The sequence below is a fragment of the Rhinoraja longicauda genome, chromosome 13 (assembly GCF_053455715.1).
Source record: "Rhinoraja longicauda isolate Sanriku21f chromosome 13, sRhiLon1.1, whole genome shotgun sequence".
In the NCBI taxonomy this organism is placed as follows: Eukaryota; Metazoa; Chordata; class Chondrichthyes; order Rajiformes; family Arhynchobatidae; genus Rhinoraja; species Rhinoraja longicauda.
Window position 1 is genome coordinate 6,931,948 of NC_135965.1, and position 72,089 is coordinate 7,004,036.

Below are 72,089 nucleotides of genomic sequence, written 5' to 3' on the forward strand. Positions count from 1 at the left end.
AGTTTCTCATGGCATCACTTTCAAATAGTCATGATGCAGAATGATTGGACACCCTACCATACACTCCCTTTTATAGGGAAAGTGGGTGAAACATGAATTGTCTTCAGATGTCTTCAGTCTTCAGGGTCATAGCTTGTCGTAGCTTGTCGTAGGTGGACGTAGGTTGACTTTGGTTGTCGTAGGTTGTCGCCTCTGTGGTGGTAGGTTGTCGTAGGTTGCCGGCAGTTGCCTTAAAAAATGCCTAACTGGGACAAGGCCTTTACACTTACTTCAAATAACAAAACAGAAGAAAGGATAGACTGTTGACGAGGCAGCCACTGATGGCGCCACCTGGTGGTATGTTGTTTTTGTTGCAGTTGCAATTGATTCAATGTCACTTATAACCATCTATCTATCTATCTATCTATCTATCTATATAATACTAAAACTCTGCGGTCCAACATTCCGTATGTATATACGGAAGATTCCGTATGTATATACGGAAGATTCCGAAGATTTCTGTCCATAACTTACAAACCCCGCTCCTCCCAGACGGTACTGCTGCAAAATTGTTTTTTATTTAATTCAGTCGCATGTTTTTTAAGTTACAGAGGTTTTAAAGCGCTCCCCCCCCCCCCCTAATTTATAGGGGGCGCTGTGGTGCGGATTTATTGAAGGTCTTCAGCTTGTGATGTCACAATGCCCCTGTGAGAAGAGCTCGAGCTGACCCCCCTCCCCCCCCCTTCAGCGTGTGATGTCATAATGGACAAGCAGCTGCTATTGGGTGTCTAATCTTTACAAATTTACATCTTTTTATTTTTAACCTTTTTTTTCAAGGTCTTCAGCTTGTGACGTCACAATGCTTGTGTGAGATGGGTTCAACATTGTTGCGAAAAGCAGCTGATTGTTTTTTAAAGTTGTGTTTTTTATTGCAAGTCACTTAACATACACAGATCAGCATGGGGCCCCTATGCTCGTGGGCCACCGGGGCAAGTGTTTCGAAAAAAGAAAGGGGAGGTCCCCCTTCCCCCCTCAACCCCTTCCTCCCCACTCCTTCCCACCTCCATCCCCACTCCCTCCCCCCCTCCTCCCCAACTCCCTCACCATCCCTCCCCACCTCCCTCACCCCTCGGGGACGGGCCCAACGGGGAAAGAGGGGTACTGGGAAAAGGGGAGGTCCCCCTCCCTCCTTCCCCCCCTCCCTCCACCTCCCCCCCTTCCCCCCTTCCCCCCTCCCCTCCCACCCCTTCCCCCCTCCCCTGCCCTCCCCTCCTCCCTCCCTCCCCCCTCCCTCCCCGCCTCCCGGTTACAATGGAAACCATACGAGGACGGGCCCAACGGGGAAAGAGGGGTACTGGGAAAAGGGGAGGTCCCCCTCCCCCCTTCCCTCCCCCCTCCCCCCTCCCACCACCTCCCCCCTTCTCCCCTCCCCCCCTTCTCCCCTCCCCCCTTCTCCCCTCCCCCCCTTCCCTCCCCTCCTCCCTCCACACCTCCCTCCTCCCTCCCTCCCCGCCTCCCGGTTACAATGGAAACCCTACGAGGACGGGCCCAACGGGGAAAGAGGGGTACTGGGAAAACGGGTGGTCCCCCTCCCTCCCCCCTTCCCCCTCCCTCCCCCTCCCCCCTACCCCCTCCTTCCCCCCCTTCCCCCCTCCCCCCTCCCTCCCCCTACCTCCCCCTCCACACCTCCCTCCTCTCTTCCCTCCCCCCCCCCACTCCCCTCCCGGTTACAATGGAAACGCTACGAGGACGGGCCCAACGGGGAAAGAGGGGTACTGGGAAAAGGGGAGGTCCCCCTCTCTCCCCCTCCCCTCCCCCCCTCCCCTCCCCCTCCCCCTCCCCTCCTCCCTCCACTCCTCCCTCCCCTTCCCTCCCTCCCCTCCTCCCGGTTACAATGGAAACCCTACGAGGACGGGCCCAACGGGGAAAGAGAGGTACTGGGAAAAGGGGAGGTCCTCCTCCCTCCCCCCCTACCCCCCTCGCTCCCCCCTCCCCCTCCCCCCTCCCTCCCCCCCTCCCTCCCCTCTCCCTCCCCCCTCCCCCCCTCCCCCTTCCCCCCCTTCCCCCCCTCCCCCCCTCCACACCTCCTTCCTCCCTCCCTCCCCCTTCCCTCCCCACCACTCCCCTCCCGGTTACAATGGAATCCCTACGAGGACGGGCCCAACGGGCACACTCGTGCTAGTATACTATTAAAACTCACTTCTTGTGTATATATTTTTTTGGGGTTTGACCTGGTATGCGCGTAACAACGGTTTCTCTGATTTCGTCAAAACGGTGAACCGTAGCGCCACGATTTTTGCACCACCTTAATCACCACGCGGTTATCTGCTGCAAAATTGTTTTTTATTTAATTCGGTCGCATGTTTTTTAAGTTACAGAGGTTTTAAAGCGCTCCCCCCCCCCCCTAATTTATAGGGGGCGCTGTGGTGCGGATTTATTGAAGGTCTTCAGCTTGTGATGTCACAATGCCCCTGTGAGATGAGCTCGAGCTCTGACCCCCCTCCCCCCCCTTCAGCGTGTGATGTCATAATGGACAAGCAGCTGCTATTGGGTGTCTACTCTTTACAAATTTACATCTTTTTATTTTTAACCTTTTTTTTCAAGGTCTTCAGCTTGTGACGTCACAATGCTTGTGTGAGATGGGTTCAACATTGTTGCGAAAAGCAGCTGATTGTTTTTTAAAGTTGTGTTTTTTATTGCAAGTCACTTAACATACACAGATCAGCATGGGGCCCCTATGCTCGTGGGCCACCGGGGCAAGTGTTTCGAAAAAAGAAAGGGGAGGTCCCCCTTCCCCCCTCAACCCCTTCCTCCCCACTCCTTCCCACCTCCATCCCCACTCCCTCCTCCCCAACTCCCTCACCATCCCTCCCCACCTCCCTCACCCCTCGGGGACGGGCCCAACGGGGAAAGAGGGGTACTGGGAAAAGGGGAGGTCCCCCTCCCTCCTTCCCCCCTCCCTCCACCTCCCCCCTTCCCCCCTTCCCCCCTCCCCTCCCACCCCTTCCCCCCTCCCCTCCCCTCCCCTCCTCCCTCCCTCCCCCCTACCTCCCCGCCTCCCGGTTACAATGGAAACCATACGAGGACGGGCCCAACGGGGAAAGAGGGGTACTGGGAAAAGGGGAGGTCCCCCTCCCTCCCCCCTTCCCCCTTCCCCCTCCCCTCCCCTCCCCATCCCTCCCCCTCCCCCCCCATACCCCCCTCCATCCCCTCTCCCTCCCCCCTTCCCCACTCCCCCACCCCTCCCCTCCCCCTCCCCTCCTCCCTCCACACCTCCCTCCTCCCTCCCTCCCCCTTCCCTCCCTCCCCTCCTCCCGGTTACAATGGAAACCCTACAAGGACGGGCCCAACGGGGAAAGAGGGGTACTGGGAAAAGGGAAGGTTCCTCCCTACCCCTCCCCTCCCCCCTCCACACCTCCCTCCCTCCCCCTTCCCTCCCCCCCACTACCCTCCCGGTTACAATAGAAACCCTACGAGGACGGGCCCAACGGGGAAAGAGGGGTACTGGGAAAAGGGGAGGTCCCCCTCCCCCCTCCCACCACCTCCCCCCCTTCTCCCCTCCCCCCCTTCTCCCCTCCCCCCTTCTCCCCTCCCCCCCTTCCCTCCCCTCCTCCCTCCACACCTCCCTCCTCCCTCCCTCCCCGCCTCCCGGTTACAATGGAAACCCTACGAGGACGGGCCCAACGGGGAAAGAGGGGTACTGGGAAAACGGGTGGTCCCCCTCCCTCCCCCCTTCCCCCTCCCTCCCCCTCCCCCCTACCCCCTCCTTCCCCCCCTTCCCCCCTCCCTCCCCCTACCTCCCCCTCCACACCTCCCTCCTCCCTTCCCTCCCCCCCCCCACTCCCCTCCCGGTTACAATGGAAACGCTACGAGGACGGGCCCAACGGGGAAAGAGGGGTACTGGGAAAAGGGGAGGTCCCCCTCTCTCCCCCTCCCCTCCCCCCTCCCCTCCCCCTCCCCGTCCCCTCCTCCCTCCACTCCTCCCTCCCCTTCCCTCCCTCCCCTCCTCCCGGTTACAATGGAAACCCTACGAGGACGGGCCCAACGGGGAAAGAGGGGTACTGGGAAAAGGGGAGGTCCTCCTCCCTCCCCCCCTACCCCCCTCGCTCCCCTCTCCCCTCCCCTCCCCTCCCCCCCCCTCCCCCCTCCCTCCCCCCTTCCCTCCCCTCTCCCTCCCCCCTCTTCCCCCTCCCCCTTCCCCCCCTCCCCCCCTCCACACCTCCCTCCCTCCCCCTTCCCTCCCCACCACTCCCCTCCCGGTTACAATGGAAACCCTACGAGGACGGGCCCAACGGGCACACTTGTGCTAGTTAATATATAAAAATGCATTGCGTATACAAAGTCCCTCTTAATGTAAATTAATCTAAGTAAAAGCAAACAAGTCAATTGATTCTCATGTTGCATACAGAGGCTGAATAAATATATTCTTTCTGCAGATACAACTGAATTCTTTACAATCACCACTGAAACAAATAATGCAACCATTCAGTCTTCATCTACAACGCCAGTCTTCACATCCAGTGTCAACACAACCAGCACACCTATACCAACGTCTACAGAGAGATCTACCCAGACAACAACTGAATCAACAACATCCACTACAACAACACCTGGTAAGCCAGAGACATTTGCTTCATGTTCACTAAATGATCTTTAAGCAAAGATCATCCAAATAATTACACAAAATGAATGTGTCTTTTTTTTGCTCATTCTTTGGTTTAATTTTGAGAATCAGAAACATGAGTAATTGTGTACGGGAAAATACTGTTGAACCTGCCAATATCATAACATGAAGATATCTTCTGTTGTAGTGAGCTTTTACCCTTTCAAAAAATGTATTGGGGTTTTAAAACTGTTGTGACCCCCCACCAGCATCTATCCAATCCAACCCCCGAGAGAGCTACATTCTTTCAATAAAGTCACTGCCCACTGTACTGAACCTCAACAAACAGAATCCCAATCTGTTTAATCTTTCAAGGTAAAGTAATCCCATCACGCCTGCGATCATCCCAGTGAAGCTTCTCTGAGCCACCTCCAATCAAATAATACTTTTTCTTAAATAAGCAAACAAAACTGTTCATGGTACTCTTGGTACGATCTAAAGGATATCATTGACATCGACAAAGTGCATTGAAGAAACATTGTGCTGGTTCCATGGTGCTGGGGTTTGCCATTTTAGGTGCAATTGAGTTGCATTAAGTAACATTAGCAAATTTGCAGATGATACAAAGCTGGGTGGCAATGTGAACTGTGAGGAAGATGCTATGAGGTTGCAGGGTGACTTGGACAGGTTGTGTGAGTGGGCGGATGCATGGCCGATGCAGTTTAATGTGGATAAGTGTGAGGTTATCCACTTTGATGGTAAGAATAGGAAGGCAGATTATTATCTGAATGGTGTCAAGTTAGGAGAAGGGGACGGACAACGAGATCTGGGTGTCCTAGTGCATCAGTCACTGAAAGGAAGCATGCAGGTACAGCAGGCAGTGAAGCGCATGGAATGTTGGCATTCATAACAAGAGGAGTTGAGGATAGGAGCAAAGAGGTCATTCTGCAGTTGTACAGGGCCCTAGTGAGACTGCACCTGGAGTACTGTGTGCAGTTTTGGTCTCCAAATTTGAGGAAGGATATTCTTGCTATTGAGGGTGTGCAGCGTAGGTTTACTAGGTTAATTCCCGGAATGGCGGGGCAGTCATATGTTGAAAGACTGGAGCGACTAGGCTTGTGTACACTGGAATTTAGAAGGATGAGAGGGGATCTTATCGAAACATACAAGATTATTAAGGGGTTGGACACGTTAGAGGCAGGAAACATGTTCCCAATGTTGGGGGAGTCCAGAACCAGGGGCCACAGTTTCAGAATAAGGGGTAGGCCATTTAGAATGGAGATGAGGAAAAACCTTTTCAGTCAGAGAGTTGTAAATCTGTGGATTTCTCTGCCTCAGAAGGCAATGGAGGCCAATTCTCTGAATGCATTCAAGAGAGAGCTAGATAGAGCTCTTAAGGATAGCTGAGTCAGGGGGTATGGAAAGGTAGGAACGGGGTACTGATTGAGAATGATCAGCCATGATCACATTGAATGATGGTGCTGGCTCGAAAGGCCAAATGGCCTATTCCTACCCCAATTGTCTATTGTCTATTGAGACAGATACAATGCTTTAGCATCTGTGGATTGCCTGTTCAATTCAGCGGTTGAAAGATTTTGGCAATAAATCTACCCGCAGCTCAGTAAAAGTTCGTAGCCTCCGTTTCTTGCGAAGACAAGCTTTCTGAACTTCCCGAAGAGTAAATTCCAATAAATCGTTCCAGCTTCGGCAGATTGTTGCGATGAATCACTCCAGTTCAGATAAGATCTCACACTTCATCTCTTGCGAAGGCAGGCTTTTTAAACTTTCCCGAGAAGTAAATTCATGCTGATCGCTCCAGCTTAGCATGGAATTTTACGATAGAGCGGCTAGCTTCTCATCTATCAAATTAGCTCGCAAGCTGCAGCTTACACAGATCGAGTGAAACGATAAACTAATGACGCAAGCAATCACAATTATAGAGACCTCCACGACGTTTGCATTTGGTTAATCATCTTTATTTGAGTCGCAATATAACATATTGGCATATCTCTTGTCATCGACTGGTTATTGATTGCTTTGTAAAATTCCATATCCTACCTCAGTCCATGCAATCAATACAATACAATACAATACAATACAATACAATACAATATATCTTTATTGTCATTGTACCCAGGGGTTACAAAGAGATTGGGAATGCGCCTCCCATACGATGCAATAATTTAAGTAATTAACAGCAACCCAACGAAACAAACCAATTGTAACAGTTTTTAGACAGGGTAAAGTGCAAGTTGATCTATGCGTTGTGGCCATCCGGCTCAGCAAGACCGGTTCATAGCAGCTATGGCCCTGGGGATGAAGCTGTTCCTGAGTCTGGAGGTGCTGGCGTAGAAGGCCTTGTATCGTCTGCCCGATGGAAGGAGTTCGAACAGACTGTTGCAGGGGTGTGAAGAGTCTTTGTGGATGCTGGTGGCTTTTCTGAGGCATCGTGTGTTGTAGATGCCCTCCAAGTCTGGTAGCTGTGTTCCGATGGCCCTCTGATCTCTATGGACTACCCGCTGTAGAGCTTTCCTTTCTGCCTCCGTGCAGCTGAGGTACCACACAGGGATGCCATGCGTTAGGATGCTCTCTATGGTGCAGCGGTAGAAGGTCGTCAGCAGCTGTTGGGGTAGACCAGACTTTTTCAGTGTTCTTAAGTAGAACAGTCTTTGTTGTGCCTTCTTGACCAGCGCAGCAGTGTTATTGGACCATATTAGGTCCTCCGAAATGTGACTGCCCAGAAACTTGAAGCTGGACACTCTCTCCACACTGTCCCCGTTGATAGAGATCGGGGCATATTCCCCGTTATGTGACCTACGGAAGTTGATGATCAGCTCCTTGGTCTTGGTGGTATTTAGGGACAGGTTGTTATCTGAGCACCAGTCCGCCAGGTTCTGCACCTCCGCTCTATAGTTTGTTTCATCCCCGTTGGTGATCAGCCCGATCACCGTTGTGTCATCTGCAAACTTGACAATGGTGTTGGTGTCGAATGCAGGAACACAGTCGTGTGTGAAGAGGGAGTAGAGCATGGGGCTCAGAACACAGCCCTGTGGTGTGCCGGTACTCAGGGTGATAGTGGAGGACAGGTGCGGGCCCATGTCGTTCCAGCAGGAAGTCCAGGATCCAGTCACATAATGATGAGCTGAGGCCTAGCTGGTGGAGTTTGGTGATGAGCTTGGTGGGGATGACCGTGTTGAAGGCGGAGCTATAGTCTATGAATAGCATCCTCACGTACGTGCCCTGTCTCTCTAGGTGAGTCAGGACAGTGTGAAGAGCCAGAGAGATGGCGTCCTCTGTGAATCTATTTGCCCTGTATGCAAATTGATGTGGGTCCAGTGAGTCAGGGATGCTGGATTTGATGTGTGAGAGGACCAGCCTCTCAAAGCACTTCATGACTATCGGCGTTAGGGCAACCGGGCGGTAGTCATTCAGGTTGGAGATCTTTGCTTTTTTCGGCACCGGAACTATGATAGCCGACTTCAGGCACTTGGGGACCGTAGCTAGAGATAATGACAGGTTAAAGATCCTGGTGAATACCTCAGCCAGCTGTTCAGCACAGTCCTTAAGTACCCTTCCTTGAACTCCATCCGGTCCTGCAGCCTTGCGTGGGTTGACCCTTTGCAGAGCGCGTTGTACCTCCTGTGTGTTCAGTTGCAAGACCTGTCCCACCGCCTCGGCTGGGGTTCTTTCACTCAAGGTGGTTTTGCCAGTTTCAAAGCGGGCAAAGAAGGTGTTAAGCTCGTTGGTCAGTGCCATATCGCTGTGGGGGCAGGCAGGGCTGCTCTTGTAGCCAGTGATGTCCCTGACACCCTGCCACCTGCTTCTGGTGTCCGTGGTGTTGAAGTGGTCTTCCACCCGTTGCCTGTGGGTGTCTTTGGCCCTTTTAATACCTTTGTTCAGGTTTGACCTGGCAACACTGTATGCTGAAGTGTCACCAGATTTAAAGGCATTGTTGCGTGCCTTCAGCAGGTTCTGTACCTCCTTGTTCATCCAGGGTTTCCGGTTTGGGAACATCTTTATCTCCTTGTCCTCCGTGACATTCTCCACACAGCAGTTGATGTAGGAGAGCACAGTGGATGCGTATTCCTCCAAGTCTATGAACCGCCAGATCTATCTTCGGCGGGGATCTTTACTAATCTTCTTGTCAGTAAGATCTACAACTGATTAAAATCTTGGTTGTCGAATCCTTTTGGCTGACCCTCTGTCAGCACCTTCTCGACTCCAACTCGCGAACACGTCCAAACTGCCATTGCTCTCTAGCTCCGCCCAGCCCATACGTAAGCATAGCATTAACTCTTCAGTGTCCAAACTACAGCAGGATACAAGGTAATAATAATAATATGCAAAAATAACTAATAAATGCAAAATGGCTCCTACACCCTCTTTGTTTGGTCTTTTTCTATTTTATGTTTGGAACGACTTCTGTTGTGAAACAATTCGTCAGTCCTAATTGGGTGTTGCAGTTGAATGCTGCGGCTGCACTTTGCTGCAGCTCGGCTTCACCCGTCTTCACCCATCAGCGCGTCTTCGGCTCCTTCACGACGCTCCGAGCATCCTGACACCTCTCCCCGTTCCTGTGCTCCTTGCTCCTCCAGGCTCCGCACCTCGCTTCCTGCGGTTCTCCGACCCTTCACCACTCCTGCTGGCCCTCCAGCCTTTCTCCCCACTCGCCATCTCCATCAGCCGGGCTCCGCTTCCACTTGACCGGTAACCATAGAGGGTCCGAGCTATAGGGAGAGGTTGAGAATGCTGGAACTCTATTCCTTGGAGCGCAGTAGAATGAGGGGTGATCTTATTCAGGTGTATAAAATCATGAGAGGAATAGATCAGGTAGGTGCACAGATTCCCTTGCCCAGAGTAGGCAAGTCGAGGACCAGAGGACATAGGTTTAAAGAAAAGATTTACTAGGAATCTGAAGTGTAACTATTCACGCAAAGGGTGGTGGGTGTATGGAATAAGTTGCCAGAGGGGGTTGTTGAGGCTGAAACTATCCCAACATTTAAGAAACAATTAGACAGGCACATGGATAGGACAGGTTTGGAGGGATATGCACCGAACATGGGCAGATGGGACTATTGTAACGGGGACATGTTGTCCGGTGTGGGCAAGTTGGGCCAAAGAGCATGTTTCTACACTCTATGACTCTATATCGCTCTGTCTCCCTCTCCCCAGACTCTCAGTCTAAAGGATCTCGACCCAAAACATCACCCATTCCTTCTCTCCAGAGATGCTGCCTGTCCCGCTGAGTTACTCCACCATTTTGGGTCTATCTTCAGACTCAAGAATATATTGTTTCTGCAGCTACAATTTATCTGTCCACAAGCATCATTCACAATTACACCTGCTATAAAGACTGTTGGTAGCATCCCTGTGTAAAAACACTGAAAATCATTTGGTGTGTGTTGACAAAAGATTTCTGTGATACCTCTCTCTTGCTTATGTATTGTGAGTGAAGCAGAAACACATTCAATTTCAATTTACACTGCACGCTGATTATTTGTCTGCTTGGGCCAGCTGTAACAATGTCTACACATCTCCACTGTCCATGTAACTATACTACATCCACTCCAATTAGCAACAGTTCCACGCCTTTGGATATCAGTAATTATATATAAGAGCCTTTAGCTTTTCGCATTGTCATTTTCAATCCTACCTAAACAAGCAGATCAAGTGGATAGAATTTCATATCACTTTGGAGGCTAACTTAATTGATAAATAAGTTATGGCCAATCGATATATTTATTCCTATTGTAAATGATCTGCCCCGGGTGGGGCTTGTCGAACCTCGTGCAGCATGGAGTTCCCGACCGGTCTCAACCCGAGACTGCAAGCTCCTTGATGTTAAGTCCGCAAGCGGCGTTGCAGGGTCGATCCCAGGCAAAGAATCGCCCGCTCAGATGTTAACACCCTGCATGGGCTTAAAGTCAGTCCCAGGCAAGACCTCCAGCTCCATGATGTTAGGCCACAGAGTGACCAAACATACGATCCGGAAAGCAATCGCATCTCTGGCAAGGGAAGAGATTGAAAAAAGGTTCCCCCTCCCTCACATAAAACAAAACAGAGAACATTTACACAACCTTAAAAAACGTACCAAAAACAACAAAAAGAGCTCAAAACAACAAAAAGAGTTCTTCTCACAATTAATCCTGCTGCAAATTTGACTGTTGACTCTTTCCTATTTTATCCTGTTGTTACTATTCCTATTTGCCATAAACTGTGCTGCTCTCACGTTAAAACTATGCCTTCTAGTGGCTGATGATTCCATTGTTGGGAAAAGGTTCCAACTCATGGGAACACCTCAAACAACTGCCCTCACTTGAACCATACCAATATCAAAACACCTAAACCATTATTGTACCATCTGCTACCAGAAATGTCTAACATTTATGACTTGATTGGATTAATGCAAGGTATATCTGATTTATTTGCAAAGCATGCAAAACAAAGCATTTAACTGTGCCTCAGAAATAAAGCAGAAACTAGTGGAAACATCCAGCGTGTCAGTATGCACATAGAACATCAAATACAGGAGCACACCCTTCGGCCACAACATCTGTACCGAACAAGATGCAGACACAATCTCATATCTCCTGCACACAATCCATATCCCTCCATTCCTTGCATATCCACTCGCTCATTCAAAAGTCTTTTCAATGCCACTATCGAATCTTTCTCCACCATCACCACCAACACATTCCAGGCACCCACCAACCCTCTGTTGTCCTGCACATCTGCCATAAACTATGCTGCTCTCACGTTAAAACTATGCCTTCTAGTGGCTGATGATTCCATTGTTGGGAAAAAGTTCCAACTTTAATAGGAATAGGAATAGGAATACTTTATTGTCACCTATGACTAGGCACAGTGAGATTCTTTGCTTCCATACACAATGTATACAAATAGTGGCCACCTACGTCGCAGACAAAGTTACAAAACACGCCGGCTCCTCCTTCTGTTCTCTCCCCCCTCCCCCCCCCCAACAGTTCCCCCACGCCAGGTCCCCTTTGTGCATTGTTCTTCCCCCCTCACGGTGGTCCCTTCACGCTGGGTCCTCCATTGTTCTTCCCCTTCCCACTCACGGTTGTCCTCCACGCTCTCGACCGGCGAGGCATCACCGCTGTTGCGAGGCTTCACCACCGCGAGGCCCCGCCATCACGAGGCTTCACCGTTGCCGCCGCCGAGGCCTCACCGCTGTCGATGCTCCACTTCACGACTCCGTGGTGCTGACCTGGGCCCCAGCCATGGACTCCATCAGCCGCTCCGCCCGACCCGGGCTTCTTCTCGGCTATCCGGGAGGAATTGAGACCGCGGCGCCTTGATAAGGCCAGGCCTCCGGCCGCGTTCCCAGTCCACAGCCGCGGTCCGACCGTCAGGAAGCCTTCTGGCCGCGGGCCCATCGGGAAGGTTGAAGTAACTCCAGCACTCTGTGAAACTCCAGCTCTGTGAAACTCCAGCACTCTGCGCTGTCTATGCCATCCACATCAAAGCCATTCATCATTTTATATACTTCTAGCAGGTCTTTCTTCAACCTTTGCCATTCCAGAGAAAGCAATCCAAGTATGTGCAACTTCTCCCTGTAGCTCATGCACTCTAATCCAGGTACAATTGTGGTCAACCTCCTCTGCAAATGTGCCTATTGACCTGTTGCTATTGCATTTTATACTGATCTACACACTGATGTTTCATCTCCTCCTGTTCCACTATTCATGTTTCATCTACTCACGCACAAGGAAATACTCATACAACTGTTCTCGCGTGAAGACACCAATAAAAAAAACCCCTAAGCCATTATTGTAGACGCTAATGTGGGCCAGAAATTTCCATCCCCTATCTCTTTCAAAAAAAATAGTGAGTGACCAAGAAAATAGTCATTTAGGTCATAAGGTCAAGTGATAGGAGTAGAATTAGGCCATTTGGCCCATCGTCTATTCCACCATTTAATCATGGCTGATCTATCTCTCCCTCCTAACCCCATTCTCCTGCGTTCTCCCCATAACCCCTGACATCCGTACTAATCAAAATTCTATCTGTCTGCCCTAAAAATATCCATCGACTTGGCCATTTAATTCTACGTTACATTCCATGCTGTGTATCTATGTTTTAAAACAGCCACAACAACTGCTACTAGCATTGATGCTACTTATGCAAATTCAACATCAGTTCCATCATCAACCACAACGCCATTCACTCCGGGAACAACGAGCATAACAGAAACAACGACCATAACAGAAACAACGACCACCCAGAGCCCCACCCCACCGACAACAAGTGAAACGACTAACGATGTCAGTTCCACAGCATTAGATATTGGTAAGTGCTACACCAAGTGGACCTGTTCCTTGTTGGGTTCCCATTGTAACATGGGAAAATCGCATTTGTTCTTTAAAATAAATGCCGTTTTTTTCTCAAAATAACATAAATATTATCTGGAATGTTTTTGCTTTTTATGGTTAAAATCCTCTCTTGGAGATCCTCGAGACTGTGCCCTCGTTCAGCAGCAGCGTCAGCTGGACTGCCACGGTAATTGCTTTGAGTGGGAAGAAAGCGCTCCCCCCCACGTGGGACCCGGACCTATCGGGCATCGAGCTGGAGCTCATTCGACCCGATGTGGGGACGCTGGCCAATCGGGCGTCGAGCGCTAGGTCGTGGCCAATCAATGGACCCCACATGGGGGTGAGCGCCAGGAGCATGTCAGGACTCGCCAGCGACCAATCAAAGAGGGAAATGTTGACTCGTTCCCCACGTGGGACCCAGACCAATCGGGCGTCGAGCGCTAGGTCGTGGCCAATCAATGGATCCCACATAGGGGTGAGCGGCAGGAGCAAATCAGGATACACTGGTGACCAATCAGAGCGGGGAGCACCGGCGCTCCCCCCACGTGGGACCCGGACCCGCCGGGCGTCGAGCGCATGGTCGGAGCTGAACACAAAATGGCAAACCTCCCCCAGCTATGCATGTGCAGAGCTGAACTCAAAATGGCAACCTTCCCCCAACCGCACGTGCACAGATCCGGCGGCCATCCATTGGCCCTAAAGCTCTCCTGCATGGGGTCGCACCCTCCCCTCCCCCACCTGCCCTCCCCCCCCCCACCCACCATTCCCCTCAACCACCCTTATCCCCCCCCCCCTCCTCTCCACACCCCCCTCCACTCTTAGAGGCTCTCTGGCACTTCCCCCAACTCCATCCCACTCCATCCCCCCTCGCCCCCCACTCACCCATTCCATCCCCTCCCCGCCTCTCACCCACTCCATCCCCCCCTCCCTTCCCTCACTGACTCCACCCCCCCTCCACTCACCCACTCCATTCCACCCACCCCCACTCCATCCCCCTCCCTCCCTCCCCCACCACTCATCAACTCCATCCCCCCTTCCTCCTCCTCCCTCACTCCATCCCCCTCACCCACTCCATGTCCCCTCCCTCCCCCCACTCACGGACTCTACCCCCTCTCACCCACTTCATCCCCCCTCACCCACTCAACCCAACACACTCCATCCCCCCTCCTCCTCTTCCTCCTACCCCCACCCCCATCCTCCTCCACCCACCCCCCTCCCCATCTTCCTCCCCCTCCCACCCCACCCCCACCCTCCTTCCCCCACCCCACATCCACCTCCCCCCTTCCATCCCACCCCCCCCCCACCCTCCTCCCCCCACCCCTCTCCTCCCCACCCCTCTCCTCCCCCCCCCCCACCATCGCCCCCCATCCTCCTCCCCCCTCCCCTGACACTCTCGTCACCCCCCCCCCCCCCCCCCCGCATTGGCCCATCTCCGAGCGGCAAACCTTGCCAAACTGTGCACGGGTCTTTTTTTCGGGTTTGACAACTTTTCTTAACGGCTTTTTTGAAAGTCTGCTCTGTGAAGCAAATGGGGTTTTTTAGCGGGGTTTTTTTTAATGGAAATCTTTTTCAAGTCTTTTTTCAAATGATTTTTTTTTTTAAATCAAGAAAGATCTCACCTGTAAAACAAAGCGACGACTCTTTGAAGCGCGGACGTTTAACGGCTTTTTGACTAAACTGCCGTTTTTTAAATGAGAACATTCTACAACCCCCCATTGGCTGCCACTCCTGTCACTCTGGCGGGTCCCGCCCCTCATTGGCCGTGCCCCCCTCCCATTGTGACGCCACACACTGGACCCTGCCCATTTAGTTCAACTCATCAAGCGAATTTTTAAACTTTAAAATCTCTCCAACTTTAAAAATATAAGACCAATTTCAATGAAACTTGGATGCAAGGGTCCCCGGTGCAGAGGTGAGTAAGGTGGTTCCTCAAATTGTCACACGTAGTTTAGTATATTACTAAAACTCTGCGTCACAGTGAGGGAGGGATGTGAGGATGTTTGTGAGGATGTTCGTGATTTTGACCACCTGTGACATAAGCGTATTTGTGCCCCTGTCACATGGTCTCCTCCCTCCGCCCCTTCCCCTCCCCCCACCCCGCTCCCCCTCCCCCCACCCCGCTCCCCATCTCCCCCACCCACCCCTCCCTACTCCCCCCCCACTCCCCCTCCCCCCACCCAACAGCCCCCACACCCAGCCCTACCCACCCACCCACCTCATCCGCCATATTCCCCACTCCCCTCCACCCCACCCCAACCACCCCCCCCACCCCACCCCGGAGCGGAAGCGTCTCCTGCAGCTTGGCTGCAATCTGTGGCGGGGAACGGTGGCAACGGCATGGACCGGTTGGCGGGCGGGGAGTGTCTCCCAGGGCCGTGGATAGGCGAGAGTGGACAGGGAGAAGGCACTGACCTCTGCCCCATTTCTCCTGCGGGTCCGGGGATGTGAAGCCGACACCTCTCCTGCTGCTCGGTTGCGTGCAGCGGCGACGGCCATCTTGTTGGACCCTGTTGCGCAGTCTCTGCGGTGCACTGCATCATGGGAGGAAGGTCAGGTGCGGGCCATGCCGGGACGGGTGCCGGCCCTCCCGCTGGTCCTCGGGGGAGTGCATTTATTAAAGTTTATAAGGTAAATTGTTTTAAAAAAGTAACAAAAGTGGGTTTACTCCATCCACGGGGGAATGGGGAGTAAGATGGGCCTAAAATTGTTGCGCTATCATGTACCGTTTTGACTGTGTAAAGCCCCAAACTATTTTCATCCACAAACGACCAGAGAGTTTTAGTATATAGACTAGACCAAGTGGATCCATTGGGCCCATTCCTCGTAGAGGGGGGACAGGGAAGGGGAAAGGGTGCCACTCACCTCAGCCCCATGATGCCAGCGCTGCAGCCAGAGCAAGCCGTGGACCCAAAGCCTCTCCTGTATTGGTCTAGCACCCTCACCCCCCCCACTCAATCCCCCTTATTCCTCCCCTCAATCCCCCACTCACCCACTCCATCTCCCCTACCCCACCCCCACTCCCCTCTCCCCACCCCCACTACCTTCCCACCACCCCTACTCCCCCTCCACTCCCCCCACCCCATTCCCCCTCCCCACCCTGACCCCCTCCCTCCACACCCCCTCCCTTCCCCTCACTCCCTCTCCCCCACCCCTGCTCCCCCTCTCCCTCCCCCGCTCCCCCTCTCCCTCCCCTCCCACTCCCAGCCCTACCCAGCCCTAACCCCCCACCTGCCCCACCCTGCCCACTCTCCTCTCCCCCTCCAGTACCCCCCTCCCCCCCAGCCCCCGCACCCACCCCTTCCCCCAATCCCCCATCCCCGTCCACTCACCCTCCAATGCCCCTCAAAACAATTGCAAAACACCTGTATTAGACATCATTTGGAGACACCAGCATCTGCAGACGTGGGTCAAGTGTCCAGACGCAAAATGCCTCCAGACATGGATGGGTGTGGAACCAACACCTTAAACTGTCATCAATTTAATGTGATTGTTACTACTGCCCTGTCAAATCTTGGAGACCCCAGAATTGTATTTTAGTCACCCTAATATTGAATTTAAAAAGATATCAGTTCATTCTCAGTAAATCCTCAATATAATGATATTTTTACTGCAGAATTGAAGAAATTCAGGGTTAATTGTTATTCATTAAGGAAGTTCAACTCCTTCCTCTGGCATTTCTCCAGATATCGATGAATGTGCAACCAACACCTCAAACTGTCAACAAATCTGCAACAAAACAATCGGAAACTTCCTGTGCAGTTGTTACCCAAGCTTCAGCATCAACATAACCAACTCTACCCTTTGTGATGGTAGGAAGTTTTCAAACAAATATTGTCTCAGATTTGGAGAATAACATGGCAGTTTTTACAGCCTTGCAGAACTGAACTATCCTAACATGAATTTTTGTCACTTTAAAAATGAATGAGAAAAGGGATGTCATTTCATTCTCTGTGAGTCTTCACAGTGGATACTTTACTTGCAGAAGATAGTGCAAAAGTAGGGACAATTTATTGCAAATGTTGGGTTTCGAAAGGAAGGGTTAACGATTTTAGCTGTCGGATTGTGTATGCTCTTTGCCTCTCATGATCACAAGTGGTGGAGTTTTATTTGGCAAAGGCCAATGACTTGCAAGTGCATTAAATGTCATTTTTTCTTTTTCCTCCAGACATTGATGAATGTGCAACCAACACCTCAAAGTGTCAACAAATCTGCAGCAACAAAATTGGAAGCTTCGTGTGCAGTTGTGATCCAGGCTTTAGCATCAATGTAACAAATTCTTCCCTTTGTGATGGTAGGAATTTTTTAATACAAAGTTCTTTACAGATGGAAAAAGGGGATAGTGGTTCTCTGTGTGTTTTTACACTGGTGCAGCTGTCAGCTTGTGTAGAAAAAGGAACTTTTCCCAAACACCATTGGTGAGATGTAAAGTCTGGAACAGCCATTGTCCCTTGCCATTTGTGAGCTGCCAAAACTGTGCCACCGTATGAGTCATGGTTTGATCAATAATTACAAGGCAAAATCATCATTTTCAAAAAAAGTTATATTATATTGCAGTCTGTAATGTTTGGTGTACTGTGTGGGGTGGGAGGACCCATTGCTCCTCCTGTGCAGCAGGTGGCGCTGCACATGACAAAGGGAGATGTTTCGTACATAGTTATCTTGGCTGTACACAGTGCGGGTGTGTAGTCAGATTGTGGGGTGGCAGCCATTTTAGTTGTCTTGCTGCCAGCATTGAGTTACTGTAATAAAGACTTCTGTTGTACCTTGAAGACTCGCAAAGTTTCATACAGGCATAGAACAAGAACACGAAAGTGCTGTCAGGAATGGGAGACTTCGCATTGTGTCCAAAGACCCAGATAAGAGCCTATTTTTCGATTTTTTAAAAACATGGCAATTCGATCGTTTCGATCCCGAGAAAGGTAGCCGTCGTATTTAATGCGCGCTAAGTTTTATTTTGAAAGTATGGGAATTACGACTGACCTGAGGAAGAAGGCTCTCTTGTGTTCATCAATGTCTCCAGAAACTTTTGCACTACTTCAAAATTTACTGACAGAAGAAGTAACTGAAGTTTCATATGCTGAAATCACAATGGCTTTGCAGCTGCATTACGAAGAAAGTCAAAATTTCCTCGCAGCTCACCTCGATTTCTACCGGTTGGTGCAACAGGAAGGGCAATCTATCACCGAATTTCTTGCCGAACTTCGCACCAAGGCAAAGGCATGTGATTTTAAATGGTGCAAAAAGTGCCAAGACAATGCGTTGCGGGATAGATTGGTCATGGGCTGTAGGCACGCATTCATCCAGCAGGCAATTCTCAAGGAATCGGACGCCTTATTGAAGAATGTGCTGCAGTGTGCTAAAATGGCCGAGCTGGTAAGTAAAGAACTGCACAAAATGGCCGGCAATACATCGTTGAAGCTCCCTCAAGAGGTGCATACAGTTCATCAGACTTGTCCGCAACGCGTGCATACAGTTTGTCAGACTTGTCCGCAACGCCAGAAACCATTTGATCAACCCAGAGCAAATCCGGAAAAGAAGGGACAGTTTCAGAAGAGCCGCTCCCCTGTAGAGGGAAGATTGAAACCCTGCTACCTGTGCGGCTCGACTGCTCATCATCACCATGAGTGCCCGTATATCGAGTCCGTTTGTTACCGAAAAGGTAATTACCAGGCAGTGTGTCAATCCGTAGGAAAGCGGAGAAAGGGCAAGAAAGCGCAAAACACAGTCGACCAAATCGCGGAGACCATTTCTATTGAAGTGCAGTCAGATTGTGGGGTGGCAGCCATTTTAGTTGTTTTGCTGCAAGCATCGAGTTACTGTAGTAGACTTCTGTTGTACCTTGAAGACTCGCAAAGTTTCATATAGGCATAGAACAAGAACACGAAACAGTCATTGACACACCAGTAAGTGGATTGATCAGAAAGCTCTGAGCATCATTTTCAAAAGCAGCTGTATACTCATGTAAACGGTGCAAACCCAAAGTCTTGCCAAGCTTAGAGGTCAGCCTGAATAGTTTACTTTGGAACTTGGATGGACAAAAGGGATAATAGTTCACTGTGTGCTTTCACTCTGGTGCAGCTGTCAGCTTGTGTGGAAAATAGAACTTTTCCCAAACAGCAATGGTGAGATGTAAAGGCTTGAATCCAGCGATTGTCCCTTGCCATTTGTGAACTGCCAAAACTGTGCCACTGAATGAGACATGGTGTTGATCAGTAATTACAAGACAAAATCATAATTTTCAAAAAAGTGCAATTATATTGTAGTAGATGACACACCATTAAGTGTGTCATCTACTGCTCGATGATAAGCATTGAAAGTTCCAAGCAGCATTTTCAAAAGCGATTAAATACATGTAAATTTGGTGCAAACCCATAGTCTTGCCAAGCTTAGAGGTCAGCCTGCATAGTTTACTTTGAAGATATTGGACCTCGTTTAAAAATGTCATAGCAAATGTCATTGATATGCACCAAGAGTGGACTCATAGAGTTACAGCATCAAAGAACATGGAAACCACCTGTTTGGCGAAACACGATCGTGTCTACCAAGATACCCCATCTAAAGTAGACCCAATTACCCACATTTAGTCAATATTCATCAAAACCATACCAAAAAATGTACCAATGTAAATGTCTTTTAAGTGTTGTAATTGTACAATCCTCAACTACCACCCCTGGCTGAGTAACTGAGTTTATTTATCCAGACATTGAAGAATGTGCGACCAACTCCTCGAACTGTCAACTAACACAATCGGAAGCTTCGTGTGCAGTTGTCACCCAGGCATCAGCACTAATGTGACCAACTCTTCCATTTGTGATGGTAGCTATTTTCAAATGTAAAGTTTCTCACACATGGGGAAAAAAGGATGTGCCACAGAAGGTAGATGTTCATGTTGTTTTTCCAGTGAGGCAACCTCTACTGATTCTCCTGCTTCACGGGAAAGGCTGGAATCCTGGGACTGGCCCCTGACTTCTCTGAGCTGCCAAACCTGTGCCACAAAATGAATCATGGTGTGATTGGAAATTATTGGTCTTCATCATTTTTTTGTTTAGAATGGCTTAAATGTTACATTGCATAAAGCAATGCACTACTTCTGGCAGGATTAGAAGACAGCTTGCGTTGTTTATATTGGATATGTTTGGTGAGTTTGAAAATGTATTGTCAAATGTCAACAATTAGCACCAGGAGTAACTGTGCTTATTTCTTTAGACATCGATGAATGTGCAACCAACTCCTCAGACTGTCAACAAATCTGCACTAACACTATTAGAAGCTTTGTGTGCAGTCGTGACCCAGGCTTCAGCACCAATGTAACCAATTCTTCCCTTTGTGATGGTGGGATTTTTTTAATACAGAGTTCTTTACAGATGGAAAAAGGGATTGGAGTTCTCTGTGTGTTTTTACACTGGTGCAGCTGTCAGCCTGTATGGAAATTTGAACTTTCAGCAAACACCAATGGTGAGATGTAAAGGCTGGAATCCAGCGATTGTTCCTTGTCATTTGTGAGCAGCCAAAACTGTGCCACCGAATGAGTCATGCTGTTGATCAGTAATTACACGACAAAATCATAATTTTCAAAAAGGTGCAATTAGGTTGCAGTCGTTGACCCACCATTAAGTGGATCGATCACAAGCATTGAAAGCTCTAAGCATTATATTCAAAAGCGGTTGTGTACTCATATAAGGTTGGTGCAGACCCATAGTCTTGCCAGGGTTAGAGGTCGGCCTGCATAGTTTACATTGAAAATATTGGACCTTGTTTAAAAATGTTGCAGCAAATGTCATTGATATGTACCAGGAGTTGACTCATAGAGTCACAGCATCAAAGAGAATGGAAAAACACCTGCTTGGGCCAACACGTTCATGACTACCAAGATGCCCCAGCTAAGGTAGTCCCATTTGGCCACCTTTGGTCCATATTCCCCAAAACCAACATTATATATGTACCGAGGCAATTGTCTTTCATTTTTATGTAATTGCACCTTCCTCAAAATATTCCACTGGCTGAGTAACTGAGCTTATTTCTCCAGATATCGAAGAATGTGCAACCAACACCTCAAACTGTCAACAAAACTGCACCAACACAATCGGAAGCTTCCTGTGCAGTTGTTACCCAGGCTTCAGCATTAACGTGACCAATTCTTCACTTTGTGATGGTAGGATAGTTTCAAGCACATATTTTCTCATTAGAGTTGGGCAAATAATAGAAACAGCGGAATTTGTGCTACACTCTAAAAAGTTGCTGCACTATCAATTTAATAATGAATGTGAGGATGACATTTTATGCACTGTGAGTCTTCAGGGAATGGGTACAATTCCTACAGTAGGAAGTTAAAAGTAGGGTAAATTATTCAGTTGTAACATTGCATATCCTCTTTTGCAGCAAGTGGTAGAGTTTTTATGTGGCAAAAATAAACCTTGCAAGTGCTTGACATGTCATTTATCTTGTTTCCTCTAGTCTTTGATGAATGTGCAACCAACAGATCGAACTGTCAACAAATCTACACCAACACAATCGGAAGCTTCGTGCGCAGTTGTGACCCAGGCTTCAGCACCAATGTGTCCAACTCTTCCCTTTGTGATGGTAGGAATTTTTAAAAGTAAAGTTGCGAACACATGGGGAAAAAAGGATGTGGGAAGTAGGAAATGCCGCAGAAGGTAGATGTTAGTGTTGTTTTTCCATTGAGGCAACCTGCTGATTATACTATTTCACTGGAAAGGCTGGAATCCAATGACTGGCCCCTGTCATCTCAGAGCTCAAAACTGTGCTACAAAATGAATCATGGTGTGATTCAAAATTAAGGTTCTCAATCATTTCTTTTAGAATGGCCTAAATAATACACAGCCCAAAGCAATGCACTACTTCTGTCAGGATTAGAAGACAGCCTGCATCATTTAGATAGCACTGTCTGTCGAGTTTGAAAATGTATTGGGAAATGTCAACAATTAACAACAGGAGTAACAGTGCTTATTTCTTTAGACATCAATGAATGTGCAACCAGCAACTCAGACTGTCAACAAATCTGCACTAACACTATTGGAAGCTTCGTGTGCAGTTGTGATCCAGGCTTCAGCATCAATGTAACCAATCCTTCCCTTTGTGATGGTAGGAATTTGTTAATACAAAGTTCTTTACAAATGGAAAAAGGGGATAGTGGTTCTCTCATATTTTCTCAGTTGGGCAAATTTGACAGCAGAATTTTGTGCTACACTGTAAAAAGTTGCTGAACTATCAATTTAATAATGAATAAGAGGATAACATTTTATTCACTGAGTCTTCAGAGAATGGGTACATTTCCCACAGTAGGAATTTTAAAGTATGGATAAATCATTTCAGTTGTGACATTGCATATCCTCTTATGCAGCTTATGATTACGTGTTAGAGGTTTATGTGGCAAAGACAAAAGTCTTGACATGTCATTTATCTTGTTTCCTCCAGACATTGATGGCTGTGCAACCAACACCTCGAACTGTCAGCAAAACTACACCAACACAATCAGAAACTTAGTGTGCACTTGTGACCTAGGCTTCAGCACCAATGTGACCAACCCTTGCATTTGTGATGGTAGGAATTTTCAAAAGTGAATTTCTCACAAATGGGTAAAAAGGATGTGGGAAGCAGGAAACGCCACAAACGTTAGATGTCAGCGTTGTATTTCCAATGAGGCAACCTCTGCTGATTATACTGCTTCACTGAAAAAGATGGAATCCAAGACTAGCCCCTGTCTTCTCTGAGGTGCAAAAACTGTGCTACAAAATGAATCATGGTGTGATTGGAAATTATGGGTCTTCATCATTTTTTATTTAGAATGTCTTAAATATTATACTGCTTCAAGCAATGCACTACTTCTGTCAGGGTTAGAAGACATACTGCGTCATTTGCATTGGGATGTCTGCTGAGTTTGAAAATGTTTTGGCAAATGTCAACTATTAGCAACAGGAGTCGCTGTGCTTATTTCTTTAGACATTGATGAATGTGCAAACAGCACCTCAGACTCAACAAATCTGTATGAACAGCATTGGAAGCTTTGTGTGCAGTTGTGATCCAGGCTTCAGCATCAATGTAACCAATTATTCCCTTTGTGATGGTGGGAATTTTTTAATACAAAGTTCTTTACAGATAGAAAAAGGGGATAGTGATTCTCTGTGTGTTTTTACACTGGTGCAGCTGTCAGCTTGTGTGGAAAATTGAACTTTTCCCAAACACCAATGGTGAGTTGTTTTCGCTGGAATCCAGTGATTGTCCCTTGCCATTTGTGAGCATCCAAAACTGTGCCACTGAATGAGACATGGTGTTGATCAGTAATTACAAGACAAAATCATCATTTTCAAAAAAGTGAAATTATATTGCAGTCATTGACACACCATTAAGTGGATCGATCATAAGCATTGAAAGCTCTGATAATTATATTCAAAAGCGGTTGCATAGTCATGTAAATTTGGTGCTAACCCATAGTCATGCCAGGCTTAGAGGTCAGCCTGCATAGTTTACTTTCAAAATATTGGACCTCGTTTAAAAATGTCACAGCAAATGTCATTGATATGCACCAGGACTTGACTCATAGAGTCACAGCATTACAGAGAATGGAAACCACCTGTTTGGCCTACAACTTCATAATTACCAAGATGCCCCAGCTAGGGTCCTTTGGTCCATATTCCCCAAAACCAACATGATATATGTACCAAGGCAATTGTCTTTCAATTTGATGTAATTGTACCTTCCTCAAAATATTCCACTGGCTGAGTAACTGAGCTTATTTCTCCAGATATCGATGAATGTGCAACCAACACCTCAAACTGTCAACAAATCTGCACCAACACTATCGGAAGCTTCCTGTGCAGTTGTTACCCAGGCTTCAGCATTAATGTGACCAATTCTTCGATTTGTGATGGTAGGATAGTTTCAAGCACATATTTTCTCAGAGTTGGGCAAATAATAGAAAACAACGGAATTTTGAGCTCCACTGTAAAAAGTTGCTGAACTATCAATTTAATAATGAATGTGAGGATGACACTTTATGCACTGAGACTTCAGGGAATGGGTACATTTCCTACAGTAGGAAGTTAAAAGTAGGGTAAATTATTCGGTTGTAACATTGCATGTCCTCTTTTGCAGCTTATGATTACAAGTGGTAGTTTTATGTGGCAAAAATAAACCTTGCAAGTGCTTGACATCATTTATCTTGTTTCCTCTAGACATTGATGAATGTGCAACCAACAGATCGAACTGTCAACAAATCTGCAACAACACAATCGGAAGCTTCGTGTGCAGTTGTGACCCAAGCTTCAGCACCAATGTGACCAACTCTTCCCTTTGTGATGGTAGGGACTTTCAAATGTAAAGTTGCGAACACATGGGGAAAAAAAGGATGTGGGAAGCATGAAACGCCACAGAAGGCAGATGTTAGTGTTGTTAGTGAGGCACCTCTGCTGATTATACTACTTCACTGGAAAGGCTAGACTCCAATGACTTGCCCCTGTCATCTCAGAGGTGCCAAAACTGTGCTACAAAATGAATCATGGTGTGATTCGAAATTACGGTTCTCAATCGTTTTTTTTAGAATGGCCTAAATAATATACTATTAGCAATGCACTACTTGCAATGCACTACTACTAAGAAGCAATGCACTACTTCTGCCAGGATTATAAGACAGCCTGCATCGTTTACATTGGATATGTCTGCCAAGTTTGAAAATATATTGGCAAATGTCAACAATTAGCAACAGGAGTAACTGTGCTTATTTTTTTAGACATCGATGAATGTGCAACCAGCACCTCAGACTGTCAACAAATCTGCACTAACACTGTTGGAAGTTTCGTGTGCAGTTGTGATCCAGGCTTCAGCATCAATGTAACCAATCCTTCCCTTTGTGATGGTAGGAATTTTTTAATACAAAGTTCTTTACAAATAGAAAAAGGGGATAGTGGTTCTCTGTGTGTCTTCACCCTGGTGCATCTATCAGCTTGTGTGGAAAATTGAACTTTTCCCAAACACCAATGGTGAGATGTAAAGGCTGGAATCCAGCTATTGTCCCTTGCCATTTGTGAGCAGCCAAAACCATGCCACCAAATGAGTCATGGTGTTGATCAATAATAATAAACGGTAAAATAATAAATTTCAAAAAATTACCTTGCAGTAGTTGACACACCATTAAGTGGATCGATAATAAGCATTGGAAGCTCTAAGCATCATATTCAAAAGCGATTGTATACTCATGTAAAGTTGGTGCAAACCCATAGTCTTGCCAGGCTTAGCGGTCGGCCTGCATAGTTTACTTTGAAAATTTGGGACGTTGTTTAAAAAAGGTCAAAGCAAATGTCATTGACATGCACCAGGAGTTGGCTCATAGAGTCACAGCAACAGAGAATGGAAAACACCCGTTTGGCCCAACACGGTCATGTCTACCAATATACCCCATCTAAGGTAGTCCCATTTACCCACATTTAGTCAATATTCATCCAAATTATCCTGATAAATTATAATGTAAATGTATTTTAAGTGTTCTAATTGTGCTAGCTTCAACTACCTCCTCTGGCTGAGTAACTGCGCTTATTTCTCCAGACATTGATGAATGTGCAACCAACACCTTGAACTGTCAACAAATCTGCACCAACACAATCGGAAGCTTCCTGTGCAGTTGTGACCCAGGCTTCAGCATTAACGTGACCAATTCTTCGCTTTGTGATGGTAGAATCGTTTCAAGCACATATTTTCTCAGTTGGGCAAATAATATATGACAGCGGAATTTTGAGCTCCACTGTAAAAAGTTGCTGAACTATCAATTTAATAATGAAGAAGAGGATAACATTTTATTCACTGAGTCTTCAGAGAATGTGAACATTTCCCACAGTAGGATTTTTAAAGTATGGATAAATTATTTCAGTTGTAACATTGCATATCCTCTTATGCAGCTTATGATTACAAGCGTTAGAGGTTTATGTGGCAAAGACAAAAGTCTTGACATATCATTTATCTTGTTTCCTCCAGACATTGATGGATGTGCAACCAACACCTCAAACTGTCAGCAAAACTACACCAACACAATCAGAAGCTTAGAGTGCACTTGTGACCTTGGCTTCAGCACCAATGTGACCAACCCTTGCATTTGTGATGGTAGGAATTTTCAGATGTGAATTTCTCACAAATGGGTAAAAAGGATGTGGGAAGCAGGAAACGCCACAAACGTTAGATGTTAGCATTGTTTTTCTAGCGAGGCAACCTCTGCTGATTATACTGCTTCACTGAAAAAGATGGAATCCAAGACTAGCCCCTGTCTTCTCTGAGGTGCAAAAACGGTGCTACAAAATGAATCATGGTGTGATTGGAAATTATGGGTCTTCATCATTTTTTGTTTAGAATGTCTTAAATATTACACTGCTTCAAGCAATGCACTACTTCTGCCAGGGTTAGAAGAGACCCTGCGTCATTAACATTGGATCTGTCTGCCGAGTTTGAAAATATATTGGTAAATGTCAACAATTCGCAACAGGAGTAACTGTGCCTATTTCTTTAGACATTGATGAATGTGCAAACAGCATCTCAGACTGTTAACAAATCTGTACGTACACGATTGGAAGCTTCGTGTGCAGTTGTGATCCAGGCTTCAGCATCAATGTAACCAATTATTCCCTTTGTGATGGTGGGAATTTTTTAATACAAAGTTCTTTACAGATGGAAAAAGGGGATAGTGGTTCTCTGTGTGTTTTTACACTGGTGCAGCTGTCAGCTTGTGTGGAAAATTGAACTTTTCACAAACACCAATGATGAAATGTAAAGGCTGGAATCCAGTGATTGTTCCTTGCCATTTGTGAGCAGCCAAAACTGTGCCGCAAAATGAGACATGGTGTTGATCAGTAATTACAAGGCAAAATCATCATTTTCAAAAAAGTGAAATTATATTGCAGTCTTTGACACACCATTAAGTGGATCGATCATAAGCATTGAAAGCTCTAATAATCATATTCAAAAGCATACTCATGTAAATTTGGTGCAAACCCATAATCTTGCCCGGCTTAGAGGTCGGCCTGCAAAGTTTACTTTGAAAATATTGGACCTCGTTTAAAAATGTCGCAGCAAATGTCATTGATATGCATCAGGACTTGACTCAGAGTCACAGCGTTACAGAGAATGGAAACCACCTGTTGGGCCAACACGTTCATGACTACCAAGATGCCCCAGCTAGGGTAGTCCCATTTGGCCACCGTTGGTCCATATTCCCCAAAATCAACATGTTATATGTACCGAGGCAATTGTCTTTCAATTTGATGTCATTGTACCTTCCTCAAAATATTCCACTGGCTGAGTAACTGAGCGTATTTCTCCAGATATCGATGAATGTGCAACCAACACCTCTAACTGTCAACAAAACTGCACCAACACAATCGGAAGCTTCCTGTGCAGTTGTCACCCAGGCTTCAGCATTAATGTGACCAATTCTTCGCTTTGTGATGGTAGGATAGTTTCAAGCACATATTTTCTCAGAGTTGGGTAAATAATTGAAAACTGCGGAATTTTATGCTACACTGTCAAAAGTTGCTGAACTATCAAGTTAATAATGAATAAGAGGATAACATTTTATTCACTGTGAGACTTCAGTGAATGGGTACATTTCTACAGTAGGAAGTTAAAAGTAGGGAGAAATTATTAGTTGTAACATTGCATATCCTCTTTTGCAGCTAATGATAACAAGTGGTAGAGTTCTATGTGGCAAAAACAAAAGTCTTGTAAGTGCTTGACATGTCATTTATCTTGTTTCCTCCAGACATTGATGAATGTGCAAGCTACAGCTCGAACTGTCAACAAATCTGCACCAACACAATCGGAAGCTTCGTGTGCAGTTGTGACCCAGGCTTCAGCACCAATGTGACCAACTCTTCCATTTGTGATGGTAGGAATTTTCAAATGTAAAGTTGCGAACACATGGGGATAAAAGGATGTGGGAAGCAGGAAACGCCACAGAAGGTAGATGTTAGTGTTGTTTTTCCAGTGAGGCACCTCTGCTGATTATACTACTTCTCTGGAAAGGCTGGAATCCAATGACTTGCCCCTGTCATCTCAGAGCTGCCAAAACTGTGCTACAAAATGAATCATGGTGTGATTCGAAATTATGGTTCTTAATCGGTTTTTTTTAGAATGGACTAAATAATACACAGCCCAAAGCAATGCACTACTTATGCCAGGATTAGAAGACAGCCTACATCATTTACATTAGCACTGTCTTCCGAGTTTGAAAATATATTGGCAAATATCAACAATTAACAACAGGAGTAACTATGCTTATTTCTTTAGACATCGATGAATGTGCAACCAGCACCTCAGACTGTCAACATATCTGCACTAACACTATTGGAAGCTTCATCTGCAATTGTGATCCAGGCTTCAGCATCAATGTAACCAATTCTTCCCTTTGTGATGGTAGGCATATATAATACATATAGAATACAAAAAAAATTACTGATGGAAAAAGGGGATAGTGGTTCTCTATGTGTTTTTACACTGGTGCAGCTGTCAGCTTGTGTGGAAAATTGAACTTTTCCCAAACACCAATGGTGAAATGTAAAGGCTGGAATCCAGTGATTGTCCCTTGCCATTTGTGAGCAGCCAAAACCTTGCCACTGAATGAGTCATGGTGTTCATCATGAATAATTAGTGGTCCTGCTGGTCCAGAAGGCCTCATCTCAAGGCTCCTCAAGTCCTGTGCAGACCACCTGTGCGGGATAGTGGAGCACGTCTTCAATCTGAGCCTGAAACCGGGGAGTGTTCCACAGCTGTGGAAAACATCCCGCGTGGTACCGGTACCAAAGACGCCGCACCCGAAGGAACTCAACAGCTACAGGCCGGTGACACTGACATCGCACCTGAGGAAGACACTGGAGCGTCTGGTCCTCGCCCATCTCCGCCCCCTGGTGAGACCATCAATGGATCCACTGCAGTTCGCCTACCAGATTCGCATCGGGTGGAGTACGCCATCATCAACCTACGACACAGAGCTCTTTCACACCTGGAGAAGCCAGATAGCACTGTGAGAATCATGTTCTTTGATTGCTCCAGTGCGTTCAATACCATCCAGCCAGGGCTTCTGGGGGGCAAGCTGGAGCGCACAGGAGTGGATCACCACCTCACATCCTGGATTCTGGATTACCTCACCAACCGACCACAGTATGTGAGGACAAAGGACTATGTTTCGCACATGGTGGTCTGCAGCACTGGGGTTCCGCAGGGAACAGTGCCAGCTCCATTCTTGTTCACCCTGTACACTGCGGACTTCAGGCACAGCTCTGCAAACTCCTATCTACAAAAGTTCTCTGACAACTCTGCCATCGTCGGCCTCATCATGGGCGGCGATGACAGGGTGTACAGAGAACTGATCAAGGAGTTTGTGGACTGGTGCCAGCGGAACCGCCTCCGGATCAACGCGGGGAAAACCAGGGAGATGGTGGTGGACTTCCGCAGGCGCAGCCAGGTCCCCCCGACACCGGTGAACATCCAGGGAATAGACATCGGGAGAGTGGACTCTTATAAGTACCTGGGTGTTTACCTTAAAAATAAACTTGACTGGACCGAAAATATCAATGCACTGTACAAAAAGGGCCAGAGCAGACTTTACCTGCTGAGGAGACTCAGGTCCTTTGGAGTGCAGGGGGCACTCCTAAGGATCTTCTACAACACTGTGGTTGCATCAGCCATTTTCTATGGAGTGGTCTGCTGGAGCAGCAGCATCTCAGTAGCGGAGGGGAAGAGACTCGACAAGCTGGTCAGAAAGCCAGCTCTGTCCTGGGTTGCCCCCTCGACTCAGTACAGGTGGTGGGAAAGAAGAGGTTGATGGCAAAGATAACATCGCTGCTGGACATAGCTCCTTCAGTGACAGACTCCTTCACCCCAAGTGTGTGAAGAAGAGATATCGGAGATCCTTCCTTCCCGTTGCTGTGACACTGCACAACCAGCAGTGCTCCCAGCAGACCAGTCAACAGACCAGTTAAAAGTAACAGCAAAGAAAAAACATAGCAAATGATGACAATTATCCTTATCTTTATTTTTATTTATAATGAATATCTCTTGCTATCCACTATGCTGCTATAACACTGCAAATTTCCCCAGTATGGGACAAATAAAGGAATATATTAATTAAAGGCAAAATAATAAATTTCAAAAAAGTGCAATTATATTGCAGTAGTTGACACATCATTAAGTGGATTGATGATAAGCATTGAAAGCTTTAAGCATCATTTCAAAAGCGATTGAATACTCATGTAAATTTGGTGTAAACCCATAGTCTTGCCAGGCTTAGTGGTCAGCCTGCATAGTTTACTTTGAAGATATTGGACCTCAGTTAAAAATGTCATAGCAAATGTCATTAATATGCACCAGGAGTGAACTCACAGAGTCACAGCATCAAAGAACATGGAAACCACCTCTTTGGCCCAACACGTTAATGTCTACCAAGATACCCCATCTAAGGTAGTCCCATTTACCTACATCTAGTCAATATTCATCAAAACCATTCCAATAAATGTACCAATGTAAATGTCTTTTAAGTGTTGTAATTGTACCGGCCTCAACTACCAAATAATATTTCACAATGGAATTTTGTGCTCCACTGTAAAAAGTTGCTGAACTATCAATTTAATAATGAATAAGAGGATAACATTTTACTCACTGTGTCTTCAGTGAATGGGTACATTTCCCACAGTGGGAAGTTAAAAGTAGGGATAAATTATTTCAGTTGTAGGATTTCATATCCTCTTTTGCTTATGATTAAAAGTATTAGAGTTTTATGTGGCAAAGACAAAAGTCTTGCAAGTGCTTGACATGTCATTTAACTTGTTTCTTCCAGACATTGATGAATGTGCAAGCTACAACTCGAACTGTCAACAAATTTGCACCAACACAATCGGAAGCTTCGTGTGCAGTTGTGACCCAGGCTTCAGCACCAATGTGACCAACTCTTCCAATTGTGATGGTAGGAATTTTCAAATGTAATGTTTCTCACACATGGGAAAAAGGATGTGGGAAGCAGGAAATGCCACAGAAGGTGGATGTTAGTTTTGTTTTTCCAGTGAGGCAACCCCTGCTGATTATACTGCTTCACTAGAAAGGCTGGAATCCTATGCCTGGCCGCTGACTTCGCTGAGCTGCCATAACTGTGCCACAAAATGAATCATTGGATGATTGGCAATTATTGGTCTTCATCATTTTTTGTTTTGAATATCTTAAATATTACACTGTCTAAGAATAAAAGGGAGGCCACTTAAAACTGAGGTGAGAAGAAACTTTTTCACCCAGAGAGTTGTGAAATTGTGGAATTTTCTGCAACAGAAGGCAGTGGAGGCCAATTCACTGGATGAATTAAAAAAATAGTTAGATAGAGCTCTTGGGGCTAGTGGAATCAATCGATATGGGGAGAAGGCAGGCACAGGTTACTGATTGTAGATGATCAACCATGATCACGTTGAATGGCGGTGCTGGCTCGAAGGTCCGAATGGCCTCCTCCTGCACATATTTTCTATGTTTCTATGTATTGGCAAATGTCAACAATTAGCAACAGGAGTAACTGTGCTTATTTCTTTAGACATCGATGAATGTGCAACCAGCACCTCAGAATGTCAACAAATCTGCACTAACACTATTGGAAGCTTCGTGTGCAGTTGTGACCCAGGCTTCAGCATCAATCTAACCAAATCTTCCCTTTGTGATGGTAGGAGTTTTTTTAATACAAAGTTATTTACAGATGGAAAAAGGGAATAGTGGTTCTCTGTGTGTTTCTGCACTGGTGCAGCTGTCAGCGTGTGAAAAATTGAACTTTTCCCCAACACCAATGGTGAGATGTAAAGATATTGCAATAATCATATTGCAGTCATTGACACACCATTAAGTGGATCAATCACAAGCATTGAAAGCTCTAAGCATCATTTCAAAGGCGATTGAATACTCATGTAAATTTCGTGCAAACCCAAAGTCTTGCCAGGCTTAGAGGTCAGCCTGCATAGTTTACTTTGAGGATATTGGACCTCGTTTAAAAATGTTGTAACAAATGTCATTGATATGCACCAGGAGTTGACTCATAGATTCACAGCAATAAAGAACATGGAAACCACCTGTTTGGCCCAACATGTTCATGTCTATCAAGATACCCCATCTTAGTCCCATTTACCCACATTTGGTCAATATTCATCAAAACCATCCCAATAAATGTACCAATGTAAATGTCTTTTAACTGTTGCATTTGTACCGGCCTCAACTACCTCCTCTGGCTGAGTAACTGAGCTTATTTCTCCAGACATTGATGAATGTGCAACCAACACCGCAAACTGTCAACAAACCTGCACCAACACAATCGGAAGCTTCGTGTGCAGTTGTCAACCAGGCTTCAGCACAAATGTGACCAACACTTCCATTTGTGATGGTAGGAATATTCAAATGTTATGTTTCTCACACATGGGGAAAAAAGGATGTCAGAAACTGGAAATGCCACAGAAGGTAGATGTTAGTGTTATTTTTCCAGTGAAGCAACATCTGCTGATAGTACAGCTTCACTGGAAAGGCTGGAATCCTGGGACTGGCTGCTGACTTCTCGGAGCTGCCTAACGTGTGCCACAAAATGAATCATGGTGTGATTGGAATTTATGGGTCTCATCATTTTTTTGTTTAGAATGTCTTAAATATTACACTGCTTGAAGCAATGCACTACTTCTGCCAGGTTTAAAAGACAGCCTGACTTGTTGCATTAGATATGTCTGCCGAGTTTGAAAATGTATTGTCAAATGTCAACAATTAACAACATGAGTAACTGTGCTTATTTCTTTAGACATCGATGAATGTGCAACCAGCACCTCAGACTGTCAACAAATCTGCACTAACACTATTGGAAGCTTCGTGTGCAGTTGTGACCCAGGCTTCAGCATCAATATAACCAAATCTTCCCTTTGTGATGGTATGAATTTTTCAATACAACGTTCTTTACTGATGGAAAAAGTGGATAGTGGTTCTCTGTGTGTTTCTGCACTGGTGCAGCTGTCAGCTTGTGTGGAAAATTAAACTTTTCCCAAACACCAATGGTGAGATGTAAAGATAGAATCCACCGATTGTCCCTGCCATTTGTGAACAGCCAAAACACCGAATGAGTCATGGTGTTGATCAGTAATTACAAGGCAAAATCATCATTATCAAAAATTGCAATCATATTGCAGTAGTTGACACACCATTAAGTGGATCGATCATAAGCATTGAAAGCTCTACGCATCATTTTCAAAAGCGATTGTATACTCATGTAAATTTGGTGCAAACCCAAAGTCTTGCCAGGCTTAGAGGTCAGCCTGCATTCTTTACTTTGAGGATATTGGGCCTCGTTTAAAAATGTCGTAGCAAATGTCATTGATATGCACCAGGAGTCGACTCATAGAGTCACAGCATTAAAGAACATGGAAACCACCTGTTTGGCCCAAAATGTTCATGTCTATCAAGATACCCCATCTAAGGTCGTCCCATTTAACCACATTTAGTCAATATTCATCAAAACCATCCCAATAAATGTACCACTGTAAATGTCTTTTAAGTGTTGCATTTGTGCCTCAACTACCTCCTCTGGCTGAGTAACTGAGCTTATTTCTCCAGACATTGATGAATGTGCAACCAACACCTCGAACTGTCAACAAATCTGCACCAACACAATCGGAAGCTTCCTGTGCAGTTGTAACCCAGGCTTCAGCACAAATGTAACCAACTCTTCCATTTGTGATAGTTGGAATTTTCAAATGTAAAGTTTCTCACACTTGGGGAAAAAAGGATGGGGGAAGCAGGAAATGCCACAAAAGGTGGATGTAAGTGTTGTTTTTCAAGTGAAGCAACCTCTGCTGATTATATTGCTTTACTGTAAGCAGTCTGAAATCCTGTGACTGGCCGATGACTTCTCTGACCTGCCAAACCTGTGCCACAAATGATGGGTTTTCATCATTTTTTGTTTAGAATGTCTTAAATATTGCACTGCCTTTCTGCAAAATCATTTTTTTTTTTAAAGTGCAATTATATTGCAGTAGTTGACACACCATTAAGTGGATCGATCAAAAGCATTGAAAGCTCTGAGTATCATTTTCAAAAGCGGTTGAATATCCATGTAAATTGGTGCAAACCCAAACTCTTGCCAGGCTTAAGGCCCTGTCCCAGTTCGTAGATTTTTTAGGTGGCTACTGGCGACTAGGCTGTCACCGCACGGTTGCCGGGGTGTCGCGGGCATGGTTATCAATAGTCTCCAAAGAGTCGTAGCGTTTTTCTGGTCGTCGCTGGATTTTGTGAAGGCATGACATTTTTCAGCGACTATTGGTTTGACGCCAATGAGCATAGCTTGACGTCTCCTGACGTGGGCGCTGTCGTAGGTTGTCGCCAGGTTGTCACCAGGTGAGTACAGGTGATTAAGGTTGTCGCCGGTGCTGACTTCAGCGAATTCCAAGTGAGCACTTGATCTAATCATCCATCAGTGTAATGTGTCCATAAATGATGTTAGGTTTTAGATGTTTACGCACTTGTATTCTGTTTAAAGTTTGAATTTTTAAGTTTGAAGTTTATTGAAATTTATTGAAGTTTATTACAATATTTTTGTATGCACTGTTGTATGTTCTTATCAACCTTTAAAAAAAATTGTTTGTATATCAATAAAGGAAATTCTTGACATTTTGACAGAAAATTGATGTATGAAGTTATTGTATTTCAGAGTAGTTTCTCATGGCATCACTTTCAAATAGTCATGATGCAGAATGATTGGAAACCCTACCCTACTTTTATAGGGAAAGTGGGTGAAACGTGAATTGTCTTCAGTTGTCTTTAGTCTTCAGGGTCATAGCTTGTCGTTGCTTGTCGCAGGTGGACGTTGGCTGACTTCGGTTGTCGTAGGTTGTCGCCTCTGTGGTGGTAGGTTGTCGTAGGTGCGGTCGTAGGTGGACATTCTATTTGCGACGATTAGGTTGTCGGTTATCAGTAGCTTGCCATAGTTTGACGTCGACTAGGTGGTAGGTTGTTGTAGCTTGTCGTAGACATTATCGTGGGGGGGTCCAGTCTCCGGTATTTCAGCGACCTGCTATGACGATGACAGTCGCCTGCAGTCGCCTTAAAAAATGCCTAACTGGGACAGGGCCTTTAGAGGTCAGCCTGCATAGTTTACTTTGAAGATACTGGACCTTGTTTAAAAATGTCGTAGCAAATGTCATTGGTATGCACCAGGAGTTGACTCACAGAGTCACAGGATCAAAGAGGATGCAAACCAACTATTCGGACCATCACGTTCATGACTACCAAGTTTCCCCAGCTAAGCTAGTCACATTTGGTTCATATTCCTCAAAGCCAACATGATATTGTACAATGACATCAAATTGAAAGCCAAGGCAATTGTCTTTCAATTTGATGTCATTGTACCATCCTTAAAATATTCCACTGGCTGATTAAATGAGCTTATTTATCCAGATATCGATGAATATGTAACCAACACCTCAAACTGTTAACAAAACTGCACCAACACAATCGGAAGCATCCTGTGCAGTTGGTATCCAGGCTTCAAGATTAACGTGACCAATTCTTCACTTTGTGATGTTAAGATTGTTTCAAGCACATATTTTCTCAGTTGGGCAAGTAATATATAACAGTGGAATTTTGTGCTAAACTGTAAAAAATTGCTGAACTATCAATTTAATAATGAATATGAGAATAACTTTTTATTCACTGTGAGTCTTCAGGGAATGGGTACATTTCCTACAGTAGGAAGTTAAAAGTAGGGTAAATTATTCAGTTGTAACATTGTATATCCTCTTTTGCAGCTTATGATAACAAGTGGTAAAGTTTTATGCGGCAAAGACAAAAGTCTTGCAAGTGCTTGACATGTCATTTATCTTCCTTCCTCTAGACATTGATGAATGTGCAACCAGCACCTCGAACTGTCAACAAATCTGCACCAACACAAACGGAAGCTTCGTGTGCAGTTGTGGTCCTGGCTTCAGCACCAATGTGACCAACTCTTCCATTTGTGATGGTAGGAATTTTCAAATGTATGGTTTCCTACACATTGGGATCAAGGGATGTGGGAAGCAGCAAACGCCACAGAAAGTGGATGTTAGCGTAGTTTTTCCATTGAGGCAACCTCTGCTGATTATCTTACTTCACTGGAAAGACTGGAATCCAATGACTGGCCCCAGTCTTCTCTGAGCTTCCAAAACTGTGCTACATAATGAATCATGGTTTGATTAGAAATTATGGTTCTCAATCATTTTCTTTTAGAATGGCCTAAATAATACACAGCCCGAAGCAATGCACTACTTCTGCCAGGATTAGAAGACATCCTGCATCATTTACATTAGCAATGTCTGCGAGTTTCAAAATGGTCTTGCAAATGTCAACAATTAGCAACAGGAGTAACTCTGCTTATTTCTTTAGACAAGTGCTTAACATGTCATTTATCTTGCTTCCTCTAGACATTGATGAGTGTGCAACCAGCACATCAGACTGTCAACAAATCTGCACTAACACTATTGGAAGCTTCGTTTGCAGGTGTGATCCAGGCTTCAGCATCAATGTAATCAATTCTTCCCTTTGCGATGGTAGGATTTTTTTAATACAAAGTTCTTTACAGTTGTAAAAAGGGGATAGTGGTCAGCTTGTGGAGGAAATATGAACTTATCTGTAACACCAATGGTGAGATGTATAGGCAGGAATGTAACGATTGTCCCTTGCCATTTGTGAGCAGCCAAAACTGTGCCACCAAATGAGACATGGTGTTGATCAGTTATTACAAGGCAAAATTATAACTTTCAAAAAAGTACAATTGTATTGAGTTGTTGACACAACAGTAAGTGGATCGATCAGAAGCATTGAAAGATGTGAGCATCATTTTCAAAAGCGGTTGTATACTCATGTAAAATTGGTGCAAACCCAAGTCTTGCCAGGCTTAGATGTCAACCTGCATAGTTTACTTTGAAGGTATTGGACCTCTTTTAACAATTTCATAGCAAATATCATTGATATGCACCAGGAGGTGACTCATAGAGTCCGACCATTAAAGAACATGGAAACCACCTGTTTGGCCCAACAGGTTCGTGTCTACCTAGATAACCCATCTAAAGTAGTACCATTTACCCACATATAGACAGTATTCATGAAAACCATCCCATTAAAAGTACCAATGTAAATGTCTTTTATGTGTTGTAATGGTACCTCCTCTAGCTGAGTAACAGATCATTTCCCCAGACATTGATGAATGTGCAACCAACACCTTGAACTGTCAACAAATCTGCACCAACACAATCGGAAGCTTTGTGTGCAGTTGTGACCCAGGTTTCAGCACTAATGTGACCAACACTTCCATTTGCGATGGTAGGAATTTTCAAATGTAAATTTTCTCACACATGGGAAAAAAGGTGGTGGAAAGCAGGAAATATAGATGTTAGTGTTGTTTTACAGTGAGACAGCCTCTGTTGATTATATTGCTTCACGGGAAAGGCTAGAATCCTGTGACTGGCCCCTGACTTCTCCAACCTGCCAAACCTGTACCACAAAATGAATCGTGGTGTGATTGGAAATTATCGAGCTTCATCGTTTTTTGTTCAGAATGTCTTAAATGTGACACTGCTTGAAGCAATGCACTACTTCTGCCAGGATTAGAAGACGGTCTCCGTCGTTTACATTGGATATGTCTGCCGAGTTTGAAAATATATTGGCACATGTTAACAATTAGCAACAAGAGTAACAGTGCTTATTTCTTTAGACATCGATGAATGTGCAACCAGCACCTCAGACTGTCAACAAATCTGCACTAACATTATTGGAAGCTTCGTGTGCAGTTGTGACCCAGGCTTCAGCATCAATGTAACCAATTATTCCTTTTGTGAAGGTAGGAATTTTTCAATACAAAGTTCTTTACACTGGTGCAGCTGTCAGCTTCCCAAACACCAATGGTGAGTTGTTTTGGCTGGAATCCAGGGATTGTCCCTTGCCATTTGTGAGCAGCCGAATCTGTGCCACTGAAAGAGACATGGTGTTGATCAGTAATTACCAGGCAAAATCATCATTTTCAAAAAAGTTCAATTATATTGCTGTAGTTGACACACCTTTAAGTGGAGCGATCATAAACATCGAAAGCTCTGAGCACCATTGTCAAATGCGGTTGTATACTCATGTAAATTTGGTGCAAACCCATAGTCTTGCCAGGCTTAGAGGTCAGCCTGCATAGTTTACTGAAGATATTGGACCTCGTTTAAAAATGTCTTAGCGAATGTCATTGATGTGCACCAGGAGTTGACTCATAGAGTCACAGCATCAAAAAACATGGCAACCACCTGTTTGACCCAATACATTCATGTCTACCAAGGTACCCCATCTATGGGAGTATCATTAACCCACATTTAGACAATATTCATCAAAAACATTCTGATATATGTACCAATGTAAATGTCTATTAAGTGTTGTAATTGTACCTGCTCTGGATGAGTAATTGAGCTTCTTTCTCCAGACATTGATGAATGTGCAACCAACACGTCGAACTGTCAACAAACCTGCACCAACACTATCGGAAGCTTCGTGTGCAGTTGTCACCCAGGCTTCAGCATCAACATGACCAACACTTCCCTTTGTGATGGTAAGAATTTTCAAATGTAAATTTACTCACACATGGGAAAGAGGATGTGAGAAGCAGGAAATGCCACCAAAGTTAGTGTTGTTTTTCCAGTGAGCCAACCTGTGTTGATTATACTGCTTCACGGGAAAGGCTAGAATCCTGTGACTGGACCCTGACTTCGCTGACCTGCCAAACCTTTGCCACAGAATGAATCGTGGTGTGTTTGGAAATTATAGGGCTTCATTTTTTGTTCAGAATTTCTTAAATGTGACACTGCTTGAAATGATGCACTACTTCGGCCAGGATTAGAAGACAGTCTCCGTTGTTTACATTGGATATGTCTGCCGAGTTTGCAAATATATTGGTAAAAGTCAACAATTAGCAACATGAGTAACTGTGCTTATTTCTTTAGACATCGATGAATGTGCAACCACCACCTCAGACTGTCAACAAATCTGCACTAACACTATTGGAAGTTTCATGTGCAGTTGTGATCCAGGCTTCAGCATCAATCTAACCAATTCTTCCCTTTGTGAAGGTAGGAATTTTTCAATACAAAATTCTTTACAGATGGAAAAAGGGGATAGTGGTTCTCTGTGTTTTTACACTGGTGCAGCTGTCAGCTTGTGTGGAAAATTGAACTTTTCCCCAACACCAACGGTGAGTTGTTTTGGCTGGAATCCAGTGATTGTCCCTTGCCATTTGTGAGCATCCAAAACTGTGCCACCGAATGAGACATGGTGTTGATCAGTAATTACAAGCCAAAATCATCATTTTCAAAAAAGTTCAATTATATTGCTGTAGTTGACACACCATTAAGTGGATCGATCATAAGCATTGAAAGCTCTGAACATCATTTTCAAAAGCGGTTGTATACTCATGTAAATTTGGTGCAAACCTAAAGTCTTGCCCAGCTTAGAGGTCAGCCTGCATAGTTTACTTTGAAGATATTGGACCTCATTTAAAAATGTCGTAGCAAATGTCATTGATATGCACCAGGAGATGACTCATAGAGTCACGGCATCAAAAAACATGGAAAACACCTATTTGGCCCAAGACGTTCATGTCTACTAAGATACCCCATTTATGGGAGTATCATTTACCCACTTTTAAGCAATATTCATCAAAAACATTCCGATAAATGTACCAATGTAAATGTCTGTTAAGTGTTGTAATTGTACCTCCTCTGTATGAGTAATTGAGCTTCTTTCTCCAGACATTGATGAATGTGCAACCAACACGTCGAACTGTCAACAAATCTGCACCAACAACATCGGAAGCTTCGTGTGCAGTTGTCACCCAGGCTTCAGCATCAACATGACCAACACTTCCCTTTGTGATGGTAGGAATTATCAAACGTAAATTTCATTATTTTTTTGTTCAGAATGTCTTACGTGTGACACTATTTGAAACAATGCACTACTTTGGCCACGATGAGGAGACCATATCTGTCGTTGACTTTGGATATGTCTGCCGAGTTTGAAAATATATTGGCAAATGTCAGCGATTAGCAACATGAGTAACTGTGCTTATTTCTTTAGACATCGATGAATGTACAACCAGCACATCAGACTGTCAACAAATCTGCACTAACACTATTGGAAGCTTTGTGTGCAGTTGTGATCCAGGCTTCAGTATCAATGTAACCAATTCGTCCCTTTGTGAAGGTAGGAATTTTTCAATACAAAGTTCATTACAGATGGAAAAATGGGATAGTGGTTCTCTGTGTGTTTTTACACTGGTGCAGCTGTCAGCTTGTGTGGAAAATTGAACTTTTCCGCAACAGGAATGGTGAGTTGTTTTGGCTGGAATCCAGTGATTGTCCCATGCCATTTGAGATCATCCAAAATTGTGCCACCGAATGAGACATGGTGTTGATCAGTAATTACAAGGGAAAGTCGTAATTTTCAAAAAAATTCAATTATATTGCTGTAGTTGGCACACCATTAAGTGGATCGAGCATAAGCATTGAAAGCTCTGAACATCATTTTCAATAGCGGTTGTATACTCATGTAAATTTGGTGCAAACCCAAAGTCTTGCCAGGCTTAGAGGTCAGCCTGCATAGTTTACTTTGAAGATATTGGACCTCATGTAAAAATGTCATAGCAAATGTCATTGATATGCACCAGGAATTGACTCAGAGAATGACAGCATCAAAAAACATGGAAACCACCTGTTTGGCCCAATACGTTCATGTTGACCAAGAAAACCCATCTAAGGGAGTACCGGGCCCTGGTGAGACCACACCTGGAGTACTGTGTGCAGTTTTGGTCTCCAAATTTGAGGAAGGATATTCTTGCTATTGAGGGCGTGCAGCGTAGGTTCACTAGGTTGATTCCCGGAATGGCGGGACTGTCGTATGTTGAAAGGCTGGAGCAATTAGGCTTGTATACACTGGAATTTAGAAGGATGAGGGGGGATCTTATTGAAACATATAAGATAATTAGGGGATTGGACACATTAGAGGCAGGAAACATGTTCCCAATGTTGGGGGAGTCCAGAACAAGGGGCCACAGTTTAAGAATAAGGGGTAGGCCATTTAGAACGGAGATGAGGAAGAACTTTTTCTGTCAGAGAGTGGTGAAGGTGTGGAATTCTCTGCCTCAGAAGGCAGTGGAGGCCAGTTCGTTGGATGCTTTCAAGAGAGAGCTGGATAGAGCTCTTAAGGATAGCGGAGTGAGGGGGTATGGGGAGAAGGCAGGAACGGGGTACTGATTGAGAGTGATCAGCCATGATCGCATTGAATGGCGGTGCTGGCTCGAAGGGCTGAATGGCCTACTCCTGCACCTATTGTCTATTGTCTATTGTCTATTACCATTTACCCATATTTAGTCAATATCAAAAACATTCCGATAAATGTACCAATGTAAATGTCTGTTAAGTGTTGTAATTGTACCTCCTCTGGATGATTAATTGAGCTTGTTTCTCTAGACATTGATGAATGTGCAACCAACACGTCAAACTGTCAACAAATCTGCACCAACACAATCGGAAGCTTCGTGTGCAGTTGTCGTCCGGGCTTCAGCACTAATGTGACCATCTCTTCCATTTGCGATGGTAGGAATTTTCAAATGTAAATTTTCTCACACATGGGGAAAGAGGATGTGGAAAGCAGGAAATGCCACCTAAAATAGATGTTAGTATTGGTTTTTCCAGTGATGCAACCTCTACTGATTATACTGCTTCATGGGAAAGGTTAGAATCCTGTAACTGGACCCTGACTTCTCTGGCCTGCCAAACCTTTGCCACAAAATGAATCATGGTGTGATTGGAAAAAATGGGTCCTCATCATTTTTTGTTCAGGATGAGTTACATGTGACACTGCTTGAAGCTACTTCTGCCAGGATTAGAAGACAGTCTCCATTGCTTACATTGGATAAGTCTGCCGAGTTTGAAAATATATTGGCAAATGTCAACAATTAGCAACATGAGTAACTGTGCTTATTTCTTTAGACATTGATGAATGTGCAACCAGCACCTCAGACTGTCAACAAATCTGCACTAACACTATTGGAAGCTTCGTGTGCAGTTGTGATCCAGGCTTCAGCATCAATTCTTCCCTTTGTGAAGGTAGGAATTTTTCAATTGAAAATTTCTTTACAGATGGAAAAAGGGGATAGTGGTTCCCTGTGTGTTTTTACACTGGTGCAGCTGTCAGCTTGTGTGAAAAATTGAACTTTTCCCAGACACCAATGGTGAGTTGTTTTGGCTGGAATCCAGGGATTGTCCCTTGCAAGTTGTGAGCAGCCGAAACTGTGCCACCGAATGAGATATGGTGTTGATCAGTAATTACCAGGCAAAATCATCATTTTCAAAGAAGTTCAATTATATTGGTGTAGTTGGCACACCATTAAGTAGATTGATCATAAGCATTGAAAGCTCTGAGCATAATTTTCAAAAGCACTTGCATATCCATGTAAATTTGGTACAAACCCAAAATATTGCCAGACTTAGAGTCAGCCAGCATAGTTTGAAGATATTGGAGCTCGTTTAAAAATGTCGTAACAAATGTCATTGATATGCACCAGTAGTTCACTCATAGAGTCACAGCATCAAAAAACATGGAAACCACGTGTTTGGCCCAATACGTTCATGTTGACCAAGAAAACCTATCTTAGGGGGTATCATTTAACCACATGTAGCCAATATTCATCAAAAACTTTCAGATAAATGTACCAATGTAAATGTCTGTTAAGTGTTGTAATTGTACCTCTTCTTGATGAGTAATTGAGCTTGATTCTCCAGACATTGATGAATGTGCAACCAACACGTCGGACTGTCAACAAATCTGCACCAACACAATCGGAAGCTTCGTGTGCAGTTGTCACCCAGGCTTCAGCATCAACATGACCAACACTTCCCTTTGTGATGGTAGGAATTTTCAAATGTAAATTTTCTCACACATGGGGAAAAAGGATGTGGGATGCAGGAAATGCCACCTAAAATAGATGTTAGTGTTGTTTTGCCAGTGAGGCAACCTCTACTGATTATACTGCTTCACGGCAAAGGCTAGAATCCTGTAACTGGACCCTGACTTTTCTGACCTGCCAAACATTTACCACAAAATGAATCATGGTGTGATTGGAAATTATGGGTCTTCATCAATTTTTGTTCAGAATGTCTCAAATGTGACACTACTTGAAACAATGCACTACTTCTGCCAGGATTAGAAGACAGTCTCCGTTTGCTTACATTGGTTATGTCTGCCAAGTTTGAAAATATATTGGCAAATGTCAACAATTAGCAACATGATTACCTGTGCTTATTTCTTTAGACATCGATGAATGTGCAACCACCACCTCAGACTGTCAACAAATCTGCACTAACACTATTGGAAACTTCGTGTGCAGTTGTGATCCAGGCTTCAGCATCAACGTAATCAATTTGTCTTTTTGTGATGGTAGGCATGTTTCAATACAAAGTTCCTTATAGTGGGAAAAAGGGGATAGTGGTTCTCTGTGTGTTTTTACACTGGTGCAGCTGTCAGCTTGTGTGGAAAATTGAACTTTTCCCAAACACCAATGGTGAGTTGTTTTGGCTGGAATCCAGTGATTGACCCTTGCCATTTGTGAGCAGCCAAAACTGTGCCACCGAATGAGACATGGCGTTGATCAGTAATTACAAGGTAAAGTCGAAAATTTCAAAAAAGTTCTATTATATTGCTGTAGATGGCACACCATTAAGTGGATCGATCATAAGCATTGAAAGCTCTGAACAACATTTTTAAAAACGGTTGTATACTCATGTAAATTTGGTGAAAAACCAAAGTCTTGCCAGGCTTAGAGGTCAGACTGCATAGTTTACTTTGAGATATTGGACCTCGTTTAAAAATGTCGTAGCAAATGTCATTGATATGCACCAGGAGTTGACTCGTAGAGTCACAGCATCAAAAAACATGGCAACAACCTGTTTGGCCCAAGACGTTCATGGCTCCATCTATGGGAGCATCATTTACCCACATTTATTCAATATTCATCAAAAACATTCTGACATATGTACCAATGTAAATGTCTATTAAGTGTTGTAATTGTACCTGCTCTGGATGAGTAATTGAGCTTGTTTCTCCAGACATTGATGAATGTGCAACCAACACATCGAACTGTCAACAAATCTGCACCAACACAATCGGAAGCTTCGTGTGCAGTTGTCGCCCTGGCTTCAGCATCAACATGGGCAACACTTCCCTTTGTGATGGTAGTAATTTTCAAATGTAAATTTTCTCACACATGGGAAAAAGGATGTGGGAAGCAGGAAATGCCACCAAAGGTAGATGTTAGTGTTGTTTTGCCAGTGAGGCAACCTCTGTTGATTATACTGCTTCACGGGAAAGGATCCTGTGACGGGACCCTGATTTTTCTGATCTGCCAAATCTTTGCTACAAAATGAATCGTGTTGTGATTGGAAATTATGGGTCTTCATTTTTTGTTCAGAATGTCTTAAATGTGACACTGCTTGAAACAATACACTACTTCTGCCAGGATTAGAAGACAGTCTCCGTTGTTTACATTGGATATGCCTGCCGTGTTTGAAAATATATTGGCAAATGTCAACAATTAGCAACATGAATAACTGTGCTTATTTCTTTAGACATCGATGAATGTGCAACCAGCACATCAGATTGTCAACAAATCTGCACTAACACTATTGGAAGCTTCGTGTGCAGTTGTGATCCAGGCTTCAGCATCAATGTAACCAATTCTTCACTTTGTGATGGTAGGAATTTTTTTATTCTTTACAGATGGAAAAAGACGATGGGGTTTCTCTATGTATTGTTACAATAGACAATAGACAATAGACAATAGGTGCAGGAGTAGGCCATTCAGCCCTTCGAGCCAGCACCGCCATTCAATGCGATCATGGCTGATCACTCTCAATCAGTACCCCGTTCCTGCCTTCTCCCCATATCCCCTCACTCCGCTATCCTTAAGAGCTCTATCCAGCTCTCTCTTGAAAGCATCCAACGAACTGGCCTCCACTGCCTTCTGAGGCAGAGAATTCCACACCTTCACTACCCTCCGACTGAAAGAGTTCTTCCTCATCTCCGTTCTAAATGGCCTACCCCTTATTCTTAAACTGTGGCCCCTTGTTCTGGACTCCCCCAACATTGGGAACACTGGTGCAGCTGTCAGCTTGTGTGGAAAATTGAACTTTTCCCAAACACCAATGGCGAGATGTTTTGGCTGGGATCCAGTGATTGTCCCTTGCCATTTGTGAGCAGCCAAATCTGTGCCGCCGAATGAGACATGGTGTTGATCAGTAATTACAAGGCAAAATCATAATTTTCAAAAAAGTTCAATTATATTGCAGTAGTTGACACACCATTAAGTGGCTCGACCATAAGCATTGAAAGCTCTGATCATCATTTTCAAAAGCGGTTGTATACTCATGTAAATTTGGTGCAAACCCAAAGTCTTGCCAGGCTTAGAGGTCAGCCTGCATAGTTTACTTTGAGATGTTGGAGCTCGTTTTAAAATGTCGTAGCAAATGTCATTGATATGCACCAGGAGGACTCATAGAGTCACAGCATCAAAAAACATGGAAAACACCTGTTTGGCCCAAGAGGTTCATGTCTACCAAGATACCCCATCTATGGGAGTATCATTTACCCACATTTAGTCAATATGCATCAAAAACATTCCGATAAATGTACCAATGTAAATGTCTGTAAGTGTTGTAATTGTACCTGCACTGGATGAGTAATTGAGCTTGTTTCTCCAGACAATGATGAATGTGCAACCAACACGTCGAACTGTCAACAAATCTGCACCAACACAATCGGAAGCTTCGTGTGCAGTTGTCGTCCGGGCTTCAGCACTAATGTGACCATCTCTTCCATTTGCGATGGTAGGAATTTTCAAATGTAAATCTTCTCACACATGGGGAAAAAGGATGTGGAAAGCAGGAAATGCCACCTAAAATAGATGTTAGTATTGGTTTTTCCAGTGAGGCAACCTCTGCTGGTTATACTGCTTCACGGGAAAGGTTAGAATCCTGTAACTGGACCCTGACTTCTCTGACCTGTCAACCCTTTGCCACAAAATGAATCAAGGTGTGATTGGAATTTATGGGTCTTCATTTTTTGTTCAGAATGAGTTAAATGTGACACTGCTTGAAACAATACACTACTTCTGGCAGGATTAGAAGACAGTCTCCGTTTGCTTACATTGGATATGTCTGCCGAGTTTGAAAATATATTGGCAAATGTCAACAATTAGCAACATGAGTAATTGGGCTTATTTCTTTAGACATCGATGAATGTGCAACCAGCACCTCAGACTGTCAACAAATCTGCACTAACACTATTGGAAGTTTCGTGTGCAGTTGCGACCCAGGCTTCAGCATCAATGTAACCAATTCTTCCCTTTGTGAAGGTAGGAATTTTACAATACAAAATTCTTTACAGATGGAAAAAGGGGATAGTGGTTATCTGTGTGTTTTTATACTGATGCAGCTGTCAGCTGGTGTGGAAAATTGAACTTTTCCCCAACAGCAAGGGTGAGTTGTTTTGGCTGGAATCCAGTGATTGTCCCTTGCCATTTGTGAGCAGCCAAAACTGTGTCACCGAATGAGGCATGGTGTTGATCAGTAATTACAAGGTAAAGTCGAAAATTTCAAAAAAGTTCTATTACATTGCTGTAGATGGCACACCATTAAGTGCATCGATCATAAGCATTGAGAGCTCTGAGCATCATTTTCAAAAGCGGTTGTATACTCATGTAAATTTGGTGCAAACCCAAAGTCTTGCCAGGCTTAGAGGTCAGCCTGCATAGTTTACTTTGAAGATATTGGACCTTGTTTAAAAATGTCGTAGCAAATGTCATTGATATGCACCAGGAGTTGACTCATACAATCACAGCATCAAAAAACATGGCATCCACCTGTTTGGCCCAAGACGTTCATGTCTACCAAGGTACCCTCATTTACCCACATTTAGTCAATATTCATCAAATACATTCAGAAAAATGTACCAATGTAAATGTATGTTAAGTGTTGTAATTGTACCTGCTCTGGATGAGTAATTGAACTTGTTTCTCCGGACATTGATGAATGTGCAACCAACACGTCGAACTGTCAACAAATCTGCACCAACAAAATCGTAAGCTTCGTGTGCAGTTGTCACCCAGGCTTCAGCATCAACATAACCAACACTTCCCTTTGTGATGGTAGGAATTATCAAATGTAAATTTTCTCACACATGGGAAAAAGGATGCGGGAAGCAGGAAATGCCACCTAAAATAAATGTTAGTGTTGTTTTCCAGTGAGGCAACCTCTACTGATTATACTGTTTCACGGGAATGGCTAGAATCCTGTAACTGGACCCTGACTCCTCTGACCTGCCAAACATTTGCCACAAAATGAATCAAGGTGTGATTGGAAATTATGTGACTTCATCATTTTTTGTTCAGGATGTCTTAAATGTGACACTGCTTGAAACCATACACTACTTCTGCCAGGATTAGAAGACAGTCTCCGTTTGCTTACATTGGTTATGTCTGCCGAGTTTGAAAATATATTGGCAAATGCCAACAATTAGCAACATGAGTAACTGTGCTTATTTCTTTAGACATCGATGAATGTGCAACCAGCACCTCAGACTGTCAACAAATCTGCACGAACACTATTGGAAGCTTTGTGTGCAGTTGTGATCCAGGCTTCAGCATCAATCTAACCAATACTTTTCTTTGTGATGGTAGGAATTTTTTAATACAAAGTTCTTTACAGATGGAAAAAGGGGATGGTGTTTCTCTGTGTAATTTTACACTGGTGCAGCTGTCAGTTTGTGTTGAAAATTGAACTTTTCCGTAACACTAATGGTGAGATGTAAAGGCTGGAATCCAGTGATTGTCCCTTGCCATTTGTGAGCATCTAAATCTGTGCAACCGACTGAGACATGGTGTTGATCAGTAATTACAAGGCAAAATCATAATTTTCAAAAAAGGATCAATTATATTGCGGTAGTTGACACACCATTAAGTGGATCGATCATAAGCTGTGAAAGCTCTGAGCATCATTTTCAAAAGCGGTTGTTTACTCAGGTAAATTTAGTGCAAACCCAAAGTCTTGCCAGGCTTAGAGGTCACACTGCATACTTTGCTTTGAAGATATTGGACCTCGTTTAAAAATGTCGTAGCAAATATCATTGATATGCAACAGGAGTTGACTCATAGATTCACAGCATCTAAAAACATGTAAACCACCTGTTTGACCCAATACGTTCATGTCTACCAAGGTACCCCATCTATGGGAGTATCATTTACTCACATTTGTCAATATTCATCAAAAACATTCCGATAAATGTACCAATGGAAATGTCTATTAAGTGTTGTAATTGTACCTCCTCTGGATGAGTAATTGAGCTTGTTTCTCCAGACATTGATGAATGTGCAACCAACACATCGAACTGTCAACAAATCTGCACCAACACAATCGGAAGCTTCGTGTGCAGTTGTCACCCAGGCTTCAGCATCAACATGGGCAACACTTCCCTTTGTGATGGTAGGAATTTTCAAATGTAAATTTTATCACACATGGGGAAAAGGATGTGGGAAGCAGGAAATGCCACCAAAGGTAGATGTTAGTGTTGTTTTGCCAGTGAGGCAACCTCTACTGATTATACTGTTTCACGGGAAAGGCTAGAATCCTGTGACTGGCCCTGACTTCTCTGACCTGGCAATTCTTTGCCACAAAATGAATCGTGGTGTGATTGGAAATTATGGGTCTTCATTTTTTGTTCACAATGTCTTAAATGAGACACTGCTTGAAACAATACACTACTTCTGCCAGGATTAGAAGACAGTCTCCGTTGATTACATTGGATATGTCTGCCGAGTTTGAAAATATATTGGTAAATGTCAACAATTAGCGACATGAATAACTGCTTATTTCTTTAGACATCGATGAATGTGTAACCAGCACCTCAGACTGTCAACAAATCTGCACGAACACTATTGGAAGCTTTGTGTGCAGTTGTGATCCAGGCTTCAGCATCAATCTAACCAATACTTTTCTTTGTGATGGTAGGAATTTTTTAATACAAAGTTCTTTACAGATGGAAAAAGGGGATGGTGTTTCTCTGTGTAATTTTACACTGGTGCAGCTGTCAGTTTGTGTTGAAAATTGAACTTTTCCGTAACACTAATGGTGAGATGTAAAGGCTGGAATCCAGTGATTGTCCCTTGCCATTTGTGAGCATCTAAATCTGTGCAACCGACTGAGACATGGTGTTGATCAGTAATTACAAGGCAAAATCATAATTTTCAAAAAAGGTTCAATTATATTGCGGTAGTTGACACACCATTAAGTGGATCGATCATAAGCTGTGAAAGCTCTGAGCATCATTTTCAAAAGCGGTTGTTTACTCAGGTAAATTTAGTGCAAACCCAAAGTCTTGCCAGGCTTAGAGGTCACGGTGCATACTTTGCTTTGAAGATATTGGACCTCGTTTAAAAATGTCGTAGCAAATATCATTGATAGGCAACAGGAGTTGACTCATAGATTCACAGCATCTAAAAACATGTAAACCACCTGTTTGACCCAATACGTTCATGTCTACCAAGGTACCCCATCTATGGGAGTATCATTTACTCACATTTGTCAATATTCATCAAAAACATTCCGATAAATGTACCAATGTAAATGTCTATTAAGTGTTGTAATTGTACCTCCTCTGGATGAGTAATTGAGCTTGTTTCTCCAGACATTGATGAATGTGCAACCAACACGTCGAACTGTCAACAAATCTGCACCAACACAATCGGAAGCTTCGTGTGCAGTTGTCACCCAGGCTTCAGCATCAACATGGGCAACACTTCCCTTTGTGATGGTAGGAATGTAAATTTTATCACACATGGGAAAAAGGATGTGGGAAGCAGGAAATGCCACCAAAGGTAGATGTTAGTGTTGTTTTGCCAGTGAGGCAACCTCTACTGATTATACTGTTTCACGGGAAAGGCTAGAATCCTGTGACTGGCCCTGACTTCTCTGACCTGCCAATTCTTTGCCACAAAATGAATCGTGGTGTGATTGGAAATTATGGGTCTTCATTTTTTGTTCACAATGTCTTAAATGAGACACTGCTTGAAACAATACACTACTTCTGCCAGGATTAGAAGACAGTCTCCGTTGATTACATTGGATATGTTTGCCGAGTTTGAAAATATATTGGTAAATGTCAACAATTAGCGACATGAATAACTGCTTATTTCTTTAGACATCAATGAATGTGCAACCAGCACCTCAGACTGTCAACAAATCTGCACTAACATTATTGGAAGCTTCGTGTGCAGTTGTGATCCAGGCTTCAGCATCAATGTAACAAATTCTTCCCTTTGTGATGGTAGGATTTTTTTAATACAAAGTTCTTTACAGATGGAAAATGGGGATAGTGGTTCTCTGTGTGTTTTTACACTGGTGCAGCTGTCAGCTTGTGTAGAATATTGAACTTTTCCCAAACACTAATGGTGAGATGTTTTGGCTGGATTCCAGTGATTGTCCCTTGCCATTTGTGAGCAGCCAAAACTGTGCCACCGAATGAGACATGGTGTTGATCAGTAATTACAAAGCAAAATCATAATTTTCAAAAAAATTAAATTATATTGCTTTAGTTGACACACCATTAAGTGGATCGATCATAAGCATTGAAAGCTTATTTGAGAGCATCATTTTCAAAAGCGATTGAATACTCATGTAAATTAGGTGCAAACCCAAAGTCTTGCCAGGCTTAGAGGTCAGCCTGCATAGTTTACTGAAGATATTAGAGCTCGTTTAAAAATGTCATAGCAAATGTCATTGATATGCACCAGGAGTTGACTCATAGATTCACAGCATCTAAAAACATGTAAACCACCTGTTTGACCCAATACGTTCATGTCTACCAAGGTACCCCATCTATGGGAGTATCATTTACTCACATTTGTCAATATTCATCAAAAACATTCCGATAAATGTACCAATGTAAATGTCTATTAAGTGTTGTAATTGTACCTCCTCTGGATGAGTAATTGAGCTTGTTTCTCCAGACATTGATGAATGTGCAACCAACACGTCGAACTGTCAACAAATCTGCACCAACACAATCGGAAGCTTCGTGTGCAGTTGTCACCCAGGCTTCAGCATCAACATGGGCAACACTTCCCTTTGTGATGGTAGGAATGTAAATTTTATCACACATGGGAAAAAGGATGTGGGAAGCAGGAAATGCCACCAAAGGTAGATGTTAGTGTTGTTTTGCCAGTGAGGCAACCTCTACTGATTATACTGTTTCACGGGAAAGGCTAGAATCCTGTGACTGGCCCTGACTTCTCTGACCTGCCAATTCTTTGCCACAAAATGAATCGTGGTGTGATTGGAAATTATGGGTCTTCATTTTTTGTTCACAATGTCTTAAATGAGACACTGCTTGAAACAATACACTACTTCTGCCAGGATTAGAAGACAGTCTCCGTTGATTACATTGGATATGTCTGCCGAGTTTGAAAATATATTGGTAAATGTCAACAATTAGCGACATGAATAACTGCTTATTTCTTTAGACATCGATGAATGTGCAACCAGCACCTCAGACTGTCAACAAATCTGCACTAACATTATTGGAAGCTTCGTGTGCAGTTGTGATCCAGGCTTCAGCATCAATGTAACAAATTCTTCCCTTTGTGATGGTAGGATTTTTTTAATACAAAGTTCTTTACAGATGGAAAATGGGGATAGTGGTTCTCTGTGTGTTTTTACACTAGTGCAGCTGTCAGCTTGTGTAGAATATTGAACTTTTCCCAAACACTAATGGTGAGATGTTTTGGCTGGATTCCAGTGATTGTCCCTTGCCATTTGTGAGCAGCCAAAACTGTGCCACCGAATGAGACATGGTGTTGATCAGTAATTACAAAGCAAAATCATAATTTTCAAAAAAATTAAATTATATTGCTTTAGTTGACACACCATTAAGTGGATCGATCATAAGCATTGAAAGCTTATTTGAGAGCATCATTTTCAAAAGCGATTGAATACTCATGTAAATTTGGTGCAAACCCAAAGTCTTGCCAGGCTTAGAGGTCAGCCTGCATAGTTTACTGAAGATATTAGAGCTCGTTCAAAAATGTCATAGCAAATGTCATTGATATGCACCAGGAGTTGACTCATTGAGTCACAGCATCAAAAAACATGGAAACCACCTGTTCGGCCCAATGCGTTCATGTCTACCAAGATACCCCATCTAAGGGAGTATCATTTACCCACATTTAGTCAATATTCATCAAAACCATTCCGATAAATGTACCAATGTAAATGTATGTTAGGTGTTGTAATTGTACCTCCTCAAGATGAGAAATTGAGCTTGTTTCTCCAGACATTGATGAATGTGCAACCAACACGTCGAACTGTCAACAAATCTGCACCAACACAATAGGAAGCTTTGTGTGCAGTTGTCGTCCGGGCTTCAGCACTAATGTGACCATCTCTTCCATTTGCGATGGTAGGAATTTTCAAATGTAAATTTTATCACACATAGGAAAAAGGATGTGAGAAGCAGGAAATGCCACCAAATGTAAATGTTAGTGTTGTTTTGCCAGTGAGGCAACCTCTGCTGATTATAGTGCTTCACGGGAAAGGATAGAATCCTGTAACTGTACCCTGACATCTCTGACCAGCCAAACCTTTGCCACAAAATGAATCATGGTGATTGGAAATTATGGGTCTTCATCATTTTTTGTTCAGAATGGCTTAAATATGACACTGCTATAAACAATGTACAACTTCTGCCAGGATTAGAAGACAGTCTCCATTGTTTACATTGGATATGTCTGCTGAGTTTGAAAATATATTGGCAAATGTCAACAATTAGCAACATAAGTAACTGTGCTTATTTCTTTAGACATCGATGAATGTGCAACCAGCACCTCAGACTGTCAACAAATCTGCGTAAACAGCATTGGAAGCTTCGTGTGCAGTTGTGATCCAGGCTTCAGCATCAATGTAAACAATTCTTCCCTTTGTGAAGGTAGGAATTTTTCAATACAATGTTCTTTACAGATGGAAAAAGGGATAGTGGTTCTATGTGTGTTTTTACACCGGTGCAGCTGTCAGCTTGCGTGGAAAATTGAACCTTTCCGAAAACTAATGGTGAGATGCTTTGGCTGGAATCCAGTGATTGTCCCTTACCATTTATGTGCCGCCAAAACTGTGCCACCGAATGAGACATTGTGTTGATCAGTAATTACAAGGCAAAACCACCAGTTTCAAAAAAGTTCAATTATATTGCGGTAGTTGACACACCATTAAGTGGATCAACCATGAGCATTGCAAGCTCTGAGCATCATTTTCAGAAGCGGTTGTATACTCATGTATATTTTGTGCAAACCCAAAGTCTTGCCAGGCTTAGAGGTCACACTGCATAGTTTACTTTGAAGATATTGGACCTCGTTTACAAAATGTCGTAGATATGCACCAGGAGTTGACTCATAGATTCACAGCATCATAAAACATGGAAACCACCTGTTTGGCCCAATACGTTCATGTCTACCAAGATACCCCATCTATAGGAGAATCATTTACCCACATTTAGTCATTATTCAGCATAAACATTCGCATAAATGTACCAATGTACATGTCTTTTAAGTGTTGTATTTGTACCTATTCTGGATGAGTAACTGAGCTTGTTTCTCCAGACATTGATGAATGTGCAACCAACACGTCGAACTGTCAACAACTCTGCACCAACACAATCGGAAGCTTCTTGTGCAGTTGTCACCCTGGCTTCAGCATCGACATGACCAACACTTCCCTTTGCGATGGTAGGAGTTTTCAAGTGTAAATTTTCTCACACATGGGAAAAAGGGTGTGGGAAGCAAGAAACGCCACCAATTGTAAGTTTTAGTGTTGTTTTTCCAGTGAGGCAACCTCTGTTGATTATACTGTTTCATGGGAAAGGCTAGAATCCTGTAACTGGACCCTGACTTCTCTGACCTGCCAAACCTTTGCCACAAATTGAATTGTGGTGTGATTGGAAAATATGGGTCTTCATCATTTTTTGTTCAGAATGATTTAAATGTGACACTGGTTGAAACAATGCAACTACTTCTGGCAGGATTAGAGGACAGTCTACGTTGTTTACATTGGATATGTCTGCTGAGTTTGAAAATATATTGGCAAAGGTCAACAATTAGCAATATGAGTAACTGGCTTATTTCTTTAGACATCGATGAATGTGCATCCAGCACCTCAGATTGTCAACAAATCTGCACTAACACTATTGGAAGCTTCGTGTGCAGTTGTGATCCAGGCTTCAGTATCAATGTAATCAATTCGTCTCTTTGTGATGGTAGGCATTTTTCAATACAAAGTTCTTTACAGATGGAAAAAGGGGATAGTGGTTCTCTGTGTGTTTTTACACTGGTGCAGCTGTCAGCTTGTGTGGAAAATTGAACTTTTCCCAAACACCAATGTTGAGATATAAAGGCTGGATTCCAGTGATTGTACCTTGCCATTTGTGAGCTGCCAAAACCGTACCACCGAATGAGACATGGTGTTGACAAGGCAAAATCATCATTTTCCAGAAAGTTCAATTATATTAGTGCAGTTGGCACACCATTAAGTGGATCGATCATAAGCATTGAAAGCTCTGAGCGTCATTTTGTAAAGCGGTTGTATACTCATGTAAATTTGGTGCAAACCCAAAGTCTTCCCAGGCTTAGAGGTCAGCCTGCATTCTTTACTTTGAAGATATTGGACCTCGTTTAAAAATGTCATAGCAAATGTCATTGATATGCACCAGGAGTTGACTCATAGAGTCACAGCATCAAAAAACATGGAAACCATTTGCTTGGCCCAATATGTTCATGTCTACCAAGATACCCCATCTAAGGGAGTATCATTTACCTACATTCAGTCAATATTCATCAAAACCATTCCGATAAATATACCAATGTACATGTCTTTTAAGTGTTGTAATTGTACCTCCTCTGGATGAGTAACTGAGCTTGTTTCTCCAGACATTGATGAATGTGCAACCAACACGTCGAACTGTCAACAAATCTGCACCAACACAATAGGAAGCTTTGTCTGCAGTTGTCATCCGGGCTTCAGCATTAATGTGACCATCTCTTCCATTTGTGATGGTAGGAATTTTCAAATGTAAATTTTCTCACACATGGGAAAAGGGATGTGGGAAGCAGGAAATGCCACAATAGGTAGATGTTAGTGTTGTTTTTCCAGTGAGGCAACCTCTGTTGATTATACTGCTTCACAGGAAAAGCTAGAATCCTGTGACTGGCCCCTGACTTCTCTGTCCTGACAAACCTGTGCCACAAAATGAATCACGGTGTGATTGGAAATTATGGGTCTTCATCATTTTTAGTTCAGAATGTCTTAAATGTGACACTGCTTGAAATAATGCACTACCTTGCCAGGATTAGAAGACAGTCTCCATTGTTTACATTGGATATGTCTGCCAATTTTGAAAATATATTAGCAAATGTCAACAATTAGCAACATGAATAACTGTGCTTATTTCTTTAGACATCGACGAATGTGCAACCAGCACCTCAGACTGTCAACAAATCTGCACTAACACAATCGGAAGCTTCGTGTGCAGTTGTGATCCAGGCTTCAGCATCAATTTGACCAACTCTTCCATTTGTGATGGTAGGAATTTTCAAATGTAAATTTTCTCACACATGGGGAAAAAGGATCTGGGAAACAGGAAATGCCACCATAGGTAGATGTTAGTGTTGTTTTTCCAGTGAGGCAACTTCTGCTGATTATACTGCTTCACGGGAAAGGCAAAAATCCTGTGACTGGCCCCTGACGTCTCTGATCTGCCAAACCTGTGCCAAAAAAATGAATCGTGTAGTGATTGGAATTTATCGGTCTTCACAATTTTTTGTTCAGAATGTCTTAAATATGACTGTAGGAGCCATTTACACGTAAATTAGTCACTGTCATTGTGTTATGGCTAAGTTTAATATTTCAGTTTCTGTCTTTTTTGCTTGCTTGTGACTGTGATTTGATACGTAATGGGGAGTGTCTACATCCGAGGAGGCTAGCATTGCCCGAGAGATTGTGGGTCAGTTTATTCTCAGAGGATGGGGAGAATACAGTTTTTTACCACACTCACAACCACAACCACACTCAAGCCTGCCACAACCACAACTACTCTGACCACAACCATATGGTAATGACTACACAACATTTACTGTATTGTTTGAAGAAGAAACAGTTGATAAGAACGAAAAGTTATGAATTACTCTTTGGAATTGTGCTACTTTAATAAAGACCAATTAATCAAGAAACAGCGTTTGGAAGATTTGTTTTTGTTATCTCAGAGTGCGATGTGTGCGTAAGCTATACCTCCATTCCAGCCTCGAGCAGTAATGGCTATCAAAGTTGGACTTTGAGAAGGTATAGAAACTGACATTACATCTAAGTAAAAAACTATTTCCCGAATGGAATCCAAGTAAAGGCTGTTCTACAAGTAAAATCCGATTCAACAGTGGAACTGAAGAAGAAGCTGAATCTCTGCCAGAGATTAGTGCTGAAATTCTGGAACAAAGAATCTGCCGGTCGAAGGCAAATTGACACGATCTACAGCTGGATCATTGGTAGATTGAAGACTTCATTGACCGGGCACTGTGAGTAGTCACGACTGTTTAGTCGTAATTTTAAGTTAAGAAGTTTAAAAACTTAAAAGCCAGTGGGAAAATTCTGCAGAAGTATGTTGTGATACAAGAAGCTTGTTTATGCTACGAGAAGAAAACCAAACTCGCAGAGTACGACCTTGAAAATAATGATGTTGTGAACTTCTACATGATAAGGTGCTCAGCTAGCGATTTTTTTTACCATAGATACTGGCAAGAAGACTCCCACAGCCTTGAAAATATTGATGTGTTTTGAAAAAATACTCATTCTGTTTTGAATTATTCTGGTGTTTATGGAACATAGCGATAAGCACCAATTCATCATGGATCTTCCATCAGGCAAGTATGAAGAACCACCACAGGTGGGAGATGCAGAGCAAAAATCAAGAAGATATGAGAAGAGAAACGTCAAACCTTCGGAGAAGGGAGAAGCAACCTACCTGGAAAGATGCCAGAGGGATAGAGATAAGTTGTGGAAGCAGGTCATCAAATTAATTGAATATCAGAAGGAACTAATGCAATCAGATGAGGATGCGAAGAGAGTACAATCTAATCTGGATCAATTACTCGACCTTTGTCATGGGGTTGGAGAAAAACAACACTCAATACTGTGTCTACAGCTACCAAAGGAGCAATTCGAATGGCATTCAGTATTTCCAAGAGAGGGTGGAATTTTTCGATGGTTTCATGGCAGACGTGGAGAAGTGGTTTGTCTGAAACCATTGCTCAAACATTGCACTCTACAGTAGGTGCAATGCAACAAGGTGTTGAATTGGGAGAAGAAATTACACCTCAGGATAGTGTCTTGAACGTTTCAACGTGAAGATCAAGACGTAAATCCGGTTCTGTAGCCAGTTCAACTGCTAGGGTCTCTGCTCAAATGGAAGCTGAAGCTGAGATGGCTGCTCTCTTGCTAGAAGCTGCTGCCTTAGAGAAAAAATATGAGATTGAGGAACAAGAAGAACAGCTGAGACGACAAGCAAAACAGCTGAAGAGGGAGGCTGAGGAACGAGCAGAATAGCTGAAGATGGAGGCTGAGGAATGAGATGAACAGCTGAAAAGACAGGCAGAACAGCTGAAGAGTGAGAAGGAACAGTTAGAAATAACCACGAAGATGGCAGCTGCCAGAGCAAGGAGGGACATGCTGGAAGGCCAAAGATCAAAAAGCGGCTCGAGAGTATCTCAGAAGAAGAGTTCCTTCATCCACAAAGGAACTTCTAAGCTGGGAACAGCAGCTAAAGTCAACCCACAACCAGAGCCAGTCTGGTCTCGTGACACAGAACTGGCACTGAATAAGTGGATGGGCGACAAAACTTCACCAAAGCAACTGGGTGCTAGACCGACGCAACCAACCTTTGGGATGTCTGTTAAGGCTCGAGATGAGCCAACCCAGTACTCTTCTCAGAGGCCTGTTCATCAGCCACCTGTGCCCAGGTGATCACAAACAACTGATCATGGAACTCGTGACAAAATTTACCCGGATCGATCTGCACCAAACCAGGGATCTCAAAGTGAATTCTATGAATTGGTGAGGAATCAAACGAGAATCAGCGAGCTTCTGGCTCAACAAAATCTCTCTTCCACCTTACCCCCAATGGAAATTCCTAAATATGATGGTGATCCTTTGCAATATGAAACTTTCATAATAGCGTTTGAAGAAGGAATGGAAATGAAAACTACTAGTCACAGATATCGCTTACGATTTCTGGAGCAATACACAAGCGGATATTCGAACCAGCTTGTTAAAAGTTGTTTACATTTGCCTGCAGATGAGGGCTATCAAACGGCAAGAGAGTTGCTTAAAAAGCATTTTGGTAACAAACAGAAGATTGCTAATGCATACATGAAGAAGGCCTTCACTTGGTCAGTTATCAAGGCAGAAGATGTGAAGGCTTTGCATGAGTTTGCGATATTTTGAAGGGGTTGTTGTAGTTTGATGAGAAATAGCAACCACATGGAAGAAATGAAGGCTATCGTTCTAAACCTGCCCTATAGGCTTAGAGAAAAGTGGAGAGATAAAGCAGGCCTGATATAGGAGGTTGACGAAAGAGAGGCTATGCTTCCTGACCTGGTGAATTTCATGGAAAGAGAAGTACGGTTAATGTCAAACCTATGCCATGGGAATATTCAAGATCCTAAACCAGCAACTGTCAAAGGCTCTACCTTCACTAAAACAAAGGGAAGATCAGCACCTGAGGAAAGCAGTTTTGCCACCACCGTAATACCCGTAGAAATCAAGGACGGAATGAAAAGAGATGCATCTACCATTAAGCCACAAGGGGTTTGCTTGTCATGTAATGAAGTTGGTCGCACTATAAGATGGTGTCGAAAATTCAAGAAGAAGGAATATAAAGAAAAAATTGACTTCTTGAAGGAGAATGGAATCTGTTATGGATGTTTGAAGAAATGACACATGGTTAAAGACTGCAGGAGTCGGATAACTTGTAACATGTACAAACAAGATCATCCTGAATTACTTCACACTGAACAGAGGAATATGGATGAGAAGCCGAAGCAAATGGAACTAAAGGAGAAGCCTTTATGTTGTTGCCTCACCTCAGATAAATGCGCATATTGGGGCCGGGGTAGAAATCTGTATTTTCTCCATCTTACCAGTACAGATAAGGAGCAGCAAGGGGAATACAGTGTTGCAAACTTAAGGGCCTGTCCCACTTAGGCGATTTTTTAGGCGACTGCCGGTGACTGTCAAAGTCGTAGCAGATCGCTGAAGTTTTCTTTTACCCAACGACAATGACCACGACAATGCTGAGTCAGGTCGAGATTACACCGTCTTCGGAAACATCGCAAAATTCCCACGCTGTCAATGCTTCTCCGGCATCCTAATTTTCGCTGAAATCACTGACAAGTCGGTAAGTACTTGAGAGTTTTGAAATATAACATCTTGCCCGGGTTACTTGAAAACCAAGCTTCACGGTAACAAGGCATAAACTGGATTGACTTCCAGTTTACTAATAGCAGTATTAAGAAATTTAATTTAAAAAGTGGTTAAATGGATTTTTGTGAAAAGTGTGTGGGCATTCTTTGAAAATGTACGGGAGATGCATATCTGGTTTCTGGGTTGCATATCTTGGTTGGGAGCTTACATTAAATGTAATGGCTGATTGCCATAAACATCGCGAAAATTCCCACGCTTACCTGGCCGTCAAACTGTCGCCTCCAATCTGCCTGTCAAATGTCTTGACGGTAAATAAATTGGTTAAACACAGGTATTTTATGGTATTTGGAAATGACTTTACTTATTTTAATATTATGTGTTTCTAAATGCATCTAAGAGAACCTAGCAAACCTGGGGACAGCATGCGACAGCGCCCGCAATAAGCAACGATACCTGGCGACAAGCCAGCTGTCGCCGAGAAATTTCACTCCGGTTGATTTCTCAGCGACGCGCTGAGATCCGCTACGATTCTTGGAAGACTCCTCACAATCATGCCCACGACACCCCGGAGAACTGTCAGCGACAGCCTAGTCACCGGCAGTCGCCTTAAAATCGCCTAAGTGGGACAGGCCCTGTACTCATTTTTGGACAGTGGAAGTTCAGCTACTTTATGCACAGAAAGCTTGATGAAAAGGCGGGACATCACCAGAGAAAAGATTAAGCTTCTCTTGAATACCATAAATGATCAGAAATGCTACGATAGGTATCATATTACAAGTATGCAAATATCTAGTCTGGAGGAAGACAATTTTATACAAATATCTAATGTGTTTACACATGAGACTATGCCCGTTTCTCATCCAAATATACTTAAGCAAGAAGACTTGAAAAAATGGCCTTACTTGAAAGATGTCAAGATACCTAAAATAAATTCTGATATCGACTTACTTGTAGGAACAAATTCTTTGAAGGCATTAGAACCTAGAAAGGTTGTTACCAGTCAAGGAGATGGACTGTTTGCTGAGAACCCTATTCGGATGGGATATATATGGCTCCTTGAGAAGGAACAACAAAGGCAGGAAAAAGAATAACCATACTGCTGCTGCCGTCAATCGAATATCTATTGTAAATCTAGAGGAGTTGTTGACCAAGTAATATAGCCACGACTTCAATGAAAGAACCAGCAAGGAATCAGAAGAAATGTCCAGAGAAGAGGTAACATTTTTGGAAATTATGTATCAATAAGGATGATAGAAGGACACTATTGCCTAGATTTACCTTTCAAACAAGAAAGTGTTAGTCTGCCGAATAACCGTTGCAGTGCAGAACAACGCATTCAGAATCTGAAACGCAGGTTTGGCAAGAATACGAAATTTCATGATGAATATACATCTTTCCTCACAGAGATGACTGATAATGGTTATGCCGAAAGGGTGCCAGAAGACCAGCTGATTTGAAGTGATGGAGAGCTTTGGTATATCCCACACCATGGGATGTATCATTCAAAGAAAGGAACTTTAAGAGTGGTCTTCGACTGTGCTGCAGTTTTCAAGGGTAAATCATTTAACTGTCAACTGCTGCAGGGTCCAGACCTAACAAACTCACTCATCGGAGTTCTCATCAGATTCAGACTTTGCTGGCGGAAATCATGGCAATGCTTCATCAGGTCAAGGTATCGTAAAAGCATGCCGACTACTTGCGATTCCTATGGTGGCCGGATGGTGATGCACAACAAGATCTCGTTGAATACCGGATGAAGGTACATCTCTTTGAAGCAGTATCATCACCATGTTGTGCAAACTTCGCATTGGGAAAAACCGCCAAGGACAATAAAGCTCACTTTCCAGAAGAAGTGACAAACACAGTAAAGAGCAATTTCTATGTGGACGATTGTTTAAAATCCATGTCTACGGAACAGGGAGCAATCCAAATGGTAAAACATCTGACATCATTCTGCAACAAGGGAGGATTCATGCTATCTAAATGGATCAGCAACAGCTGTATTGGAAACCATTCCACTGGATAACAGAGCCAAGGAGACCCGGGAGTTGGATTTGGACAAAGACAATCTGTCTATGGAGAGAGCACTGGGATTGCACTGGTGCGTTGAAACAGATATGTTCAAGTTCAGAATTTCGATTCAGGAGCGACCATGTACAAGACGGGGCATCCTATCTGTGATTGGTTCTGTTTACGACCCTTTGGGGTTTCTTACACCATTTACACTACCAGCCAAGTTAATTTTACAGGATCTCTGCAAGAAGAAACTTGGATGGGATGAGAATATAATGCAAATCTTCTCTTAGCAATGGACAGAGTGGTTAGTGGAACTTGACAAGATCTTGGAGTTCAGAGTGGACCATAGAAACATAGAAAATAGGTGCAGGTGGAGGCCATTCGGCCCTTCGAGCCAGCACCGCCTTTCATTGTGATCATGGCTGATCGTCCCCAATCAATACCCCATGCCTGCCTTCTCCCTATATCCCTTGATTCCACTAGCCCCGAGAGCTCTATCTAGCTCTCTCTTAAATCTATCCAGTGATTTGGCTTCCACTGCCCTCTGTGGCAGAGAATTCCACAAATTCACAACTCTCTGGGTGAAAATGTTTTTTCTCACCTCAGTTTTAAATGGCCTCCCCATTATTCTAAGACTGGCCCCTGGTTCTGGACTCGCCCAACATTGGGAACATTTTTCCTGCATCTAGCTTGTCCAGTCCTTTTATAATTTTATGTCTCTATAAGATCCTCTCTCATCCTTCTAAACTCCAGTGAATACAAGCCTCGTCTTTTCAATCTTTCCTCATATGTCAGTCCCACCATCCCAGGGATCAATCTTGTGAACCTACGCTGTACTGCCTCAATTACAAGGATGTCCTTCCTCAAATTAGGAGACCAAAACTGTACACAATACTCCAGATGTGGTCTTACCAGGGCCCTCTACAACTGCAGAAGAACCTCTTTACTCCTATACTGAAATCCTCTTGTTATGAAGGCCAACATTCCATTAGCTTTCTTCACTGCCTGCTGTACCTGCACACCAACTTTCAGTGACTGGTGTACAAGGACACCCAGGTCTCGCTGCACCTCCCTCTTACCTAACCTAACTCCATTGAGATAATAATCTGCCTCCTTGTTTCTGCCACCAAAGAGGATAACCTCACATTTATCTATATTATACTGCATCTGCCACGTATCTGCCCACTCACACAACCTGTCCAGGTCACCCTGCAACCTCCTAACATCCTCTTCACAGTTTACACTGCCACCCAGCTTTGTGTCATCCACAAACTTGCTAGTGTTGCTTCTAATTCCCTCTTCCAAATCATTAATATATATTGTAAACAGTTGCGGCCCCAACACCGAGCCTTGCGGCACTCCACTCGCCACTGCCTGCCATTCTGAAAAGGACCCATTTACTCCTACTCTTTGCTTCCTGTCTGCCAACCAATTTTTTATCCATGTCAACACCCTACCCCCAATACTATGTGCTCTAATTTTAGTCACCAATCTCCCGTGCGGGACCTTATCAAAGGCTTTCTGAAAGTCTAGATACACTACATCCACTGGCTCCCCTTCATCCATTTTACTTGTCACGTCCTCAAAACATTCCAGAAGATTAGTCAAGCATGATTTCCCGTTCATAATTCCAAGCTGACTTGGACTTATCCTTTTACTGCTATCCAAATACACCGTTATTACATCTTTAATAATTGACTCCAGCATCTTTCCCACCACCGAAGTCAGGCTAACTGGTCTGTAATTCCCCGTTTTCTCTCTTGCTTCTTTCTTGAAAAGTGGGATAACATTAGCTATCCTCCAATCCACAGGAACTGATCCCGAATCTATTGAACATTGGAAAATGATCACCAATGCGTCCACTATTTCTAGAGCCACCTCCCTGAGGACCCTGGGATGCAGACCATCAGGCCCAGGGGATTTATCATCCTTCAGTCCCATTAGTCTACCCAATACTATTTCTCGCCTAATGAAAATTTCTTTCAGTTCCTCTACCCCCCTAGATCCTCTGTCCTCTAGTACATCTGGGAGATTGTTTGTGTCTTCCTTAGTGAAGACAGATCTGAGTACCTGTTCAACTCCTCTGCCATTTCCTTGTTGCCCATAATAATTTCACCCATGTCTGCCTTCAAGGGACCCACATTTGTCTTTGCTACTCTTTTTCTCTTAACATATCTAAAGAAACTTTTACTGTCCTTCTATATATTCTTGGCCAGCTTCCCCTCGTACTTCATCTTTTCAGCCCGTATTGCCCGTTTTGTTACCTTCAGTTGTCTTATGAAAGTTTCCCAATCCTCTGGCTACCGGCTACTCTTTGCTGTGTTATACATCTTTTCTTTTAGATTTATTGCATCCCTAACTTCCTTTGTCAGCCACGGTTGCCTCCTACTCCCCTTATGAAGTAGGCGGCAACCGTGTATGAAGTGTATGAAGCCTGCAAACTTTGGTCGAATTAAATATGCACAGCTGCATCACTTTTCTGATGCAAGTGATAGTGGTTACGGTACTGTTTCATATCTAAGACTGGAAAATGATAACAATGAAGTACATGTTGCATTCTTAATGGGAAATGCCAGAGTGGCACCATTGAAGCAAATGACGATTCCCAGAATGGAGCTTGTAGCCGCAGTCTTAGCTGCCAGAATTGACATATTGCTGCAAAAAGAACTGCAGCTGAAGCTGGAGGAATCTACCTTCTAGACTGATAGCGTGACAGTGCTTAAGTACATCAACAATAAAACCAAACGCTTCATAACATTTGTAGCAAACAGGATCTCTTTTGTAAGCGATGCTACTAATGTATCACAGTGGAAGTATAATAATACCAAGGAAAATCCTGCAGATGAAGCCTCTAGAGGATTAACAGCAGACCGCTTCTTAAGCAATAAGAGACGGATCAATGGGCCAGAGTTTCTCTGTAAACCAGACCGAGAATGGCCAAAGTTTAACCTAGAAACTGAAATCTCTGATATTGATCCGGAGAGCAAGCAAGACATCTTAAGGGCCTGTCCCAGTTAGGCGATTTTAAGGCGACTCCCGGCGACTAGGCTGTCACCACACGTTCGCCGGGATGCCGCGGGCATGATCGTGAGTATTCTCCAATGAGTCGGAGCAGATCTCGGCTCATCGCGGAAAAATCAAACTCTTCAAATTTTTCAGCAACAGCTGGCTTGTCGCCAAGTATCGTTGCTTATTGCGGGCGCCTTTTCGCATGCTGTCCCCAGGTGTGGTAGGTTGTCGCCGGTACTGAGGAGGGATGAATTTCATTGTCGACTACCAATGTCAACCGGAGATAGGTACCGGGATCAGGAGAAGACAATGGTCTGACAGGAACTGTCAAAACTTGTTTTGACAGCTGACAGAAGTGCAGCTGCAATAGCCAGCTGTGGAATGGGGGCGGAGATCGCGATGTTGTCAAAGGGGGGCGGACACCTGAACAAACAGACAGCAAGGTCCGGCTAGTCCACATTTTAGGTATATTTTGTAATCGCTTGAAGTTTATGTTTTTGAAAAGATTTTTGCATGTAGTTATCCGTCTTTCATAGGAATATAGTTTATTTGAATAAAGTTGATTTTGGTGATTAAAAAAAAATTGGAGTCTGATTTACTTGCACAAAACATCCACTGATTTACTTGTAAAAATGATTTACTTGCACAAAACTTGGAATGAATTATATAAAGAAAATGATATTGATAAAGCTTATGATGAATTTTTAAGAATATTTAAAATACTATATGATAAAAATTGTCCAATGAAACAATATTGTAGAGAAATAAAGTATAAAGATAATCATTGGATGTCAAAAGGATTGCTAAATGCCTGCAAAAAGAAAAACACACTATACAGAGAATTCATTAAACATAGAACTATAGAAGCAGAAAATAAATATAAGAAATATAAAAACAAGTTAACTAATATCATGAGAAATTGTAAGAAAGAATATTATAATAAACTATTAGAAAACAATAAACACAACATTAAGGGTATATAGAATATATTAAACAGCATAATTAGAAATAACTCTAGACAGATTAATTACCCGCAGTATTTTATAGAAAATGATAAGACTGTAGGGACATACGGATTAGCGGGGGGGTCTCGAACCCTCGGTTGGGCTAACGAGTCACGAGATGCGGGAGCGCGAGGTATAGTTGTGTCTGGCGACCAGCTGGAGAGATGAGATTAGATTGTATTGGCTAGTTAAGTAGTGTGTTTCCAAAGTAAGCAGTTGCAGTTTGTTACGGTTACCTACGAATAAAGACCTTTGAACAATAACGCTCGTTTTGGACTCACTACAAGACTCTAAATAACATGGATGACGTGGTTAATAAATTTAAATTTATTTTTGTTAGTGTTGGACCTAATTTAGCAGAAAAAATCCCAGAACCGGTGACATCTAATGATAATCTTATAGAAACGAATCCAAGTACAATGTTTCATAAACCGGTAGAAGAAATGGAGATTGTAGATATTGTTAATAAATGCAAAGATAAAACATCCACTGATTATAATGAGACAGATATGAAAATAGTAAAAAAAGGTAATTGATGGGATTTCTAAACCACTAACACACATTTTTAACTTATCATTACAAACCGGTCAATTTCCCAATAATATGAAAATAGCTAAAGTTATTCCGCTGTATAAAACTGGAGATAAACACTACTTCACAAATTACAGACCTGTTTCTCTTCTCCCACAGTTCTCTAAAATTCTGGAAAAACTTTTCGTCAACAGATTAGACAATTTCATAGATAAGCACAATTTACTCTCTAATAGTCAATATGGATTCAGAAGTAACATTCAACATCACTAGCTTTAACTGAACTCATTGAACAAATCACAATTCTATAGATAAAAAGAAATATGCTGTTGGGGTATTCATTGATCTAAAAAAAGCATTCAATACAATAAATCATGAAATATTAATCAATAAATTGGAACTATATGGGATTAGGGGGTTGGCTTTAGAGTGGGTTAGAAGTTATTTAAAGAACAGGAAACAATTCTGAAGATGGGAGAATATCAGTCTGGATGTTTGGACATTGTGTGTGGAGTCCCCTAGGGGTCAGTGTTGGGTCCTAAACTCTTCATCATCTACATCAATGATATATGTAAATTATCAAAAATATTGAAATTCATTCTATTTGCTGATGACACCAACATTCTTGGTTCTGGTGAAAATTTACAGCAACTTTTGGACAGTATCACCTCAGAATTTTGCAAAATTAAAAAATGGTTTGACATTAACAAATTATCACTAAACTTGAGCAAAACAAAAATTATGATATTTGGGAACAGTAAAATAAACAACCAAGCACAGATACAGATAGAGGGTGTTAACATAGAAAGAGTAAATGAAACTAAATTCCTTGGGGTGATAATAGATGACAAAAATTGCTGGAAATCTCACATTAAACATATCCACAGTAAAGTATCTAGAAGCATTTCAGTTCTGGCCAAAGCAAAACATTTCTTAGATAACAAATCACTTTGCATTCTGTTCTGTTCACTAGTTTCACCTTATTTAAGTTACTGTATAGAGGTGTGGGGAAGTACATGTATAAGTTCACTACAACCACTATTCATACTGCAAAAAAGAGCCATTAGAATAATTCATAATGTCGGTTTTTGTGAACACACCAACTCATTATTTATAAAGTCTAAAATAATCAAATTTTATGACTGTGGAATATCAAACAGCTCAATTCATGTACAAAGTGAGAAACAATTTGTTACCAAGTAACTTACAGGAAAAGTTTTATGAAAGAGAGGGGGGGTATAATTTAAGGGGAACATTAAATTTCAAGATTCGCAATACTCGAACAACAATGAAAAGATTTTCTATATCAATCAGTGGAGTAAAGCTATGGAACAGAATGAATGCGGAATTAACTTTACTTTGGTCTGGCGGGAAGTACGAATCAGTGCAGACTACACCAACTCATATTTCACTCCGGCCTGAGAAGGTCACGCAAAGGCGAAAGCAAATATGGTTCATTTGGTCTTCATTTTCCTTTGGCTCCAGAACTGTTGGGAAAAGTCGGGTTTGGTCTCAAACGCCAACGTTTTACGACGGTGGGGCGTGCTATAGTTTGCACTGAGATGCGCGCTCTAAGCCGAGCACAGCAGGGCACGGCCACCGCTGAACCACGCTCGTTCACATGGGAGACTCGACAGCCAAGGCTAATTGATGGACCAGTTATAGTCCACCGAGAGGAAGATGTGTGCTTCTAAAGAAAGATTACAAGAAGATGTTCCCACTGCCCACCACCCACCTAAAGTCGACAGTGTCACGCTTGCCCCATGTATATAAGCTTGGTGCTTACAGAGTAATGTACATGGTTCTCACAACATTTAGAAGTATGTAATACTAAAGTTAAAAAAAGGCATTTGAAGATACCAGAAGATAGTTTTGTTTAACCAATTTATTTACCATTAGGACATTTGACAGGTAGATTGGAGGCGACAGTTTAACGGTCAGGTAAGCGTGCTTTAATTTTGCGATGTTTCCGAAGACAGTGTAATCTCTTAGCCAGGTGCTAGTTTCACAAAAAAAGTAACCTGACTCGGCATTGTCGTGGTCATTGTCGTAGACATTGTCGTAGGGTAAAAAAATGTTCGGCGATCTGCTACGACTTTGACAGTGGTCGGCAGTCGCCTTATAAATCACGTAACTGGGACAGGCCCTTTAGTGAACGCAATTATCAAGGATCCATTGGATTCAACAAACTATTTAATTACCCATTTCTCATCATGGAATGAGTTGAAGGCTGTGGTAGCTTGGTTCCTTAAAATAAAGACAATGCTTTTACAGTGGACTCATAAGTCAAAGGAAACTCGGGCTGCTATGAGCAGCTTTGAAACGGATCCTGGCAAGCTGAAAGAAAAGGTTGACAAAGAGATGCAAGTCTTTAAGGCATCAGTGTTTATGTCCGGATGATCTTATAAAGGCAGAAAATGCAGTTATCTCTTTCTGTCAAAAACAAGAATACAAGGAAGAGCTATCAACATTACAAGCTGGTGAGCATGGTGTTAAAAGAAGTAGTCATTTATACAAGCTTGATCCGATACTGGATAAAGGACTTCTGAGAGTAGGTAGTTGCCTAAATAAACTAGCGATGCCTGAAGAAGCTAAGCATCCTATTATTCTCTTGAAGGACTTTCATATTTCAACATTACTGTTACGACTTCAGACTGAGGACAACATCTTGGTAAGACCGATAACCAAGATATGTCTGCTTCTAGAAGGTGAAGAAGATAGAAGAGTCGCTAAAGAAATTTGAATGCCAACATATAATGCATATTACTTTTGTTTTTGATATATATTAAGCTTTCATAGCTCCTTTTAATATCTATTGGTAATTGCTTCATTATTAACAATAATTCTATCAATAATTACTAGAACAATTAGGGGCCAGGGTGTAGGTGCCATTTACACTTAAATTAGTTCCTGTCATTGTATTATGGCTATGTTTAATATTTCTAGTTTCTGTCTTGGTTGCATACTTGTGGGTGTGATTTGATATGTAATGGGGAGTGTCTACATCAGGGGAGGCTAGCGTGGCCACAGAGATGGAGGGTCAGTATAGTCTCGGAGGATGGAGAGAATACAGTTTTATACCACACTCACAACCACAACCATGCCGACCACGAGCACACAGTAACGGCTACACGATCTTTACTGTATTGTTTGAAGAAGAAACAGTTGATAAGAACGAAAAGTTATGAATTACTCTTTTGATTTGTGCTACTTTAATAAAGGCCAATTAATCAGGAAACAGGGTTTGGAAGATTTATTTTTGTTACCTCAGAGTGCGATGTGTGCGTAAGCTATACCTCCATTCCATCCCCGAGCAGTAATGGCTATCAAAGTTGGACTCAGAGAAGGTATAGAAACTGCCATTACAATGACACTGCTTAAAACAATGCCCTATTTCTGCCAGGAGTAGAAGACAGTCTGCATTGTTTACATTGGATATGTCTGCCGAGTTTGGAAATATATTGGCAAATGTCAACAATCACCAACATGAGTAACTGTGCTTATTTCTACAGATATTGATGAATGTGCAACCAACACGTCGAACTGTCAACAAATCTGCACCAACACAATCGGAAGCTTCGTGTGCAGTTGTGACCCAGGCTTCAGCACCAATGTGAACAACTCTTCCATTTGTGATGGTAGGAATTTTCAAACGTAAAAATTTCACACATGGGGGAAAAAGGATGTGGGAAGCAGGAAACACCACAGAAGGTGGATGTAAGTGTTGTTTTTCCAGTGAGGCAACCTCTGCTGATTATACTGCTTCACTGGAAAGACTGGAATCCTGGGACAGGCCGCTGACTTCTCTGAGCTGCCAAACATGCTACAAAATGAATCATGGTGTGATTGGAAATTATGAGTCTTCCTAATTTTTTGTTTGGAATGTCTTAAATATTACACTGCTTGAAGCAATGCAATAATACTGCCAGGATTAGTAAACAGCCTGCATCGTTTGCATTGGATTATGTCTGCCGTGTATGAAAATGTATTGGCAAATGTCAACAATTAGCAACAGGAGTAACTGCTTATTTCTTTAGACATCGATGAATGTGCAACCAGCACCTCAGACTGTCAACAAATCTGCACTAACACTATTGGAAGCTTTGTGTGCAGTTGTGATCCAGGCTTCAGCATCAATCTAACCAATTCTTCCCTTTGTGAAGGTAGGAATTTTTCAATACAAAGTTCTTTACAGATGGAAAAAGGGGATAGTGGTTCTATGTGTGTTTTTACACTGGTGCAGCTGTCAGCTTGTGTAGAAAATTGAACTTTTCCCAAACACCAATGGTGAGTTGTTTTGGCTGGAATCCAGTGATTGTCCCTTGCCATTTGTGAGCTGCCAAAACTGTGCCACCGAATGAGACATGGTGTTGATCAGTAATTACAAGGCAAAATCATAATTTTCAAAAAAGTGCAATCATATTGCAGTAGTTGACACACAATGAAGTGGAACGATCATAAGCATTGAAAGCTCTGAGCATCATTTTCAAAAGTAGTTGTATACTAATGTAAACTTGGTGCAAACCCATAGTTTTGCCAGGCTTAGAGGTCAGCCTACGTAGTTTACTTTGAAGATATTGGACATTGTTTAAAAAGTGGTAGCAAATGTCATTGATATGCACCAGGAGTTGAGTCATAGAGTCACAGCTTTAAAGAACATGGAAACCAACTGTTTGGCCCAACACGTTCATGTTTACCAAGATACCCCATTTAAGGTCGTCCCATTTACCCACATTTAGTCAATATTCATCAAAACCATTCCAATAAATGTACCAATGTAAATGTCTTTTAAGTGTTTTAATTTTACTGGCCTCAACTACCTCCTGTGGCTGAATAACCGAGCTTATTTCTCCAGACATTGATGAATGTGCAACCAACACCTCGAACTGTGAACAAATCTGCACCAACACAATCGGAAGCTTCGTGTGCAGTTGTAATCCAGGCTTCAGCATCAATGTGACCAACTTTTCCATTTGTGATGGTAGGAATTTTCAAATGTAAAATTTCGCACAAATGGGAAAAAGGATGTGGGAAGCAGGAAACGCCACAGAAGGTGGATGTTAGTATTATTTTTCCAGTGAGGCCACCTCTGCTGTTTATACTGCTTCACTGGAAAGGCTGGTATCTTGTGACTGGCCGGTGACATCTCTGAGCTGCTAAACATGTGCCACAAAATGAAACTTGGTGTGATTGGAATTTATGAATCTTCATCATTTTTGTTTTGAATGTCTTAAATTGCTTGAAGCAATGCACTACTTCTGCCTGGTTTAGAAGACAGCCTACGTTGTTTGCATTGGATATGTCGGGCGAGTTTGAAAATATATTGGGAAATGTCAACAATTAGCTGCAGGAATAACTGTGCTTATTTCTTTAGACATCGATGAATGTGCAACCAGCACATCAGACTGTCAACAAATCTGCACTAACACTATTGGAAGCCTTGTGTGCAGTTGTGATCCAGGCTTCAGCATCAATGTAACCAATTCTTCCCTGTGTGATGGTAGGAATTTTTTAATACAAAGTTCTCTACAGAGGGGAAAAAGGGAATAGTGGTTCTCTGTGTGTTTTTACACAGGTGCAGCTGTCAGCTTGTGTGGAAATTTGAACTTTTCCCAAAGACCTATGGTGAGATGTATTGGCTGGAATCCAGCGATTGTCCCTTGCCATTTGTGAGCTGCCAAAACTGTGCCACCGAATGAGTCATGATGTTGATCAGTAATTACAAGGCAAAATCATAATTTTCAAAAAAGTGCAATCATATTGCAGTAGTTAACACACCATTAAGTTGATTGATCATAAGCATTGAAAGTTCTGAGCATCATTTTCAAAAGTGGTTGATTACTCATGTAAATTCGGTGCAAACACAAAGTTTTTGCTAGGCTTAGAGGTCAGCCTGCATACTTTACTTAGAAGATATTGGACCTCGTTTAAAAAGGTGGTAGCAAATGTCATTGATATGCACCAGGAGTTGACACATAGAGTAACAGCTTTAAAGAACATGGAAACC